This window comes from Paramormyrops kingsleyae, chromosome 1, assembly GCF_048594095.1.
Source record: "Paramormyrops kingsleyae isolate MSU_618 chromosome 1, PKINGS_0.4, whole genome shotgun sequence".
NCBI lineage: Eukaryota > Metazoa > Chordata > Actinopteri > Osteoglossiformes > Mormyridae > Paramormyrops > Paramormyrops kingsleyae.
The window spans coordinates 17116093-17188181 of record NC_132797.1 but is presented as its reverse complement, the minus strand read 5'-3'; the positions used below and the strand labels follow the sequence as shown (position 1 = coordinate 17188181).

At 43.9% G+C, this 72089-nt stretch overlaps 2 protein-coding genes and 1 long non-coding RNA gene across 6 annotated transcripts; 1 reads left to right on the top strand and 2 right to left on the bottom strand.

Annotated features, from left to right (window-relative positions):
• Positions 1–13016: 13016 nt before the first annotated feature.
• Positions 13017–20924, bottom strand: kcna1a (potassium voltage-gated channel, shaker-related subfamily, member 1a). The gene is made up of 2 exons (XM_023791532.2): positions 20297–20924; positions 13017–19949 (listed from the first exon to the last, which is right to left on the bottom strand). The coding sequence occupies exon 2, from the start codon at positions 19587–19589 to the stop codon at positions 18120–18122; it is 1470 nt and encodes a 489-aa protein (XP_023647300.1). The 5' UTR covers positions 19590–19949; positions 20297–20924; the 3' UTR covers positions 13017–18119.
• Positions 20925–33782: 12858 nt separating this feature from the next.
• Positions 33783–43448, top strand: LOC140588773 (uncharacterized). 3 transcript variants are annotated; one of them, XR_011989957.1, is made up of 4 exons: positions 33783–33935; positions 37650–37876; positions 38464–38622; positions 39603–40764. It is a non-coding gene; the product is annotated as an uncharacterized lncRNA (long non-coding RNA). The 3 variants fall into 3 exon arrangements; XR_011989956.1 differs by lacking the exon at positions 39603–40764 and adding an exon at positions 43046–43448 and having other exon boundaries at positions 37650–38622; XR_011989954.1 differs by having other exon boundaries at positions 37650–38622.
• LOC111833341 (shaker-related potassium channel tsha2-like) lies at positions 38195–49496 on the bottom strand. Of its 2 annotated transcripts, none has more exons than XM_023791531.2 (2): positions 48017–49496; positions 38195–38290 (listed from the first exon to the last, which is right to left on the bottom strand). In XM_023791531.2, exon 1 carries the CDS (start codon positions 49494–49496, stop codon positions 48060–48062), a length of 1437 nt encoding a protein of 478 aa, XP_023647299.1. In that variant the 3' UTR covers positions 38195–38290; positions 48017–48059. The 2 variants fall into 2 exon arrangements, with proteins under 2 accessions (XP_023647299.1, XP_023647298.1); XM_023791530.2 differs by lacking the exon at positions 38195–38290 and adding an exon at positions 40748–42508.
• Positions 49497–72089: the final 22593 nt, after the last annotated feature.

The window sequence follows — 72089 nt, the reverse complement described above, 5'->3', positions numbered from 1 at the left end:
GGATGGGATTCCTGACAAGAGATTCAAATATCCTGTGGACCATGAGAAAGACTCCAGAGAAGCAGGTATTTGGGCCATATATCTGTGCTCTATGGTGAGGAACCGCTACAGGGCAAATGTAAGAAGCCACTAAATCCTCTTCTGGGGGAAAGACCCCCCCCCCCCCCTCCCCCATGGCTAGTAACAGCCTACTGTGTCCTTGTCCCCTACATCGAACCTCACGCTCTCCCACACAGCCTCCTCACGCGCGTTCCGCTCTCACCATGATGTGGCCAATCAGTGAGAGGCACGTGAAGGCGCTGCCCAAGGTGTCACGGCCCCACACCAGGAGCTGGCCGGCTTGTCCCTGCAACACCTTGCGGCTACCGGAACAAGGCGCCCAACAGCCGAGGTACTGGTGGCTGAGAACAACAGCAGCAGTGCGGCGGCGCACGCAGCCTCCCGAGATTCCCCACGCTGAGATCCCATATGGATGCTGTACCCTGTGGCTGCCGTCCTGAGTCAGCACACTGCTGATGCGGGGGGGGGGGGGGTCATAAATCACTCAAAAATCACAGATGCGGCGGCCAAGGTGCCGGAAGCCCATGGCCAAGCCGGGAAGGCGTCTGTCCGCTCACGAGTACAAACCGTGCGGCGGAAACTTGGAACCCTGGATGCGTGTCGACAATATGGGAAAGGGGAAGTTTGGCGGCAATGTTATTCCCCCCCTGGGTCTGACCCAGCGTGGTTTAGTCCGTCATCCTTAATGGTCTTTCTCTGAAGGACCTTCAAACCCAACACGTCTCTCGAATTAGGCACAGGACACGCTGGAATGGGTGCCAGCCCATTGCAGGACAAGCCCTCACAATCTGCAATTTCGATACAGTCATCAATAGCTTTGGACTGTAGCTGGACACCACAAAGAGCAGGGATCACAGCACACCCAGGGCAGGACCAAACCCACCACCCTGGAGATGATGCCCAATCGATGACTTACTGTTCCACCCTCTTATTTGATAATGTTATTGTTTTATATTAAGCTTTGTGTTTATGAAAACAGTTTTCAACATCTCTGGTTCAGTCGGCGGATCTGCAGGCTGATTTTATTTTCTTACATAAATCTCACTCTCTATGTTGTCTTGACAAGGTTTGTGACCTCAGTTTGAAAAATGTAAACATGGCTCACAGAAGACGTAGGCAGCGAATGGCTGTAAGCCAGTGTGAGCTATATGCCTCTGGCGCTAATGGCTGAAGTGAATTCACTTCCCTTTTAAATTTAAGCATCACGTGTGCCTTTTAGAAAGAGGCTGTGGCATTTTTAAGGATCGACAATTTTTATTGTGCAAGTGTGGCAGACATAATACATAATAAGTACAGGAATAGTGATACAAACACAAAAAATGCAGCACTCGCAGAAAATACAATAGTGACATTCTATAGGCAGGGTAACGGCAAGAGCAGGATTGCACTGAGCAGGAGTGTCGCATTAGAAATGGGATGACACAAAGCACAAGTAATGGAGTAGTAGACGAGTAATACTCATACATGTCAACTGAGCTTACTGATGTTGGTTTGGTTTGTCAAAATGGGCTGAAAATACTTGAGACCAATGAGTACTCAACTACAAAATACTGCTTAAGGTATTTTGGACAGAGTAGGGCCCAAGAAATTGCTGGAAAGCATCAAGTGCAGTGCATTACAACTGAGATAATGCAAAGTGCATTGTAGGAATTTACAGATAAATAGTAGATGATAGGTATTGGAAAAATAGGTGACTCAGGGTCGATTCTACACATAGTAATAGTATAATACAGTAACAGGAAAATATTAAATTACTAATGATTGGCCAAGATCAGGAACTTTTCAATAATGTCCCTCAAGTATGAAGGCTGGAAAGCAAGATTTTACATGTGGAGGTAAATCGCTAGAATGTTCTATAGACGGTCAGTAATTGAGTCCTTCAAAGCCTGTCAAGGCAAAGCTGCATTGCTGTGACTTGGGCTCCGGATTCGACCAAAGAACGTGAACTTGATGTCACATGACTCCTCACCGCTGTTACCTGATTCACTGTGCTAATGTCATTCCGAATCACTGTGCTGATGCAGCCCTTTGTTTTGCAGAAGTCCACAAAATACAGAGCTGGGGGGCGGGGAGAGTCTTCGTTTCAGCGAAGTGCAGTACAAAATAGTACGCGAAAATCAATAAAGAGACCTGCAAAACAGGCGCAAGTCTAAGGCCACACTGCGGCTAAGAAAACCGAACCATGCGCACACCTGTGCCGGCAGTCAGGGGGAGCGACGGCCAAGTTTCACACTCGGATTCCTGTAGGGATGTTTAGAATGTTTTGGAGTCTTCATGATGTCTCAAAAGGCTTCGCAGCGGATGCACGCTCCGCTACAGCGCTGTGATGGAGTCGCTTACATAAGTGAGGATTCGTCAGTATCCAGCAGCACGTAGGCTGGCGAGATTTCCCAGTGCAGGTTACAGGAACGCTCTCGCACAAGGTGGGACAGCACCACTGGGATCCCCAGTACCGAGCCCCGTTCAGCCCAGCGGTGATCATGCATGTTTGCACACCTCGGCCAGTTTTACCAGCTCCTCCTGCTGTAGTGAGTGTCAAGCTGAGCCCCATTCATTCCCCCCCCCCCCCCGCACTCAGGATGTATGCTGTATAATATTCCTGCGTGGGGGGGGTGAGGGGTGGGGGATGGACTGCAGTCAGTCGTATTAAATGGCACCAGTAAAAAGTGCAGTTGAGTAACTTACAAAAGTCCTCCTACACGACATGTCACATCTCTGACTAATGTTCCTGACGCCGTCGTTCTTTAGAGACCGCGACGATGCCAGGCTGTAACTGTAAGAAGAGACCGACGCGACTCCATAACCTGGGTGCGGATCCTACTGCTACCCATGGGGACACTCAATGAGCTCGTTCATTCATCTTCTGGCCACTTATCCAGTTTAAGGTCATAGGAGGACAGGGGGGTGGGGGGGTGGGGGGGGCCTGGAGCCTCTCCCAGGCATCACGGTGGACAAGGGAGCAGACTACTCACAGAGCATACACACACACACACACACACATTATAAGCTATTTAGAAATGCCAATTCACCTAACTGCACTCTTTAAACTACAGGAGGAAGCCAGAATGCCCAGAGGCCACAGCAAGGGACCGTGTGCAAACTCCATACACACACACAGAGCAGAGGCAGGATTCAAACCCCCAGCCCTGGAGGCAGTGGTGCTTCGCAAAGAGCCATGTGATCAGAGTTCATATCTGTATTATATGTTGCAGGGGCGCAGGAGAGATTTTTGAAGTTGGGGGGACCAAACAATGAGAGAAAAAGTCTCAAACTTTAAGCGTACCTACCCATGCTTGATGAGGCATAAAACTGGGGGGGGGGGACATGGTCCCCCCATCCTCCCCACCATCTGCGCCCCTGCTATGCTGTATATCTTCTAGCCTTGAAGAGTGTCAGAGGCTGATAGGGCTGATTGGGTTATTTCCTGCACACACTTACTGTGGACGTTAGATCTGCTGGTCTGACAAATGACGGCACACATGAATCGCACTAGCTGGTAATTTGTAATCTGACGAACAGTTATCCCACTGCAAGAGAGGTCAGCTGCTTAGGTACTGATGCACGCAATGTGATCAACTGTACTGAAACCTTGGTCAGTAAAAAAAGCTGTTTAGTGTGGCTATGATCTAATGTTGTAATGTATACAAAATGCAGTGCTTCCCCAAAGCCACTGCGTGAGAAACTGCGGATTTTCGATAATTTTTTTTGTTATTTATTTGCTGTCATCTTGTGCATCCCAGTTCCACATTCTCTAAATACTGCTTCAATTCTGGTAAAAAAAAATTGTAAAATAAAGTCCCTGGTGGATTCTGTGTGTAAAGAGGCATTTAAAAATATCTGTATAGCGCTCAATATGAAGGTGTGTGTTGATCTGCTTATTTGGTACACTGCGACGTTTCCCCCCCCCCCCCCCCCGCCCCCCCCACAAGGTCACTGACACAATCCAGCCGCGTCGAGCGCAGGCATGTCTCAGAGGAGTCCAGGCAGCACGTCTGTAGAGTTGTAAATCAACTTCAGCTCCTTGAGACACCCCGGAGTCCCCCCCCCCCCCCCAGCAGAGGACCCCGGGGAGGCCGAGACTTGTGATTTAGCATTCCTGAATAGCTCGACCCCATGAATCCCCCCACCTCTAGCAAGTTAAGCTAGAGAGTTCCAGGACAGACCTATTTATGTGTTCCCTCCTTTCTTGCCGAAATCTGGCACCTATTAGACATTTGCTTAGAGGGGAGGAGGTCGGTGCAAAATCCGTCAACAAATCCATCACAGAGCTGTATCCGAACGCGGACGCGTGTCCACTGAGATCCGCTGGCCTACTGCTTTTGCCGTCTTTTCTCTCTTGGCTGATTAAAGTCTTTTCATTTCGTGCTGTGTGTACGTGGTCGCTGCAGGGCCAGGGAGCCTATTGTTTATAGGAGATGTGGGTTTTTCTTATTTTTCCTCTTTTCTTTTGACTATATTTGGCCAGAAGGGGAATTTTCTTCCCGACTCGAGTCTCACAAAGATCAGCTCGCGGATTTCCATGTGAACAATAGTGGGATGGAAGTGCTCTTAATTATTGAGCAGGCCTGGCTTGCGGCGGCGGCAGCGGCGGCAGCTCCCGCGGAGATTACGCAACGTGCGAGTGGGCTGCTGCGCTCACAGCCCAATGGAGAAGTGGACTGGGGGCCGCTGCACCGGGGCGGGGAGGTGGGTGGGCGGGTGGTGGACCGGGGGAATGCGTGGGAAGGGTTGGGGAGAGGAGGGAGCTAGAGAAAATATTTGGGAGCAGGAACCAGCCAGCCAGCAACATAGGGCTACAAAACTGGTAAACGGCAGCTGTACCAGCCTATTAACATACGTACTCTATGCTAACCCCGCTAAAAATATACAGGTTTGAATATAGTGACTCAATTCTATGCTAACCCTGCTAAAAACATACAGGCTTTAATATAGCGACTCAATTCTATGCTAACCCCGCTAAAAACACACTGGGTTTAATACAGTAACCCTATTCTATGCTAACCCTGCTAAAAACATACAGGTGTTAATATAGCGACTCAATTCTATGCTAACCCCGCTAAAACACACAGACTGTAATATAGTGACCCTACTCTATGCTAACCCTGCTAAAAATATACAGGCTTTAATATAGTGACTCAATTCTATGCTAACCCTGTTAAAAACACACAGGGTTTAATACAGTAACCCTATTTTATGCTAACCCTGCTAAAAACATACAGGTGTTAATATAGCGACTCAATTCTATGCTAACCCTGCTAAAAACATACAGGTGTTAATATAGCGACTCAATTCTATGCTAACCCTGCTAAAAACATACAGGTGTTAATATAGCGACTCAATTCTATGCTAACCCCGCTAAAAACACACTGGGTTTAATACAGTAACCCTATTCTATGCTAACCCTGCTAAAAACATACAGGTGTTAATATAGCGACTCAATTCTATGCTAACCCCGCTAAAAACATACAGGTGTTAATATAGCGACTTTGCTCTATGCTAACCCTGCTAAAAAAATACAGGGTTTAATATAGCGACTTTGCTCTATGCTAACCCTGCTAAAAACATACAGGGTTTAATACAGTAACCCTATTCTATGCTAACCCTGCTAAAAACATACAGGTGTTAATATAGTGACTCAATTCTATGCTAACCCTGCTAAAAACATACAGGGTTTAATATAGCGACTTTGCTCTATGCTAACCCTGCTAAAAACATACAGGGTTTAATATAGCGACTTTGCTCTATGCTAACCCTGTTAAAAACACACAGGGTTTAATATAGCGACTTTGCTCTATGCAAACCCTGCTAAAAAAATACAGGGTTTAATATAGTGACTTTGCTCTATGCTAGCTCCGCTAAAGATACACAGGTTTTAATATAGCGACTCTACTCTATGTTAACCATGCTAAAAATATAAAGACTTTAACAGTGACCCAACTCTATGCAATATCTGCTATGAACATTTTGACTTTGACATATTGACCCTACTCTCCACTAACCCTGCTAAAAACATATAGACTATAAAACGATGATCCTACTCTATGTTAATCCTATGAAATACATTTATGCTGCGACACAGCTAACCTACTATATGCTAACCCTGCTAAAAACTGGGGGGGGGTACCAGTCCTGTAAGCATAGGCTCTGCTTTCAAGTATGACCGGGTTTGCTTATTGTGCTCTTGCAACTGAATATCACTCCGGAACAAATGACGACGGCTGGTTCAAGTCACCATTTATTTGCAAGTTAATTATTTATTACTGAGCAGTTGTATTTCTATTACAATTTAAGCACACATGGCTGGAAAACGGTAGAGTGCAGATATACTTTGGCCTATTATGCTAGCAAAGGGCCATCTCAGTGAGATGTAGCCCTTCATTTCCATAGTGCTGATCACACTTGCTGTTTCAAATAACTGGCACCGCGTTGCCCGAGGGGACAGCTTGGGTTACGCGCCCATCGATCGGCGCTGACTGATGATGTTCGATTATGCGGCCCAGTTTGGGTATGCTCAGGGCTTCAAAGGTGGTGACGGTTTCCCTGGGGGGGTCACCGTTCCAATGAGAGAGAGAGGAATAAGGCTTAATGGACCAGACAGGTTGACGTTCTAGGTGACTGGCGAAGCTTCTCTCTGCATCCGGACAGTCGACCGATTCTTGTACAGTTAAATAGCCAGGCTATTAGTAGTGTAATACTGTAAACATGCAAGCAGCAAATAACATTTAAATTTATATTAAGACACACATTTTTTAATACGGACAGAAAACCTTAGATATTTTTTTTATCGTATAATTTTAGTTGTTCCACCCATCTTCCATAATCGCTTATCCGGTGCAGGTTCACAGTGAGTCTGGAGTGTATCGCAGGATCCACAAGGCACAAGACAGGGAACATCCTGGATAGGACGCAAATCCATTGTAGGGCAAAAACTCACACACACAGTCACGCACTGTAGGCAATCTGGAGTTGCCAGTTCTGACACCTTAACTAAGTATACTTTATTCGGTAATGCTTTACCTTAACTGCGTATTGATAATGCATTCTTTCTGCATACATAGAAAGTTGATAAGCAGCATGTAAATATACCTTAAATCTTAAGGCATTGCATTCATAATACATTTAATGAACAGAAATGATAGCTGTAATATATAATAATAACATTATAATCATATAATGTTTGTTAATAATGTATATTAAAGCTGTTAAGTTTATTAAGATATTAAGCTATACTTTCATGCTGCTTATGAATGTTCTATGATTGCATTATGAAGGCGTTATGAAGGTGCAGTTAATCTGAAGACTTACCCCTTTTTCATACTCCAGTGTTTACAAAAGGACTTGGTTTATACTAAATTAGATGGAAAATTAGTGTATCAGATATAAATAAATGTGATTTCTAAATTCCTTTTTAGAAGTAGACATCAGTAGACCTTTTTGGATGATAAGAGAAACTGCAGAAATTCCTGCATCTGAGCCGAAGCTGGTGAATTATTTCAGAATATTATATGCGTCTAAAATTGTGACATGGAGATCTGAAGCTTGTTCCTTCATGTTACTCCAGTGAATGTATCTGTATGTATCTGTCCGCATTGCAATGCGTGCACAGATATGCATCTGTCCTCGTGCCTGTTTTTGTTTGTTTCTGTGACATGTTTCTGCGCGTGGTTGTGGGGGTGTCGCTTTTGGCAGCAGGCTGGCTTGAATGAGGGGGTGGTGGCATCAACACTTTTATATCTGATACTTTCTCATTCTTAAGAAGAGCGTTGTTACAGTTTTATATATTTTGGAACTTTCCATAGTATAGAGTATACAACCAAATCGACCAATCAGAACAGAAGTAAAAGATGGGGAAAGGGTTTTGTGATTGGCTGAACATTTCTAATAAGGGGGGGCACAAAGAAAATTTTTGGGCAATACCACCCCACGCCGGCACTCCTTAGTCACAGTGGCAGTCCACATGCACACTGGTAGTCAGAGGTGTCATAGAGGAAAACCAGTGACTTTAGATTCGCTGCTAATGAATCCAAACAGGAGCTGGACATAGGTTCAGTGAAGACTGCAAGGTCTGTAAGAGGATGGTGCTTCTCAGGCATCACTCACCAGTGTCTCTGGGTCCTCATCCTGAAAGCCGATACCTTCCGTCACCTCCATCTAAGCCGTTTGGAGTGGGTGGGGCTTGGGGCTCTTTGGCATGTGTGCTTGTTCTCTCCCGGTGTCACACTCCCCAGTTTTTGTTCCATGAATTTTGTTTCTTCTCCACCCACGGTGACTTTAAAGGGCGCGTGTGCAGCTAGCACATGCACACACTCGCACTGTCACCCTTGAAAGTGCACACCGCTGAACGACCTAATCCCATGTGTCCACTGTGCAAAACCATTCTCCATAGAGTCATTTTGTTTCCTGTTGACTGTATCCATTATTTTTAACTCTCCTTCTCCAGGGATGGAGCACGGTTGAACATCACTGCTGTACAGCGACTCTATCAACTTCCAATCTTTTGCCTTTTTTTCCCCACTACAGACTCTTAATATTTGCATGGAATCGCAGTCTTCTTACCAGCAGTGTGCGCTCAGTGTGCCGCTAATGTGTGAGACACTTTTAAATTAAAGACATTAATTAGATATCTTGTCATATGTACCGGCCCCTTTAGAATATGGGCCCTGTTACTGAATTTTGGATCCATCCCCCGTCGAGAAAATAGTCCTTTGAGAATGAGACGACCCAAAAAGGCTATTGCACAGAGTTTTATTCATATACAAATGTAAGCCCCAGCATGATGTCATACAATATTTTATCACTACGGACAATTAGGCCAAAACAAGATGTCCTTGCACACAAAACAGCATCATATTTAAAGCTACAAAAGCACAGGGCCGTCGTGATTCGTGTCCCAGCTGTCCTTGGGATAATCTTGGGATAATCCCCTAATGATGGGTGGAATGACCAGTCTGATTCTGCAATGTCCATCATTCATCTTCTATTAAGCATCTCCTGTGTTTGACTGTGGATGTCCAGAGCCAATCCTAAAAGCTATCCCTGCTGAAAAAGAACATAGACCAGTATGATATCCTTGCTGGTCTATGCTTTTTAGTGCTGGTTTGGTGCTGGTGTAGCTGGTGGACCAGGTCTACCTGCACATGAAACTGGTCACCAGCAATATTTCATTAATGATGCTGGCCCAACCAGCACCAAAACACAACATATGCTGGTATAATCAGTATGCATTATGCTAGTCATGCTGGTGACCAGCTATGCTGCTCTGTGCTGTTTTTTTTCCAGCAGGGATGGGCTCAAGGTAGGGAATGACCCAGGATAGGGTGCCAACCAATCAATCAAACCATGATCTGCAGAGGAATGAGGTGACCACTCAACCAATGCACAGCCATACCACCATCTCCAGTGCAAAGTTATGATCATGTCATAGATAAAAGCCTGATTTCATCAGAACCCAGGGAGGAAATGGATCAAGAGATTTATTCCATTGGTGCATAAACAAAAAAAAGAGGCTCAACCATACAAGTCAGTAGGACCCAAACACAGGGCGAATAATTCATAACTGCTGCCCAAAGTGTGGTTTTATAGTATCTAGTTGAAGTCACAAGACATTAGGAGCATCAGGAACTGGACCAACACTCACACGGTGAAGCGTGAGAACATTTAATCAGGGAGGTTCCCAGCAGAGATGCAGGAGTCTCAACGCGTGTTTTGTTCTCCTTGGATAAGCTTGTGTGTGAGCAGCAGCAGATGTTGTGAGATGTTTGGGGTGCACTGGCCATTGAGCGTCGACGAGAAGACCTGGGTGGTAGCAGTGCTGAGGAAGGCAGAAAAAGACCCATCCCTGGTCCAGGACTTCATTTCTACTCCTGTCCAAGCAGCCCAGAAGAGTGATTTTAATGACGAGCAAGACCCTTAATCCCCTGTTACCCCAGGGATCGCATGACCCTGTTGTCTAAAAGATGTGTGTCGCTTTGGATAAAAGCATGTGCTAGATAAATAAAATGTAATGTTAATGTAAATATGTATCTTAGAGACAAATGATAGACCCGGGAACTAAGATCATCTCATTAATGCTGAATTCCACAATCACATCCCTGATGCCACTGAGATGTGACTGGAGAATATTTGGGTCTTAGTGGTTATGCTGAACCACATCACTGAGGATGCCTGTGTTATTACAATAACATCAAGCAACAGAACCTACAGTAAAGTCTTGGACCATCAAAGAAAATGTCTAAAACTCTTTATATGAATATCATTTGTGTATTTTCTCAGAAAAAAATACAATTTAACATGCAAGTGAACAGTCACATAATATAAAGTAACTAGAGCTTCTTCTACAAAAAAATGATATTTTGCTGGATGACTAGAAGAACGCAGCTTCAGTTCCCAAACCTCTTCTCAGGGGCCCCCCAGCCAGTCCATGTATCCAATAAATTTCACTACCAGCTCATTTAATTAATTAACTAAATTTAAATAATTTGATGAGGCATAGACAGTGTGCTATTGGTTGAGTTATGGGCATATTGGATGGTTACTGTCAACACTGGGGAGATTTTTCAATGGCTAAGCTAACTCACATTGACCGGCATTATATCATGGTTTTTCACCGGCATAAAGATCATTTGAACATACCACTCCGTACATTAATGGTGATTATTAACGCGCCCGTGGGTCCGTCGTGGTGCCGCAGCAGCAGTGCAGACGTTACTCTCGCCGATTTCAGAGCTGCCTGCTGGCGATGGAGATTGAGGAAGATAGCCTCATTCTTTCCTTCCGAAACGGTTCATATGCCCCACTTAACACTCACGCACACACTCCTCCCTTCAGGGGGCGTACACCCACACGCCGCTTCACTGGGGTCACTGGCGATGAGTCACCGGCTTTGTGTTGGCGGGGTGGGGTGGGCATCTCCAGTGCCGAGCTGGCTAATCCACGGCCCTGTCATTCCATCCCGGGGCGGTCGGCCTGTCTCCAGCAGACATCTTGTGCTTACGGTCAGAGTCCTGTAAGATCTGTCTGTTTTGGTCATGTGTGGTCGCGGTCAGCCTCCTGACCAAGGGTTAATTTCAGTACACGGATCCTTCGACAATAAAACGTGCAACATGTTATTTTAAGATGCTTAATTTAACAACAGGACTTACCATCAGGGACGATAGCTAATTGACAATTACTTACATGTCCCTGAACGATGTTCTCAGATTTCATTAATGGATTCATTATTTTAACATTAACAATGTTGCTAAAAGGGAAACAAAGCTGCCCAACATGCAGTGTAAAGTTTGAAGACACTGCATTGAAAGCGTAGCCATCTATGCTTTCAACTGCATTCACTTGTCTATTGACAGGAATAGACTAAATAGCAGTGAACCCGAATGTCGATAAACTATTTATTGTTTCAATGTACCATCAAGAACTGTGTTTTCAACCACTACAAGACCAGTATTTGAAAGTATTTCACTTTACAAGTTACATTTTTACAATAACCAATTACTTCTCTGTGTGACGCAGAGTTTGCACGCATCACTGTTTCTGAGGAGAAATCCTTTGCAGTATCTAACACATTTAGGTGTCTGCCAAGCAAATGGTTAATAATAAAATCATGAAGACACTGAGACGTACCAGCTCTGCCTATACTTTTGAATTTTGTGTGAATCTAATGCCTGTTTTTCAGAGTGTGTATCGTTATGCAGTGAGCAGGGGGAAAATATGCTTAGAACCATCACGGAATGGGTCATTTAAGATATTTTTTAATGCTAATTATGAAAAGTAAATTAATTAAAGGTATTGTTTTATATTGATTTATATATGTTTTTGAAACAGCCCAAAGATATCTGAGTAGCACACCCAAGAGTCAGCATGAACAGGACCAAGCAAATATCTCCCATGAATAAACAAACAGCAGCTCTGTATGCATTTAGAGCTAAACAAAGATATTTAAGCCATACACACTGCACATTCACCTCTCTCGTGTGTCTACCCTACTGTTAACAAGCAATCACAGCTATAACACAGAATGATTTTTATGTGGCGGACTTTGGTTTTGCAAACAATATTGGGTAAAATATCACAGTTATAATTTAATGTGTTTCGCATAATTATAGTGAAACCTTTGCGAACTGAAATGGACGGGAAAGTTTTTTAATAGTTATCAAGGCCATGCTGTGCTATTTCATCTGTTATACACACACACACACAGGTTTGTAGTTATATCTTTGTGGGGACTCTCCACTCTTTTCTATGAGGAAAACTTTAATCCCAACACGACGACCTTAATCTGAAAAATGGTCCCCACAAGGTCAAAAGGTTTTTATCACATTGTGGGGTACATTTGGTCCCCACCATGTAATATAAACATAATCCACACACACACACACACACACACACAAACAGACAGACCCATAGACACACAGACCCATACACACACACACACGGACCCATACACACACACACGATTGCCCTTATATATAGCTTGTCCTCCAGCTACTATATACAACAACTCCTAAGACTGAGTGTCCAAAAATAAATGTAAGTTTCTTTATGTGTAACTGTGTTATATACAGATGATGTGTGTTGGTAAATGTATAACCACTGTTCATGCTATTCCCTGCTAAAAAAAATCACAAAAATATAATTCTTACATTTTTACCAAGATAATTGTCTTCCATTCCTAGAAAAGTAAAATACTGTTGAGGGTAAAAAAAAAACAACAACATGGTACAACATGGTTAAAAATGTAAATGCTGACATTTCAAATTTCTGCGTATACAATACAGACAAGCATATATAAGCATACCATTCAAATAAGAGTCTAATTAAAATTAAAACCTCAGGTAAACTGCTATTTTTGATGTGTTTTTACTCCACCTCTAGCATACATTTTAAGTGTATGCTGTAACGCATCCATCCAGGCATGTGTGTGAACATCTCATCATCAAGTGGACCACAGACACAGACCAGAGCCTTAAAAATGTCTTTAATCGAATGATACATGGCAGAATCGTGACAAAAAATAAAATGGACACCTTTGCATAGATCACAGACTATGCCTTCAGCAACATAACAAACATTACAGACTGTCACAGAAGAGAGAAATGGCAATATCAACAACTTTATGGTACATGAATTGAAAAATAACCCTAACCTCCAAAAGAAATCCTTCCAGAAGAAAAAAACTGAAACAATCCAGGCTCCTTCACAATGCACTTGGTCTAGTTGCCTGGGACAACTTTGTTGGGGGCAAAAAAACATATATACACTAATATATATTTCATATATATCATATACATTGTTTTGATACCAACAGCCTAGTAGTTGGTGTAAGAGAAAGCAATAAACTTCAATGAGACTGTAAAAAATCCACTGGGATAATGTGATAATGGCAGTAATAATAATAATAATAATAATAATAATAATAATAATAATAATAATAGGTCAATGGATGGAAACAACTGTACACTGACATAAAAGCAGGCATTTGAAAGTGAAATTGTTGCCACAGTACGTTCCATCTTCATATGGCTGCGATCATGTGATTGGCTTCTGGCCCTACAGCCCGATGATGAGCAGGACGCCACTGGGGGCAAGAGACGAAAGCAACGGCAACAATGTGATCCAAATATCCTTTGTGGTGAGTCACAAACTCAGCCCACTCCCTTTGATCCAAACACAAGTGTCTCTTGTATCAGTACAACACAGGTAACACTGAGGATCGATTGAGTGGCGATTTTTAAGTCAATAAATTCATGGGAAATCATTTAATGTTTTGACCAATTGGTTTTCTGTGCAGCGGTTATGTTTACATTAGTACCGTTCAAATCAAAGTACATTTCCCATCTCGACAACCTCCTTATGAAAAATTGAAATGTAAAACATTCTAGGCTTATCAATATTTTAATCAATTTTTCTAGCACTGGAATGAATAATGTTTTAATTCCTCTTATAAATTTGCCAACCAGTTATACCACAGTACTCAGGTAAATTAAAGTAGAAAACAGTGATTGTGTTATTTTAAACATTTTCTTTCATTCAGCTCAAGATTACTGAATTCCATCATTTAAATGCTTTTCAGGGTGAACATTATCCATCGAATGCAATCTCCTCTTTCATTTAAGCCTCTATCTTGACATATTCAACATACTCCATTGTTGTCCTCATGTAGAACAACCCACACTTTGCACTTCAAGTAAGAGAGGACAGGAAATAAATACATATTTCCCCAAATATTTACATTGGAGTTTTCTCTAAATCTGTGCTTGTCCTACTGATCACTACCTGTTCAAAATGCCAGGTATGATTTACTTGCAGAAAAACTCTCCAATGTCTTCAAATACCATGGTTGGTCCCTTCAAAAGTGATTTCAGCCAATTAAAAGGACATTTATGTCTTTTTGTAATTACTATTGGCTTGTACTCAGTACAAGATCAAGAGCCATTGCACTCCCACTATCCTGTCATCTCTGTTTGTACCACAAGATACACTTTACCACATTGCCGGGTTGAAAAATAGGATTATGTTTTTCATACAAAAACGACGCAGTGGTTAATCTCTACCTCTGCCAAACTTCAATACTGAATTAAATGTTTTAAATGCATAGCACCATATTAACATGCTGTGTTACTGGGGAAGAGCAACAATTAGACAGTTAAACGTCCTGACGCTGTCAAAGATGACTTTGTACGCTCTACCACCTGCTGTATAGACGTTGGGGGGTTGGAGTGGGGGGGGGGGGGGGTCTCCCAATTTCCTTTTCTACATTTAGCAGATGCTATTGTCCAAAGTGATGCTCAACTGAGGAAAGCATAGAGTCAGAGAGAAAGCCAGCCATCCAGCCAGCATCCAACATTCCTGAAGCAGGTGGGGTTGAGAGCCCAACAGTGATGTAACTCTGTTGGCTACAGGATTCAAATCCACAACCTTCTGGACACCGGTACAGATTCATAACCTACTGGAGCACACATTGCCTCTTCCAATGAGACCTTATGACTGGTTAATACCCCTTTAGCCGGCATGATATGTATGTTTGCTATGAGAAATAAGGACATAGCTAGATATCTTAGCTAACATTCAACTTTATATTAGCGCTATAAAATGTGTTCCATTCGCCAAAAAATAATCACTGGAGATTCTGTCATGCTTGCATAGGCTGTTTAACCTTTTTAGGCTAAGAAACGCTATTGAAAACAATGCACAACTGCAGTGAAACAATTCACAGAAATGACAATTTTAGAAATTTTGAGAGAAATCTAGTCACTGTGATAAAATAAATATATATATTTATTATGTATTTTTTGCTCAATGTTCCATCGGTCCCCATTCATTTACTCATTATGAAAATAAATTTAATGAACGGACTGGGTGGCGTTTACCGATTCAGAAAGTGTCCATATTTAAAGGGAACTCTCTCAGATGCATTCCTAAACATCCTTCTGAAAGGTTGCATCGTAATTACTGATACAGTTGCCCTATCGCATCAACATAGATGGCAGCTTTACATAAGTGCAGCTCACAAACAACTGACATGCGTACAACATCCAATCCCAGATGCCGCAACCACTGACTCGCTAAGAAAACATACATACTGTACACTGTATTACCAGCGACCTTCAGGGTACCACCTCATTCCACAGCCCAATCCTGAGCAGTACTGAGTACTGACTCATCACCTCAAAATTGTCCTTTGACCCCTATGATTGGTCAACAGAACACCAGTATGCCAGCTGGGTAAAAATGGAAATAATCTGTTTGATGTCATCACAGATTCTCAGTCTGCTGAGAGAGTACTACTCTTACACAAGTGCTTTTGTTTATTTTGGAACATAATTAAAAAGGAATGCAGTTTCTGATATTGATTGATATATAAAACACGACAGGTGCACATTTTTCAAATTTAATTCATGTATTTGTTCTATGCTATTGCCTATAATGGTCTTAAACATTTCCCCAAATGTACAAGGACTCCAGTGATTAAAATCAGCAAATCTCACTCGAAGGCAGGTGGTTTCGAGCCAAAGCGCCATTGGTCGTGATTGTGCGTACCTCGGGGATTGCGGTTAATACGTGTTATAAGTGCTTTTCTGTAAGGGTAACCTGCCTGGGAAATTGAGACGTTTAATGCAGTTAACTAATATGGATTCATTAACGAGTATGACCAACGATGGCAGGTGTCTGAACATTGAATACGCGGAGCCAAAAGCACTGTGCAGAGAGACGTAACTACTGAGGTAGACTACCTATAGGCTTGTTACACGGCCATAAAACCAAAAAAAGGAATACGGGTGTTAGTAACAAAACAAGTACAATTTCTTTACGTCCCCTCCCCAGCTTATCCCCGTCATCCGGATCTCCGATGCCCGTGTACACGGCGGTCAGGAGGTACTTTGGTGGACGATGTTCCGAGGGGCGCGTCCCATGAAATCTGCCGGGATTCAGGTCCGACCGCTCAGTCCCGCTCCGCCGGTGGCCGGGGAGCTGGTTTGTTAATGTACTGTATCTGACAGTTATTTCCATAAAGGATACAGAGATGGATTACAGTGCACTGCAGTAAGGAGGCTCGTTTCAGCTCTGATCTAACTGTGTTACTCAATGGTAAAGGGAGGCACTTTAACAATCCACTGGGTAGGAAGGTTTAAAGGCACTAGCAACTAATTTAAATCGTTTTGCCACGTCAGTTCTCCTGGAAATGTTACTGGAAATCATTTTGAAAAAAATTTGTCTGAAAACCATAAATGCCTAAAAACTCAACGGCAATGTGGATGTAGCAATTATACACTTTTTTCGGTTTTCATGTTCAGAGAGAGTCCATGCACTGCACCAGATAAGCAACACTGACTGTATTAGGTGCAACCTATGCAATTTGATTATTATTATTATTATTTCGTTAGTTGCTTTTTTTTCTTTGCGTTTGCTTTCTCATGAAAAGCTATGTATCCACACGTTAAACTTGGATATGATCTTTCGTAGTTCAGGCAAAAACCAGCTTGTCGTTTCCCTGCTAATGAGCAGTGAATCGCTCTGCCCGACTAACATCCCTGTTACCGCAAGCTGTTTAATACTGACTTTCATGCATTAAATATACTAGGATACATAGTACCTTAGTTCAATAGGCCATGATGCGGAGTATTTTAACATGCCAAGACCTCCAATTCCTAAAGATTTAACATTCAGCACTTAAATGCTTTTAAAGTATTAACAAATGATAAATAACTAGTGCACTTCTGGTGAAACCAAATTATTAGAAAAATCGAAAACAAAGAAATCAATTTGACTCAAACAGAAATAAAGTTTTCCGTTACATGAGGAAATGACTCACGCATGCCGATATTAAAACGAAGAGTATCTGAACATGCTAGTATTTAACTTTTTTTAGTATTTAACTGTCGTTGTGCTGTCTTACATCTAGAGGGCCTGGCGTCGGACGCGCTCGGTAAGATCGGGATTACAGCATCACCGAAAAATAGCAGCATTGCAGATGTCCTCGGGACTATTACTTGGACCGCCTTAAATTGGCAGCAAGGGGTCGGTCCCTTCCTTTACGATAAGGTGCTGTGCTGGGCAGTAAGTCTCAGGTAATGGCATCGGCTGTCGCACGGGAATCCGCTGATCGATAACTGCGAATGCTTGCTACTAGGCTGGACGAGAGACTTTGATGCACTTCCTGGATGCGCTGTGTGTTTCGCTGTAATCCATGCATAACTTTTTTTTGCCAATAATCTAGTAATTGTCTGTTTGGGCAAGCAGTGAAGTCCCGGGTCGGGACGGCGAGGGGAATCGCACAATGTCTCATTTTAATAAAAACGAGTCAAAGTATGTTTCATTTCTGTTTGTTCCTTTTCTCAGACAAACTCGATGGCCCATTTGAAAATAAATGAAAATATCGATCTTTCACTTATTCTGAAAGCATCTTTTACCTTCGATTTGTGTTTTCGTTTAACATCGCTGAGCATAATCGAAATGCAAGAACGCATTAACGAGGTAAATAAAGCATTCAGTTATGATTACAGTATATACATTAGTGGACGGCTTCACGTAAGTTCGTGTAGTTGCTGCTGGGATTTTCGGTTTTACACATCTGTCAGCAGCTTGCTTTTATTAACACAGTTTTGGTTGCTAACGAGGCAATTGCCAGTTCTGAGATTTGCCTCCCTAAAATTGTCGATACTATTATTTATATCCTCATCAATCTCCATATATTCTGACTTACTAACGGGGGTCGAACTACGACGACTAGAACTGGTGTCAGACGCGATGTTTGGGTTGCTGACATGAAGCAGCTGCGCTTGCTCCTCTCCTTCGGTTTCTCTGTGGTAAAAGTAATTAAAGTTGGACACGATCACGGGAACCGGCAGCGCTATCGTCAATACTCCAGCGATGGCACAAAGGGAACCCACGATCTTGCCCCCTATCGTCACGGGATACATGTCTCCGTAGCCCACAGTCGTCATCGATACCACTGCCCACCAAAACGCGTCCGGGATGCTGGTGAAGTATGATTCCTTCTCCTCCGCTTCAGCAAAGTACACGGCGCTGGAGAATAGGATAACGCCGATGAAGAGGAAGAATATCAGCAAGCCCAGTTCACGCATACTGGCTTTGAGGGTCTGCCCCAAGATCTGCAGCCCCTTGGAGTGTCTGGAGAGCTTGAAGATCCTGAATACCCTGACCAGGCGAATTACCCTGAGGATAGCTAGAGACGTCGCCTGCTCCCCCTTTGCCTCAGCGCTTTCTTGATCTTCGGCCAGCTCCGTTCCCAGCGTGATGAAATAAGGGATAATGGCCACTACATCAATAGTGTTCATCATGTTCTTAAAGAACGCCGCTTTGCTGGGGCAAGCGAAAAAACGCACGATCAGTTCAAAAGAGAACCAGATGATACACAGGGTCTCCACAACGAAGAAAGGGTCTGAGAAAATGTTCGGTTTGTAAAAGTATGTACTGTTCCCCACAGTTATCATTCGCCCCGTGGTGTCTTCTTTCAATTCAGGTAAAGTCTCCAGACAAAAGATTACGATGGAAATCAGGATGACCATCACTGAAACTATGGCAATCCCCCTTGCCGGACCCGAGCTTTCCGGGTGCTCAAACAGCAGCCAGATTTGGCGTTGAAACTCTTTTTCGGGTAAAGGACGCTCTTCCTCTCTAATGAACCCCTCATCCTCCCGGAACTTCTCCATCGCTTCCACCCCTAACTCGTAGAACTTGATCTCCTCCGAGAACATATCCAGCGGCACATTGACCGGTCTTCTCAGCCTGCCCCCGGACTGGTAGTAATAGAGTATGGCGTCAAAGCTGGGACGGTTTCTGTCAAAGAAATATTCATTTCTCAGCGGATCGAAGTAGCGCATCCTCTTCTTGGGGTTGCCCAAGAGCGTATCCGGGAACTGCGCAAGGGTTTTCAGCTGAGTCTCAAAGCGCAGCCCTGCGATATTGATGACCACCCTCTCGCAGCAATCGTGATCGTCATGGTCTGGGGGGTACGCGTCCTGGGGGTGCCCAGAAGCTTCGTCCATGTTATCTCCGGCCACCACCGTCATTCTGTTGGTCGAGTTTTGCGCGTTGCAGGCGATGCGGGTTTGCGTTCAGCCCGGCTGAACAGGCATCCAGTTTCCCGTTCAGTTTTCTTCAGGTGGCCCTGTACATGTATTGCAGAATGATGGATCGCTTTTCCTCAATGCCGTTTCTGTACGTTTCGCGCTGACTCGACCATTGCTTCTCTACGCGGCTCTTCTTACTGCTGCTTCTATCACCCAGTCAAACAGGGGAAAGAAATGGATCGAAAGGCGAAGCTCTTTGCCAGCTCAGCAATTTCAACTCCCCGTTTTTTTTACGATGTAGACATGTGGGTGGTCAGAGCGCCAACTGTGCAGTTGCTCGTTGCGAGGAATGCGAAAATGCTAGAAAATAAATTATTTTAAATGTTAGTAACGCAACAGTGTCCCGTCGACAACCGACAAAGTTTCTATTTTATTTTATTTATTTAATTTTACCCCTTAGTCAAACGGCACGGTTCATACAGCCTAACTTTCGGCTCACTCTATTTTAAATAAAATACCTTCGTAAGTCACCAATTATCTCAAGAGATCAATTCCTTCACAAATAGGCCTATATTAACAGATAAAATGTAATATTTTGCATAGCAACAAAATAGCATTCTTGGTAACAGCAGCAATAATAATAATAATAACCGTCATAATAGCTTTTTCACGCTGTCATAAGATGCATTGCTTTCTGCATTGCTTACCTCTGGATGGTATGAAGAGAAACTGTATAGGAATGCGAACAGTCCGTATGCACCGTAAGGCAGAGCGACAACTTTGCACTCGCAGCTTTGTTTTAATATGGCTATCACTTTACAGCGCGCAAGATATGAGGCTTCCTGAAATATTAATCGGCTACACCATTTTAATAAGCAATCCCGGCGTATTTCTGACTTTGGCGTCTAAGGCTGACCGAAGCATCTTCGTCTTGCAGTGACTGAAATCTTGGACTTCGGAGTCTCTTAATAGGCTGTATAAAAGCATGCTGCTGGACAGGTCGAAATGAAAGCGGGCTGAGTTACAGGCATATGAACGCATGCATGACATCCAGAAAGTCTGCTGACTCTAGCGGGATAAACTATGTGGTAGGAGAAAGCATGGTGGTGCGGATGGGAGTGCCGAGTGCATCAAGGGGTAATAAGCGAACTGGCCGTTTCTTGCCGTTGCCGCATCAGCAAACGTTGGACATCTTTTCTTTTTTGGTGAAATCCGGACGCGGACATCCCTGCGCATACCTGTGCTGCCTCAAAGCACTGCGTGAAATGAAAGAAAGGACGCAGAGAAAATCAGAAAATATTGTTATACACGGTGGTGGTTTGCCGGATTTTATATATACAGAGGGAGAGCGAGAGAAAGGGAGAGAGAGAGAGGGAGAGAGAGGAGGGAGCATTCGACGCAATGCAGACAGGCTGTGCTTTCTACACCATGAAAACCGTGCAGGCCAGCGCTGCTGTTAATACTACTGTATATTTCTCTTATGGTTCCATGTTGTCCCTCTGAATTAAATTAGGCCTACATTAATAAAATGACAGTGAAAGATTAGTAGTTTCAAAGGGAATCGGGAGGAATTGATTCATATTTCCATCCATATAGGTCAATTTTTCATAACTGCTCAGCCATCTAAAATCTCAGCCTTTAATATTCATTCGGTTTTGGGTTTCTGCCGAAAAGAATGTTTAAAAACAAACCTGTCGGCTCTGGCAGTTGCTGGCAGTGTTGTGTTTAGCTATGTTAACCGTTCCAGCTGGGCGCTAATTACCACTGACCACGTCACACAGTGCAGTTTATTAAACGGTTAATACTGTGCATGCAAACGGCTTGTCAGTTTCTCCTTTGTGTATTTTTATCTTCTTTGGTTTTGGTTTTCATCCTCCATTCTTGTCGCTTTGAAACGTGTAGTAATTTGTCTCTTGTTCAATGAGAGAACATTTGACAAAAGGACGAGTTGAGTGCATAGATAGATAGATAGATAGATACTCTAATGAAACGCGGTTGCCTACATTCCCCACTGCATGTGTCTATCCATCTGCGGGCGTGTTTTTAATTATGAAGGTCAAGTGACCCTTCCAAGACATGGAAGAGTCCGTTTTCAGGCTACTGTATGTCCTATTAAAATGTGTTAAAACAATATTATTATTACTAACGTGAATTAAGTGTTATGGCGCAAAAGGTTTTAATAGTGATTTGAAAAGCGAGAATCTGGATGAATTGCTGGATGTTCTAACGACAAATAAATAATTATTCTCCATTTTCGGACGGCAGAAGGTTATTTTGGGGGTGTTAGATACCCCATTTTCAGAACAGAAGCATAAATGAGCTTTGATTAGTTTCTTTCGGCTATTATTTAGAGCAGCACGCGCTCCCATTTACAGTGGATCCCTAAGAGCCTTTGCGCAGGTTTCTCTGATTTTCATTAGGGACGCCTTTCAAGTTTTAAGCGTGATTTAGCGCGGTGTTTGAAACAGTTAACAATCACTTGTCAGTTAATTGTTGAGACGTCCCCTACAAAACAACCAAACCCACCAAAACCTGTTTATGACTGTGCTTGTAAAGACAGCAGGATTTCAGATGTCGAAAAACTGCGGGGGATCAGGACCATGGACAGCACCACCTCGTCAACTTGGGTGCATTTTTAGTGTATTTTCGACAGCATTTTACAGGAAGAAAAAAATTAAGACGGGGGTAAGCTGATTAGACGACCCGCAACAGCTTCACTGTCTATCCATTGCGCCCTGCTGTTCACATCTATCAAACTACATCCCCTTTTTGTCTATTTTTAGATGCTATGCTGTGGTCCTCCCATAGTGTGCTGCCGTAGATTAACATCCCCTGTAACGGTTCCTATTTTGCCGAACAGTTCGGTTAATATCTATATGTTGTGCAAACACGCAAACATTTCATGAAAAAGAAGCCCTGAAATCCCGAAAGTGAGTTGCCCTGTGGTCAGAAACAGGGAGACCGAGTTTGAAGGAGACCAAGCTTTCCATGTTTGAAGGAGACCAAGCTTTCCATGTTTGAAGGAGACCAAGCTTTCCATGTTTGAAGGAGACCAAGCTTTCCATGGTGCAGTGTAACAACTCCATGAAGGTGTTAATTTGACAAAACGGGTACAGTGAACAGCACGTTCATTAGTAGGGTCTTGTAATAGGCAAAAAATGTTCTAGAATTAGTGAAAATTAAAGTTATTAACCACCAGAGCTTTACACCCTATTTGCAGACATGAGCAGAGTCTGTTAGATAATGGAAGTATGAGAGCAGGACTAGTATTGTTGGATACTATAGTCCCTGGTTGAATCCCTGCAGTCATTAAACAGATCGTTTGAGGAAGTCAAGTGAATTGTTCTTCCCATGTGCAGAAAGATCTCTACAGCTTGGATGAGGCCTGGAGAGGGAGTCTTGTCATTTGTCAAACTGGCCTGAGAGTCCCACGGTGGGGGACTCGTTTGACATCATTCCGGTTTCAGTTTGTCGGCTCTGCAGGTTATTTCGGGACACAGTGCAGAGGAAACTCACCCCCTCCCTCCCCCAACCTGTGAGTGTGGCTGCCAGTGCTCACACACCTCTGATTCTGATTCTTATTTTCCCCCGTTTGTCCTCATTTGTTTCACAGCATGAGATATGAAGCGGATTGGAAGGGATGAGAGCTGCAGACATGCACGGCCTGCGCCTTCTGCTTGACGGAGGACTGGGGGGCGCCAGGGACAGCAGGCTGATGGAGGCTTTCAAGACGACTGACATGAAGACAAAATATTACAGACGGAATATCGTCAATTGGAAATATTTTGTGCTCACGCACAAAAAGAAAATGAAACTTTGATTTCTTTAATGAACTCATTTCCATGTGTGTGTTAATTACGATTTAATTCATGAAAAAAGCATGATGACCTAAAGTATTTTTGCTGAAATTGAAATGTATTAAATATGTAGGTAAATGGTTCAAAAGGGTTGGAAATTATTAAAATATAGTTTAATCATTATGCAAACAAATGTTATGAGAATATTTTAATGTATTGTTAATACTGGTCTTGTGGATAATGCACCTAAAAATGCTGGTTCATACCATTTTCTCTTACCTCTTTCCCCATGTTCCAGTGTCACCAGGTGCCTCTGGGATTCAAACGACTCTCAGGGCTACAGGGTCCCTCCCACTCTTCCAGAACATTCTGAAAATCACCTCATTAAACTGCACTTTACAGCGTCCAAGTTAGCACCTGTATTCTTTAGGAGCCGTAGATATAAGATCCACTGCGCGTTACTGCACATGCAGATACTCCACTTAGCACTGTGTCTGTATGCTTTGTATTAAAAACCCGGGAGATTAGCAGAGGTGCCCGTAAACGTTCTATAGCTGTTTGGAAGTTGCAGCAATGTTGTGAGAACGCAGTGTGCCGTTCCCGCAGGTACCAAGCAGGACCATGTTCACCGAGGGCAGGGGAGATGTTCGGTGCTCTCCACACGCCTCACCATGACAACCGGCGCATTCGAGTACCATGGAGAAAAAAAAAACAACACTGCAGGCCAGCTCACTCTTCTGTCTCCAATCTGAAATCCAGGACAGGAATGATTCTTCAAGCTCTTGTGTGTCATTCACCATAATGGTCAAGGTAAATTCTCCAGTTGACTGTATGCCATGCCTATGACATGCTTATGACATGCCTATGCCATGCCTATGACATGCCTATGTATAGCTCTTGCCCTGATACTACTTACACTGTTACTGGTCATTCCTTGGAAGCTCAGCCTAGCTGCACTTACAGGCTTCTTGACTGCTGTGCCCAGCAATGTACCACCTGCTTCACTTGTAAGTCACTTTGGACAAAAGTGTCTTTCTGAATAAATACATGCAAATGTAGATACTATACTGTATGGAACCAAATTTCACGTAGGGGAGTCTGATACGTATGCCATTTGGATGCTACTGAGTTTTGAATTTTAACAAAAGTTCTTTGTTGGATTACATGGACTGAGGCGCTTGGAGATTCCTCCGCCTGAGATGGACAGGACTGGAATAGCTATCTGGCATACTGTGCATTTATCATGGAGAACAAAGTAGCAAATCATATCATTTACCATGGGGCCGTGGGGGACCCCGAAGTCCAGGGCTGATTGTTACTCCGAAGTCCAGCACTGGAGAAGAGTCCCTCCAGCTGTTTCTCATGGGTGGTTCCCTGATGGTGGAATGAACTGATGCACCATGTCTGGTCGTCAGATTCTCTCTTTACCTTCAAGAAACGCCTCAAGACCCATCTTCTCCAAGAATTTGCCTGCTAGCCTGATGGCTCTCTGTTCTTTGAATGTTTTGAATGGTGCTCCTCTGGTCATTGAATATTATTAGGTTTATTACGCTTGTGCTCTGTGGGAAGACTCTGCATAGCTCTCTTGCCCCAATATTGCTTATACTTGTCCCTGAATGTTCATCGGACGCTCAGCCTAACTGCACCAGTCGACTCCTCCACAGATGTATATATTATGTAAAGTGCTCTTCTATTGTTTTGAACAAAAATGCAAGAGTAAATGTGGCACGACATTTGATAAGGAGGCCTGACCAGGTTCTTCATGGTCTCATCTCAAAATAAACAAATAAATAAATAATAATAATAATATATTTTATTTATAATGCCCTTTGCATCACAGGATGTCTGAGTTAGTTTTGGAAATTAGCTCTTCAGCTGATCACTTTAAGTAATCTACTAGCAAACAATTACGAAAACAAGAGCACTCAACAACTATGTGTTATATCCTCCTGAGACCCAAGGAAAAAAGTGTCCTTCAATTTTAGGTTATTTGTCTTTGGAGGAAATAAGACATCTTACAATTTAGATTTTTTAAAATGTATTTTTATCTTTAATTTCACAGCATGTCCTCTTTAGTGCACAACAGGAATAAATACGTTTCCTTACATCAGTGAAAATGTCCACTACAACGGACATAAATGAATGGGTGGGATCTCAGGAGGATACGTGTAATTAAAGGGGTAGTTTTACTTTTGCAATGGCATTATTGTGACAAGCCATCGTCGGACGGAGGATAGGGAGCGAGGGAGGAGGTCGAAAGAGAAAAGATGGGCATTAAACCGCCCGGTTCGGATTTATACTGGCATCTCTGACAGAAACCCGAGAGTAGAGACGGTGGCTGCCAAGGGAACCTGCAGGCCTCATTCAGACTTTGGCTACTACAACCCCTCCTCCCATTTTCCTACCTCCTATTTATGTTTTCAGTTCCAAACAGGCTGCAGCTTAGAGTGGGATCGTTTATTCGGGGAAAACTGCACTCCGGTTTGTCAGTAGGAGGGGTTGCAGGCTGGCTGAGACCGCGCCCTCGTGCACCCATGAGTGTCTGGTCTCACGCGTGTTTTTATTTATGCATGTTAGCGCTGATGCGTTTCAAACGAGCTGTAAACACATGACCTTCTGGTACGCGATCCATAACCTGGATGCCTCTCGACACCCATTTTGTCTGTGAACTGCTTCAGTAGCAGCACTGAGTCTGTGGGTGCAGCCATGCCTGGGAGAGCCTGCTGCATGTGTGCTTTGTGCATCACTGGGACCCACCGGCCCCTACAGATGTGATGGCCAAGGAAATCATGCGGATTCAGCCAGAGCGGGCAGGTAAACTCTGACATATACTGTTTGTATATGAACATACCTGAATCACTTGTGGTTCAGTCAATAACATTAAGTGCAGAACAATATTACAAGACATACAGGAGAAACACTTACAAAATTATGTGTAAAATTAGGAATATAGGTAAGAATACGACAGATTGCTTTCCAAAGGGGGAATGGGGCTCATGGGTCCAGACTTGATTGCCACTCAGGCTTCTTTAGAGGTGCATTTTGAACAATGTTTGTGTGAATATATATTTACACAGACACACACACACAGATTTGTAATTATATCTTTGTGGGGACTCCCATTCATTTCTATGGGCATAACTCTAATCCCAACACGACGACCGTAACCCCTACCCAGCCCTAACCTGTAACCAAACAAAATAAGAGACATGACATTTTTAGTTTTTTGATTGCAGTGATAGATTTTCATAAAATTGAATTTTCCCCTTGTGGGGGCCGAAAAAAATCATCCACACGACGTCCAGATAACAGTTTTTTATCACATTGTGGGGATATTTTGTCCCCGCAGTGTAAGGTATATCTGGACCACACACACATACACAAACATAGATACAGACATATATTTATACCCACACACACACACACACACACACACACATATTCTGTAAATGGCTCCTTCCTTCTGGGTAAATTTCACTATTACAGGGTTACAGAGCAGACTTTGCTGAAGTTGCTCTGCTGTTCGCCAGCCGCTGCTCAGCCTGCTGGCACTTTGTCTCCCCAGCAAACCTGAACTCCCCGGGGAGAGACTCCAGCCATGTTCAGTCAGAATGTGGTCCGACGGAGAGGCTGCCCCAGGTGATCGGGGGCTGGGGGGTGTGTGATTCAGAGGCTCTCCTGGATGAAGATGGGCTTCCTGTCTCTGATGTGCCCTTGCACGAGCTTGGGGCACGGCGCTAATTCTGACCCACGCTCACTATCCCTGCCGAACAGCCTGTGGGTCTCCGGGGAATTCTGAGAATAATATCCCTCGAAGTAATGCAGGATCTAACGTCCATGCTTCACATACACAGGGCCCCCCCTGCTAAAGGGTGGATGCCCCAAGTCAGGGTAGGTTCAAAGGGTGAAAAACAAAGCCAGGAAAGCACTGTGTGAGGATCAGGCAGCAGAGCGATCACCCAACTGAGTTCAGGCTCTTTAGCCCTGTGCTCATGGTGGGCGGAGCAACGCCCGCTCCTGGATAATCACTCCTCATTATCGGGGAGTGAGCGAGTGCAGGAACAGCTCATTAGAAATCAGCTTGGAAACGGGATGAAGAAATTAATGAAGAAATTACCCCTCCCCCCAAGATTTCTTATTGTCACAGAATAAAGAAGTTCTATTAATTAATAACATAATGCATTTAACAAAAAAATATATATATACTACAAGATAACAACATATAACTTGACAGCAATGGAGAAAACATGTATTTTTCCCTCCAAAACAATACATGAATAAACAACAGAAGAATCATTTCCTCTTTTGCATTACAGGGATGTGGTGAGTCTGTGGCCTGTTGCGGGAATCCAGGATGCCGGCCCATCATGGGCCACAGGCTTACTCACACGCAGGACTCACACCCCCAAGTGCAAGGCTGCAGGGTCACCCACTGGGCGTCCCCAAAATAACAAAATCTATCACTTCTCCATATCTCCCAGTCATTTTGACCAAATCTTCCTCTTCTCTCTCATCCTCCTGCACCTATTCGTTGTCTCCATTATTTCCTTCCCATTTTCTGTCTTGTCATCTTCCCTTCTTCCTTTTACTTCCCTCCTTCTCCTCGTCATCCCTTTCAATGTCCCCGGATACACGTCATCACAGCTAAGCTCGCCCTGGACCCCAGAGCCAGCACTGCAGTCCACATCTATTCCGAGAGAAGCGACTGGGATGCAGCCTGGCCTTGGAGTCGCGTTCAGATATCAAACCAGGGTGGAACTGCTGAGTCTCTCCGCACTGCAGCTGCCCCGGTCCAGGTGAGGCACGCTCACGATCTTCTCCTGATGCTCCTCTGACATCTTCGCGGATGCAGAGCTGCTGGCTGATTCCCCTTCATCAGCAGAATTCGACTTCCTTTCAATCCGCGCCACCACTGTGTTAAATCGCTCCTGCTGGGAATCTCCGATGTTTGCCAAATAAATTCAAAAGATCCAAAGAGCTTTATCAGCCTGAAGCTTAAGGTCACTGCTTGAGGCGGAGCAACACGTAGCCCTCGGTGCGGACTTTCAGGACCAGGGTGGGCTTGAGTAACCTTCCCCCCCCCCCCCAACCAGCACCACTGCTCCCCCACCCCTCATTGATAAACTCACAAGCTACTCAGGCTTATGTAACTCACACAGTGCTGTCATGGCTTCTATTTTTAACCTGGGGGGGGGGTGTTAATGGGGTGGGGGGTGTCATGTTCTAAACCCTCTGAGGCAAACGCACGACCCTCAGGGGCGTGAGACCACTGAACTATTATTAGAGCGGAGCCATGTGAGAGTGAACCAAATGGAAGAAGTGACAGATGGGGGGGCGGGTGGGCATATATACATCGACTTGGATGGGGGGGGGGGATTATGTGTGGAACAAGCTTACTGATAGTAATGAATGGAGCAGCAGTGAGGGAGAGCATGGGAGGGGGTGTAGCTGTGGGTGCTGCTACTCTACCTGCTCCACTCGTCACACGGATTACATGATTTCTGACAGCATGTGTGACCTCCGCCCTCCGTGTTAGCGAAGGCATGCTGAGGGGCACCCAAGGCAACACGCGTGTGCTGCCTGTCGTCAACTAGCGCTCAAAAACCAGCAAACACCTCAGGGTCTAGATTCTGGATTTGATCCTCCTCCTCTTCCTCGCTTTTACCAATTACACAGATCACTGATACATTTTCCCAGGAGTCTTTGCGGCGTGACTGGACGCCAGATAATGTAAGCTTCTGTGGTGAAAGCTTAAAGGCCAAATTAATAATACATAACATGAATAAGTAATGACCATTGCTCACATATATGGTTCTGTCCGCTACATGGAATAGCTGTGTACATGTTATCATAGAGGTCAGTGGTGTGTTCAAAAGTCGTCCCGTACTAACGCTCGTGCCACCGGGCTCACCACTCTAGTAGGAGACCCCCCAGGAAAGAGCAGAATTGCTCAGCTTCCCAGCGCTGAGGGCCTGGCACCACGAAGCAGAGCAGCCCCCGTACCTACGTGTGGTCGCCCGCGGCAGCGTCGTTCCTGAGCGCTACGGGGGTCCTGGCGGACACTCTGCGCACAGCGTGGTGAGGTGTTTGCGGTCCCACGCTGTTACCGGCAGGACAGGGGAGCGTCCCTGCGGAGAGGGGCCCCTTGGCGTGCTGGTCATCACATGACAGCATGACTGCAGCCCACATTGTGACACTTTGCTTGCTTGTTTACTCAAGGTTGACCGGTAAAGTGCCCATCATCCAGGATGGGACACTGTATCCTTCACACTGCGAATCGATGCTTGTGACTATCTGTGCTCACTGCTACTCCTAAGGTCTCTGGGATCCTGCTTAGGGTTTTATCGGATTGGACTTCAATGCAAAGTGTCAATGCCAGTCAATCCCTACTACTCTCTATTAGGTACAGTTTTAATACAAATCTAGACTCATCAACTTGCTTGCTGTTCGGAGTGTTCTGGCCAATGGGATCGGCTCCACATCCCCCAGCCCTCCCCCTTCCCCATGCTGAAGCCCGACACTAGATAAGTGGTTGGAAGATGGATGGATAGTGGATGGACTCAGCAAAGGTGATATTGACAAAAACTCACCATAAAATTACGATTCAAGCCACCATAGATGATTTGTAGATAAGCTTGCTTGTAGAAAAAGTGCGGCTTTTTTTGCCCCCTATAAACACTTTGCCCCTGAAAGGGACCCCATGATATGATGACCAATTATGACTAATTTCGTGTTCCAGTTCATCCCAAAGATGTTCTATAAGTTCGCCAACTGGCTTCAGTGCTTGTCCCACCGTTCCCATGCTTTCTAATGTCACCGGCACCAGTGCTGTTAGGGTTAAGCTTGTCTTCATTACTTGCCAGGTTACTGTAATAAGGTTACTTGTGATATTAGTGCAGGGAGTTCACTGTGTAGTGCATTGCTGTCTAGTATATCGTCTATGTTTAGCCGCTGCAGTTTAAGGGACAGAGGTAGCGCTTTTGGCACTGGATGGAGTGTATTTTTATGAATCAGCTTCACCTGGTCATACAGTCGTCCTGACCGTGTCACGTGACAGTGACAGCAGCCCAAGGGCCCTGCCTGTGTGGAAATAAGGACATTTAAACCTACCTGTGTGTTTTTGTAAGCATGCTGGGGTCTGCACAGAGCCCCTACCCCCTCCCAAAAGCATGTGTGCCCTTGAGTCCGCACCATGACAGAAACAAGCCTTCTAGTGTTTGCTGGTGGGGGTGGGGGGGGGGGGGGTGATGTCTAAACCTGAATACAGCAAGTGTCCTCAAGGGAAAGGGGGGGGGACATAGAAATTATGTAATTCAAACAAACCAAAACATACATGTGACCTTCAGGAAGAAGCCCCACACATTCCCCGCCACCCCCAGTGTTGGACTGTACCATTCACTGTCAATGGGGGAGACTTGTTGAATTGGGAACTGAACAATCGGGTTTGGCTCAAAGACCACGCCAAGCTGAACATTCATTCACATTATTACATTTAAATTTGACTGCAGGAATAGCTGCTGTCTCCATGGAAACCCGCAATTGCCATTTCCCTCTCATGCATCCCCAGATTTGCGGCTCCCACGCCGGTCTGTATGAAGTGTCATAGCCAAATTTGGTCAACCAATGAGTAACCCGCAGACAGCAAGGTTGGTTGTTACACATGCCCCCAATCAAGGATGTCTGAACCTAATTCTGTTGGTGGCCTTTAAGATGAGAGCATGCTCTAAAATGATGACATATGCTACGATGCTCCCAGCATGCTTCATTCCTCACAATTCATTTCTCATGAAGGACTTTCCCCTTAACACATGCAAGTTTTGTCTGTGTGCCCTGCGAATAGCCAAATGTTGTAGAGTAAGCATCTATAAGCACAGCATGACATGTAGTGTGTCGTGCCTCCAGAATCTAGTGCTAGTAAACAGTATGAAACTGTATGCATGCAAAACTGAGTGCAAGCTGGACGCATCTAGTATTTAAAGTGCGATAAAAAGGTGTGAGGCTTTTAGTGGAGAGGGTTTGTACTCCCACGCTCAGCGTACGGCGCCTGAAGGGAGTAACTGGAACATGGGAGACTGCGATGGGAGAGTCTCTGTTCCCGAGGATACAGGGAGGCCCTGTGCTGTGGGGGCTGGCTGAAATAAAGCTCTGGACTCCGGTGCAGAAACATATTGCCACTTTGCAATCAGTGTTGGGCTGACTCCTCTCCAGGAAGGACAGAGATTCTCCATCACTGAGAGCCGTGACCCGGACCTCGGCGAGATGTGGCTAATTAGATAATTAGCAAGTTAATCCATTTCTGGTGACTTGCGTGGCTCCTTGGGCTGTGTGTGACCAATGTCCCAGGGCACTGTGCGTCTCATCCTCTTCTCTGGGGGGCGCTCCTGTGCCAGCTCCTAGAAAGGGTGTTCAGGTCATAGAGATTCGCACTGATGCAGTGGCTATGAGGACATCCAGCGGGGGGAGGAGGGGGGTGGGGCAGCATACCCAGTAGTGTCTCCTATAGTGAAGTACTTCAGGGTCGAGTCATTGGACCGGTGACAATATTTCCTGAGGACGGGCGAGGGGACCTGCAGAAATGTCCCATAGGGTCTCTGGACAAGTGACAGTACCTCTGGAGGACAGGGCAGGGGACCTGCAGAAGTACCCCACAGCAGCATCCCACATTCCCACAGGGTCTCTGGACTGGTGACAGTACCTCCAGAGGACAGGGCAAAGGACCTGCAAAAGCTCCCCGCAGGGGCGGCTGCTTGATTGCATTAACATTTCAGCAGTGAGCCGGGACCGCTTTGTTCCGCTCGCCCCGCGCTCTCCGGAGGGTCAGCAGGCACCCCGACGGCCTTTAATGATTCATCAGCGCCGGATGGTTTCAGATCTCCCAAGCGGCGCACGTTCACCGGACCCGCGCGTCTGAAGGCACGTGCATGCGCGGACACAAATCAGAAAAGCCTGGCATGAAGAGAAGCACGTCGGGTTAGAAGACTGGGAAAAGTCAGAAATGTCAGAAATGTGAAGGAAAGATCTAAGTGTTTATGGATTTCAGTGTGGTTATGATTTAATATAAGAAGAGCATGCATACTAACACACACAATGACACACATATATGTATCAGTATATGTATCAATCACAGAATGCAAAATTCTTCACTGGAGAATCTTTGGGTGAATCAGTACTGCCGCACAGAAACTGCAACAGTTAAAGGCTGATTTATGGCCATTGTATTGCAGCTTCTCTGACAAATTACACTGTAGCCTTTACCTGAAATTAGGCAATGTTCGGAGACGTCTTTTCTCGTCTAAACCAGGGTTGCAGTTTATAATCCCCAAGGCGTCAGACCAGAAAACCGAGCTGCGCGCTTCGGGTGCCGCTCGCTTGAAAGATGTTTTTGAACTGGTTTTAAAATGAAATCCTGTCAAATATAATCCTGTCAGTCATTAATTATTAACTCATAAAATCATATTATTTGGAAACGTCTATTTGAGAAACCTACGTCTGTGAACACATCAACATTATCCCGACAAATGTTATATAGCTTTTAATATTAATTGTGAATATAAAATGAACTTTATCGAAATATGTTTATAACAGACAATTAACATTTACGGGTTAGACATTTCAAGGGTGTGATTTTGATCAATGACATTTAATTAATATAAATATTGTTTTAAAAAGAACATATTTGATTAATGGCCGCTCATATAGCAGGCTATATTTGCACGAAAAGCACGCCATATATAGATTCTGAAATGTAACTCCCTGTTTTTGCCCATTTATTTGATCATTAAGTTTAATCTTTATTGCGGCATTGCAGGAAATTCAAGCCGGAAGTACGTCGTGCTGAACGTTTTCTTTTTCTTTTTAGGAGTGTTGTGTCGGTATTTTATTCTTTTAACCACAATCGGCCGCCCCGCCAGTATTTCCTCACTTAGGGAGACGCAGGTCGGTACGTAGGTGTTGAATTCCGCATTGCGTTGAAACATAAAAGGTATTTTCAGCTGAAACCCCTTTTCCCAATTTCTCAGCACTTGGATATTTATTCGGAGACGAAAAGCAATACCCCTGCTTTAAATGCGAACCTCGTTTGACTCGATAGTCGTTGCTTTTTATCATAACCAAATTAAAAGCCGTTCCCAATGCAGTTCAATTTAGCGATATTTTTGCACCCTGCTGGAAGCAGTTCAAAAACAATTCATCCTTCCGCTTTTTTTCCATGATTTGGTCTGTGTCAAATCTCTTTAAAAATAGAAACCGTATCCCCTCGGAAAAAATGGCTTTTTCTAATAATAGCACCAAGGCAAGGAGGAGGGGGCTCGGGCTGTATCCGACCCCTCTTTCCTCGGTACTGTCGCGAGCATTGGGAATCCCCTTCAAGCGTTAAAGCAATAAGCTAACAGTAAGCCCTCCTGCCATTTATCAGCGCCGTCGGTGCTCGTTGCTGCAGGTCTGTGTACCAGACACGGTACATATCGTAACCTAAATTGAAAACGCATAATGAATATGACGAGGGCATGCATAAACCACCGAAGCATCCCAGAATCCATTGCATATTCGTGTGAGTATAACTAATACACGAAATCTATACATGTATTATACGTATATTGATTTAAAAATAAAAATAAACGACAACATAAAGAAATGAATAATTTATATATGTATAAATCACAACTAATTATAATTATAAATTATGTGGCTATACCACGCGTATGCTGCGACCGCATTACACAGAAAGGCGCATTATATAATGTGGATATTATGTATTTAATGAATATGTTGACTTAGGGGGCGAGAGTAAAAATAAACGATGCGGAAAAGCCGCAACTTGGCCGCCGCGTTTCTTTTGGGGTGACTTACGTACGGAATAAGTGCACACGGGCAGCGTGGCAGGACCCATCAGACAAGCGCATAATTGTTTTCAACGCGTCCCATCCATAATTAACGGCTCTTTCAGGCCTCCTGTCCGTCGATTGCTGTACTAAAATGGCCGTTCGCATGCTGAAATAAAATTGTTTGCTTATTGCATTGCATTTGGATTTTTTTTTTTTTAATTTTCTTATGCAAAAGCGATTTTTTTTTTGATGGTCTCTACTTATATTTTATGGGAAAAAGGATCAAAGGACACAATGTAGTAAGATATGGTTTAAAGTTTTTTTTCCCCTTGCGTTTAACACTGGGTAGGGGTATTTTTTAGTTAATGTAATCTCTCCCTGTCTCTCTGAAAGGCACACCACATGCAGTATCGCATTAAGTGTTCACAGCCAACAAAGCAGCTGCAGCTGGATGCATCCCCTGTGCCGTCACTTCATAGTTACCCTAAGCGTGCTTCGGTTAAACTGTTTTCTTTAACAAAAAAAAAAAAAAGGTAATTCTTTTTTGCAGGTGTGCGACTTGCTGCTCTGGATATTTTAGTGTAGACGAGGTTAAACGTTTTTTCCAGTGTCATCTAAGCATATGAAATTCATGCCTTGTGTTATAACCCCAAAAGGCAAAGAGCTAAATGGTTCAATTTGCTAGTAATTGTGCTGTGGTGCTAGCAAGCTGAGCTTCAGGCCTTTCCGGAAGCAATTTGTTAATGGGGCAGCGTGTGGCTCTGTGGGTTGTGATGCGCTTCCTGTGATCAGAAGGTCACTGGTTTAAATCCTATAGTTAGCTGAACGATATTATTGTTGGGCCTTTCAGCATGGCCCTTAACCCCCAACTGCTGGGTTGGGCTGACCCTGCATTCTCGGTCGTATGATATATGCTGCTTAATACGTAAATGAAAAGTTCCGCAGGGGTGGCATGGCACCACCATGGATGAGGTTCCAACCATGAAAGTAGCTAACGTAGTTAGCAACTATGCTTTTATAAAATGAATCCACGGTTAGCATCGTTGCCTCTCACGTCTGGCACTGGGGTTCAAGTCTCCGTCCCTCACTCCATGCGTGTGGAGATTGTTCTCCCCGTGTTGCCGTGGGGGCTCTTCTGGGTTCTCTGGTTTTCCCCCACAGTTAATGCTAAGGTGAATTGCAGTTTCCAAAATGTTCATAGGCATCAGTGTGTATGTGCCCTGTGTTCAGTTTCTCCCCTACCTTATGTTGTCCCCTGCCTTAGGTTGTCCCCTGCCTTAGGTTGTCCCCTACCTTGTGCTTGTTGCTTCGGGGACAGGCTCCAGAAAAGGCTCCATGGATGGATAGAAAGTTCACCTCAAGATGAATTTGACAAGAGACACCTGTCTTTACAGAAAATTGTTTCCACCAATCAGCATTTGTGCTTGCTATATAAAAGTACCTGCTTAAACTGTAACAATCTGTGAGATTAATATTGTAGAGCTAGTGGGATTACAATGAGTTCAAGGAGTTACATCACAGTAAAAGTTTTACTATGTAGTTGCAGTGCATCACATATATTTAGAAAACTTGCTTCATTCCCCTGCTACATCATATCTCACAGCTTATTTGTGATCAGAATGAGAATGGTGCCCATTGTTGTAAATTCATATATGCAGGAATATGGTCGGGTTTAGTCATACTCTTTTCCAAAACAATCATAGAATTCCCTGTTTCACATGAGTCCGAGAGACTAGCCGTGCTCTTCTCTACCCCGTATGGGCAAGTCCCATATCTCAAGGTCACCTAATGCCTTCAAATAATTTGCATCTGCATTGGAATCCACAGTGGAGAGGCACATTGTTTGGACATTGGGGCACCATGCAGTTCAGCAATGCAATAGATTAGATCCAGGTTTGATTGCACGTCCCTTGCTGCCTGTGTCCGAAAAGCCCATAATCTTGAGGTGAAATGCAATCGGAAAGAAAACTACCCACAATGCACTCCTCTCTCATCACAGTGGGTCCGCAGGCACCATAATCCAGCATGATCTATCAGGCTCTTCATTCCAAGTTTATCAGGGAAACAGACGGGAGCTACAGATCGCCTTTAATATTTGATTTAGCATTTAAAGAGCTGGCAGACTGCAGTATTTGCTGATCTGAATAGATTTAAGAAATATAAATACTTAGATCTGAAAAAGCAAAGCCCCGTAATCTCACCATATTCAAATATAGCTTTGCTATTGACAGAGTTAAATCAATTAGGATGTTAGGATGGTACATAAAGACTGAGAAGTTGATATATATCCCTTTGGGTCTGTTTAGCTTAGTTTAGCATTAGCAATTAAGTTACTCAGATATTTTCATTTTAATTTAGTCAGAAACTAATGAAAATGCACAAAGCAGAGGGGGAAGAGTCTCTGTGTAATTATATAAGGCTGAGCTGCGAGGCTTCTAAAGAGCTTGCTTTGTCTTGGATTGCAATGTAGAACAAGTGAAGCCCAGATTTCTGCTGCCGTCTAAGATAACAGACGCATATCTGCACTTCTCAAGGGCCAGAGATGGGCGCGTATCATACACCCCTTCTTTGCCCTTGAAGAGTCCATTTTTAGAGGTTAACTCGAACATGACATGAATGTAAACAGCAGCTCTTCAAGCCAGTAAACAAATACAAATGGCAGACTTTAATTTGACAGTTCTTTGCAGCATTTGTATTGGGACCAAAGGTATAAACAGGATATATGAATGTGCAAAAGTGTAACGCTACAGTTAAAACCATCTGACTTTTTATATTTAAGCATTAAAATGCATTTTAATTAGTGCAACCTTTCAGGTACTGTGACTATCAAAATAATTCCTGTACAGCAGTTATTAGAACATTTATGATGGAAAGAGCGCCACCTGCAGGTGTTTACAGTAATGACAATGACAAGGAGGTGCTCGTGTCCCTTGGGGAATGGCATTTTTTTAAAGTTCCCCCATGCCCCACCCTTCACTGACATCTTTTTTCACGCCATCACTGGAAAAAATCAAATCAGAAGCAACATCGTTGTTCTTTATCCTCTTTGTTTATTCATTAGACATCAGGTGTATAAACATATCATTATTTTATATATTTGTTTATATATGTGCGCGTGAACAGTACAGATAATATACATCTCAGTACGACGAAAGACAAAAGGCCACATTTTCAATTTGTCACATCTAGTATTACTAATGCCTCCATTGTTTAAACACGTATATGCATGTCAGCAGTACATACATATATAAATTTGCAATTTACTGCCTATGAAGACGCCATTATCATTAATTATTGTTAATTTAACCACACAGGTTACGTACTGTAACTAAAAAAAAATCCGTCAAGTTAATATCACAGGATAGAAGACACTGTTGGAGGACTTCAGACAAACTGACACCTGCGAGACACACAGAGACGTCGCTCTTGTTACATTACAGGTATAAGCTGTTAGCGGGTCGCCACGGGGACGGGAGCACTGTCGCGTGCGCAGAACCCCCGGGTTACGGAAGGGCAGCAACACGGAGCTGAGTCACGTGGCGGGCTGGAGCGCACAGGATGCACAGGGTGGCACAGGTGACACTAAAAACTACGGCATATTCCGGACATCTACTCCGGCCATCTCCTCGACTGAAGTAAAACAGCACTATAGCTAACAGTATCCCAGGTAACCGACGGGGCGTTTGTGACCCACGCGAGTGGTACTTCATTTCCGAAACGGCGACAGTAGCATTCAAATAACAGACCTTGACAGGGTCGATATGAACTGCCTGTCTGCTAGGTCGTTCTGAAAAGCTTTCACATTTAACAATGTTTAAAAAGTAGCGTTTCAGAAATGAAGTTGTGATTCAGATCATTGAAAAAAAGAAAAACTTACTTAAAAACAGGAAAAAATTGCACTCACTACCGGTCGACCAAATCTTTAAGCTAATGCGTAAATTACTCTGTGTCCCTATAAATGACAGTTTAAATCTAAACTTCTGTCTAGAACGGTTTATTAGGAACTCGGAACTGGGGGTGTCATGGTGGAGTGGGTTTCTCACAGAAATACCACTCAGCTTTTGGGTTCGTCACCGTTGAACTGCAAAATAAAATAAATAAATAAAAAAGTTTTATTACTTTTTTAATTAAGTAATGTGAAAATAAACATATGAGAGTTATTTCCTTACCTTAATTAAATTAAGAAGTAATTGATTTTGTGTGTAAACGAAATAGTTTATTCTGAAGTGCTGTGTTTGGCATATCTATCCACAGCTCTGAGTCTGGGCTCTGTGGCCTTCTTAGGGGGCGTGCACAGGGCTGTGAATTCCACACCTCTTCAGGACAAATGAAACACACCAAATCTTTGGTGAAAGTCCCTCACCAACAACATTCCAAATGTTTCGCTACAGACGGCCATCAGCTCATTAAAAGGTAAAACAAAAAAACACATGAATAATTCAAAGGATTTTAATAGCCTTTTTTCGCAGCTTTGCATGCCTAATCTTCTCCAGCTTAGCTGAGGTACAGAAATTGAACAAGCGGTTAAGGAATTATTGGCTCAAAGGACTACAGAGGGTTGCATTAAAAGGAAACGTGGGCCAAACTACTAACACCAGCCCCCCTCTCCCCCCTCGCACCAGGGCCTGGCAGCTGTTACATTAGCACAGCCGTAGTGCTGACGCTGGGCCTGTGAAAGGAAGCGATCAGCACTGGAGTTAGCTTTTCTATGCTAGCAGACCGCCCAGGTTTCGATTTAATTTCATTCAGGACAACCTGGAGGAGCATGCAGCACGCTGACAGCTGCTTGCAGAGGCGGGGATGGAGATGGGGGGGTGACGCAGCACGCTCGTTGGCTGCCGGCGCGGCCAGCGGCTCCCACAATCATCTGAGTACTTTTTTACGAGTGAGATCTGGCACTCCCATAGGAGACACAACGGAAAACAACTGTGAGACTTCTGTGCTGCTGGTGGACAGTATAACAAAGAGACAGTCCATTCATCATTACTGTGACCTGAACAGTCAGAATCGTCATTTTGATTAATAAGCTAATCATCAAAATTTAGCTGAAAATAAGGCACTCCACTTGGCAATTAAAATATATAGACGCACATAATTCAGGGCTGTTGTTGAAAATGACTTTCCATATTTCAGTTATTCAGCAGTGTTATTGCTTAAAATTATGCCGATTCACCTGGTTCTCTAGTACCCCCCCCCCCACCCCATCCCCCTAACCCCTCCCCCCCCCCGGTTAAATATACAACCCACTGATTTATATTTGTATTTTACGAAGGCCTGTAGTGCATTATTAATTCACACAATTTGGAGTCTTTTTCTCCAATGCAGAAATTTATTCCTTATTTAACTTTTTAATTAAATATATTTCTTGCAATGTCATCCATCGTTTTGCACAGACTGGAAGGCGTTGAATGAAGACCCTGCAGGCCGGACATCAAGATGTGTAACAGCAGCTTCATTCATTGACTTAAATTGGGATGGCAGTTTGAGCATTTAATGAAAATCAGTGACAAGCACATAAGTGCTTCCTTAGACAGAGGCCAAGGGTTACACTGCCCGGAAAAGGCTCTAAACTTCACAAAAAAGGGATTGGAGCACATGCACCAGATGTTGATCGGATCGCAGCTCGCGTACGCAAGCAGGACTTCACCAGTAAAGGCTTCCCTCTCTTCCTGGCATCACCCTGTTCTTCCTTTAAAGCTCCAGCCTTTCAGAACACCTTGGTAAAATGCCTATAAAATACTTCAGGTCTTGTTGCATAGAAACAGGCGTATGACTCGCTTTGTTTACAGCATGTCAAAGACTCCAGACAACGGACCTTAAGACGTTATCAAGCATTCTTCGCGGGACACAGAGGGATTTACACATGCTGTCTGAGAAAATGCCCAAATTGTGTGAGATTTTTGGGTGTCTGAAGTTCTGTCTTCATCTCTGAATACACAGGGGTAGAGTTAGCGCCCCCCCACCTCTCTGTTAAATCGGCACAGTCGGGCGCAGTTGCAGCCTGTGACCTGTAGGGACACTCACGCGATCGGGTTTGTACGATACTGTGATACAATACTGCCACATCCCGTCCTCCTGAGCCTGGGAGGGAATGAATGTGACACACGCGCCCACCTGCTCCACAGAACTGGGTTAGCAGCTGGTGGGCAGAATGACTAGAACCACATGGTGGGAGAGAAATGACTTCTTTTCAGCAGAGACACGGGTCCTCGCACTGCTGCCGGAGCGGGGCTTTCACCGGTGCTGAAACGCAGCGGTACCTACCTGCCGCCGCCTTCTCTATTTCTATCCCGCCGGGCAAGCGCGACATTCTTTTTGCGAGGGCCATTTTTGCGATTCACCGATCGCAATTTACGGGAAGTGAAGCCAGTGACTGGCAGCACGCGAGCGTGAGCCTCTCCTGTTGCTGTGGGCACTAGGGACTTCAGCAGAGGGGGGGGCTGTGCTCTTGGACGACGGCTCCCTCTCATCTTCCACCATCTCTACACGATGGTCTGGTCACATGGGGTCCACGGGGCTGTATGCAGCATCCGGTGGTACGGCCTTCCCATGGAAACCCAGAAAAACGAATATTCACCATCTCAGCTGCCCCCCCCCCCCCCAAGCAGTGACATTGCACAGAAGAAAATTGCCTCTGCCTCAGGTGGGCATCTTCGGAGGCTAGGGGTGTGAGAGGCGAAATTTGAAGGGAGCCTATCTGCTTGTTGAAAGCAGGTCATTGGGGAGTGTTCAGCGCAAAGCATGATGGGAGGAGAAGGAGAACCAGGAGCAGAAGGGAAATCCCATCACGCGCTGATCACAGGATAGGAGACTGCTACTGCTAGTATTGCTACTAAGTATTTCAAAGGGAGGCCCTACCTTAAAAACAAGAACTAAACAAATAAATAAATACATGCATAAATTAGGCATCTGCTTCGTTTGTTATACAGGTTCCATAGCTGCCCCCAGCTTAACGTGCTGCCACGGTTACTGCTCCCCATGGGGCTTAGTGAGTTTCGGGGGCGGGTGGGGGGTTAGCGCCCAATCAGGATGCGGAGGCGTGTTTCATATTTAGCCTCCACCAATGCCTGCTGACAGCCAGGCGCGTGTTTGCATATCGGAGCTGTACCTGCCTACCATCCACCATCTGCTTTGTGGGTATCATATATAATAAATGGTAAATTGCCCATATAATTGCAGATTTAGTATAGTGGGCGCTGGTTTGGCCAACACAGATCAGGTTAAAGCTTCCCTTGAAAATGGAACATGCACACTGAGGTAGATGTCTTCTGTAACAGTGATACAGCATTCAGATCATAGTAATAATAGCTATAAAATATTGCAAAATCAACTGTTTGCAGCGCCAAACGTCCACGGCGTGTCCGTGCTTCTGCAGTTTCCCGCAGCAACATTCACGTGCAGGAAAGAGTTTCCTTAAGTCACACTGCGATCCCTCCCCCCCCCCCCCTGCCCCCTGACAACCTGCCACTTCATCCAGGCAAATTAAAAACACAATCACATTGCAAAGAAAATGTTTGAAACTTTAAAACAAGTCAGCTGTCAAATCAAATACCATCGTAGAAAACATATAATTAAAAAAATAGATTCGACAATGTTAACCTCACATCTCAAGCGCCATAATGAATCTATCTATATATATCTATATATATATATATATCTATATGTTTGTCATATGTATACATATCTATCAATGACTTGTTCCCACAAGGTAGACTTTCGCTATTGGTGCAGTTTTGAGTTACTGTCACAGAACAAGAACTTTAGTTTTCACCTGTTTACATGCCCTACTTCTCAAGCATGCAGTATGTTTTGGTACAGCACATAATATGCAATGTACAGCGTATTCTGACAACCCCCCGTTGGCTCCCATCGCTCCTCTTCTTCTCCCAGACAGAGTACGTTAAGGGTTTTCATGTTCAGCAAGTAATGTACATGCTCGCTGATTCAAGTAACTTTCTCAGCATGTCCCCTCGTGCTCCTCGCTGCACGTCCTGGATACGCCCGTCATCCCCGGCCCACCTGGCCTTACCGTCGGGATCGACACACGGTCAATGATCCACGCCACACATGAGAGCGTCTCACAGCCTGGGCCTCTCGTGACATTAACTCTGGCTAATGCTAGCAGACTCTCTGCTAGCTTCTCCGCAAAGAGGAAAAATACAGTGAATCGAGGTCTTTTGCCAGATGGCAAGTCTTTTTTCTGGGGGGGGAGGGGGAGGGGGGCGTCGAGAGCGTGTTTCTCTTCATAATCTGTGGATTTCGTAGGGGCGATATGGAACATAGGCTGGCATCCCGTCTCCTGTAAATCAAAAGAAAACATGGAACTGGGTCCGGATACAGTCTGGAAAAGCAGCTTTCATTTCTCAAATGCAATCCGTTCATGCCAGAAGTGTGACTGCCGCTTCCCATCGGAAGGGGACACAGATTAAAAGGCCCCAGCTTCTATGGGCAGAGAGACTGGCTTGGTCAGCGGCTAAAAGATGGACTCGCATCTTACATCAGTGGTGCAGTACCTATTCCAGTTTCTGGGTTCCTTACACTTCTAAATCCCTCAGCTCACACCTGCTTTGATAAGGTGGGCTTCTGATCTCATGGTAGCCCTGGCCCTCTACTGCTAGGATCAGTTGCCCATAATCATCTAAAAAGTCACGTTGATGTGTGCTCAACCACGCATAGGACAACAGAAGGGGCCAGACTTTTTGAAACACTTCAAGTTCTTTTGCTTGGGTAGTAGCAGTATAAACGTTTCTTGAGGCACGTTCATCCGCACCAATCTGCATGCGTACGGGATGTCAGTTTCACACCTCAGATTTGCTTTCTCGTCCCCTCGTTGCAGACCTCCCTCTCCCATCCCCCAAGCCTGCTTGACAACAGAACCAGGCTGAAGGATCCGTCCTGCTTGTTTACACCACCTACGCTCTGCTGCCTTCCAGGTGTGCAGCGAGTGCCGTGCAGCTACGGCATGGAAGCCATCGGCGCACGACAGACCCACTAACATCTCCGACGTGAACAAATTAAGTTTCAGGGAGCCTAGAGAATTTGCCAGCACATGCTTTTCCTCACCAGCCTTCTGGTGGATCAGTACTGTATCATGAAGAACGTTCTGATGGGATTATATTAAATAATAAACATTATTCTCAGCACTGCACAAAGCATGGCGTGGTGCTATTTTGACTGAGTTTCTATGGCACAACAGGTCTCTGTGGCCTCTCTGTTCAAATTATGGTCTATTTATATAATGTCATTCTCTGTGTCACTGTTGCCATCAGCCTATGGCCTTTCAATCTCCTTAATAACACGAGTCCCATGGGCTTTATGGTGCTGTCAGTCACATGGTCCAATACTGAAAGCATGATCAGGAACCTAGTGGCCTCACATGATGGCTGGACATCAATCCTGAGGTTAAGCAGGATTCAAAAAGCCCTTTAGCACCCCGAGCTTCACTTTAAAAGGAGGCGCATTTGTCACACATCGTCACCTATCCTGACACGTCTCCAAAGTTTCATATATATTGTGTGTGTGTGTGTGTGTGTATATATATATATATATATATATATATATATATATATATATAATCACAACAAAATATATAACTGTCATGGATATGGATCAGGGCGGACTTGGGGTGATGGCATGGCATGGCGCAGGCTGGGAAGGAGGTGGACAGCCCACTTGCAGCTCACAGGACAAAACGGGGTTTTAAATACTAAAAGAGGGAGGGGACTTAAATACTAAGGGGTAACGAGACTAACACAGGACAGGTGAGACTAACAAGGGCTGGGAAAACAGGCCACAGGTGAAACTAAAAATTAAATCAAGGGACTGGGAGGGGAAAACTAAGACAGAAACAGAATCTAACACTGGGAATAACAGACTGGTAAAAAACACAATCAAGGGCACAAAGGCAAAAAAAACCAAAACTGAATACAAATCAAAACACAGGGACTAGGAAACTGATTCAATTGAAACATGAGGGAACAAAAACTACAAAAACAGAGGAAGTGGGATTCATACACGCAACAGAGGGGTCAACAGGTAGCTGTATGTTCAGCCATGTGGCTGACAGGAGCAGAGGAAACACTACAGACTGACAACAGGGGAAGACAGGAATGACTGGGACACACAGGTGCTGACCCTGACAATAACATAGCATATACTCCAGCAAGTATCCCAGAAAGACATCTACAGCCTAAATAACCTGTCATACTCTGTCATACTGCAAAGCTGTACACGGCCCAAACGTGTGACCACACATCTGCTTATTTGATATGTATGATAAGTATTAATAATGCAACCTGAAGAATGCATGTTATCTTACAGAGCTTACAAAATTATTACTTTCAGTTCATTCAATTTTGGTCCCATTAGGTTAAGTCGGTGCCTAAACAAGCTGCATGGAGTGTTTCTCTGAGATACAGCTGCTACTACAGATGAGGTGGAGTGTTAGTCAACATCATATGGTCAATGTAACTTACATCAGACAATGGATTTGAAGATGCAAGCTGTGCAGAAACATAGACACAAGTTATTTACATTTCACTAAGGCAATAATAACAACTAGCCAATAAGCTGCAAAACATTTTGTATTTGTATTTCAGTTTTTTGTCACTATGCTTACTTTAAGCAATGCTGCAATATTTACATCCAACTGTAATTTATCTGTATTAACTGCACTGGTAATTGCATTTATTGCATCTTACTCATTTATTTATGGTACACACTGGGTTTATGGTGTGATTTGTTATGTCTTGTGTAATGTCTTATATCCAGAATTGTTCATATTACTTTGTTTATGTGAATGCACTTACAGGACTGCTGCTAAAATTTCATTGTACTCAGTACAATGACAATAAAGGATCTGAATCTGAAAAATGCAGCAGTTTAGCTATTTCATTTCTTAGCTTCTTAGATGAAGCTCATTCTCTTACAATATTCACTAGGCCTCTTTTAAGCACACTATCCTATTAGATTGGTATTCAAACGTTTCCCAGATGTCATTTTCACCCAGCTATTCTTGTTTAACAAGATGTATGGCTTAAAGAATGACATTATAACATGAAATTCAGGCCTGGCCTCACACCTCCTGGGTTTGCAGGTCAGTCCAAAACCATGCAGTCTGCAAACTGCCCATAGTGTGTATGTGCCTGTGCATGTATGTGTCTGTGCATGTATGTGTCTGTGCATGTATGTTCCCCCAAATAAAAACCTGCCCAGGATAAGTGGCTGGAAGATGGATAGATGGATTATTATAAATTAAAATATGAATCAAATGGCATGAAATCTCATTAAAAACGTCTAGTCGCTAATAAACGCAAATTAGGGTTGTTCTGATGGTTAATTACGTACGTATTCCCTTATCTTCAAAATAAGGAATTAGAACTGACGCGCTGGAAAAGGTGTCAGAAAGATTTAGAGTAATTCTATTCGTCTTATTCTCTTCTTTTTTTTTACGAGTAAACACTGCCATCTAGCTACCATAGGAACATATTTAACACGCACAAATTACAATCTATAAAATTGCCACGCATGCTTTATTTCTTCCATTGAAACAATATTAAATGCGCATTAATTTCCGCATATAATTTTAACCCACTCGTTTATATAATAGGCCAACTTAACAGGCCTATAATACTTTGGGCTGCCGAATGTTTGTAAAGAAGAATCAGAAAACAAACTGCCTTCAGAGAAAATAACATTTCCTTACAATAAGACGCATGATAAAGCCCCGATGACTTGGAAACCACTCATTACGCCACCAGGGTCAGTGTGTAATATAAGGGTGTTTTGTTTGTCTTTATATTGTTTCCTTTAAAAGTTCGTGTGAGTTTTCCCTGGCTAGCTAGACATTGTTTACGTGCCAGTGTAATGGCGACGTGCTTAACACGATCTTTAACTAGCGACTGCAGACAGCGGGAACCTTCACGCCAGGAATCTTAGCAATCGCAATTTTTACGTTTTAAATATTAAGATTCGGGTACCAAATTCCATTTTATAGTTCGAACGATTGGGGAATTTCAATTTTCACAAATGTGGTAAGCTAATTTCAAAAGATTTTAATCTTTAACTAATTTATAGTTTAAAAATGAACATATATAGGAGCAGTCAGTTTAAACATTTTAAATGAATTTATATAGAAAATAATTTCTCGGAGTGATGGAACGTCATTCCCGCATCACCTAATTAACACGCACGTGACTTCAGTCGTCTCTTACGTTTCTTTACATTGCATTATTTTAGTTATTAGTTATATTAGTTATTTTAGTTGATATATAGGAACAGAATTATTCTAATTTATATTATTTCCATTCCAACTTTAGTTATGCTGGATCCTTTAATATTACTTCCTTAAATGCTGTTTTATCACTTGATCCTAATCTTGCACGCGCGTTATATTCTGTTCGAGTTCTGCAGTTTGGATCATAGCTGGCGTTTTATTTATTACCTAGTAAGTTTGGAGGTATAGGCCTGCTCTATTTATTTATTTCCTTATTTGTCTATTTATTTTCTTTGTTTATAATTTTGTTCTCCATAAGATCACTAATATCAAAATAATGGTTGGTTTTTTTAAACAAACTTATCGTAGCCGTTATTTTTTCCTCCACACCGATTAATGACATTGTGTTTTCAAAGTAACTGCATCTGTTCAGTAATTATTCAAACGATAGCTAGTTATGAACGAGCTATCTTAGTCGACGACCAAAGGACGAACAATCTGGAAGGTTGCTATAGAAACATGACTGTCTTTAAAGCTCCTACCGCAGGATTTTGTTGATCCACAGAGCGGCGCTGTGAGCTTTGCCATCTCGTACATTCATCATAAGCTCAACAATAACAGAAACGACGCGCTGTTTGTCAAGTTATGTATCTAATCAATGTGCATATTAAACAAATACTGAAATTGCATGTATTTCAAAATTATTGTTATTATTGCCATATTATGTCATTCCTTATATAATATTAGTTCCATTTGATGCACCAAAGTAGTAAGATAGTTTAAAGGAAAGTTAAAGGAATTTAATTTCCCCCCTAAGAAATGTAAACAATGTAAATAATTTAAAATAAATCGTATGCATTGCATTTCACCACAGCAAAGCTATAAATTTATCAAAAGTGCTAGGAATCAACATTTGACGGAAAAAGTTTTGTATCGAGAGCTGTCTGCTTTGGAGGCTAGGGGAAGGTGTTCGGCTGGACATGATGTCCAGGCAACAGCTGCTTTTTGATCTGCGCTACTCGAAGAACACGCTATCCACCGCGATATAGAAGATAATGGCATCGCTGCAAGAATGCGTCCAACTGGGATAATTCCTTAAACCTGTCGCCTGGGGGATAATGCCTGTATGATGACAGTCGTAGAAAATACGTGACCGAGGGAGACGTGAGGAAAACAACAGAGGTCGTGTCTTCGAGTGACCTTGTCCACACTAAACTGCACAGACCGCATACACAAGAGACACTCTCCCTGAACTGGAGTTATCCTCCTTCTCTGTACCAAGCACGCAAATAACATTCAGTCTTACTAACAGGTAGATTCTAATGGACACCTTATGAATTTCTAAAAATGGAAGTAGGCTACTAAAGTCCTACAACGAGAGGTAGGACGTTTGAGATGATTTGCGTACGTTATGCACATTTTCAGGTAACTTTACCCATTCAATATGACGAGCATATAAGACAACTAACAGTGCCGCTCCATTTATCGATGTGACAAAACAACAGTTTCTGTTAAGGAAATCATTCGATCACACTAAGAATGCAGGAGCAAGAGACTATATTTAAGTAAAGTGCTGAATTAGGATGTACTCACAGAAACGCACGTTTCTCTACTTCATTTCTGCTGTGCTGAACAATCATACATCAGTCAGCTTGCCCGTGTACACTTTGTTTGGGCTACAGTTTGTATATTTGAATGCCTCGTAATCGTCTGAATCCAGGTAGTCGGATTTCGCAAGGGAAGGCTTGCTGTCACTCTTTTTGAATTCTCCAAACGAGGGCTGCTGCTGTCCACATGTTACATGCGTGTACTCAAATTGCTCCTCGTGCTCCGTCTCTCTGTGGTAGAAATAGTTGAAATTTGAGACGATCACAGGGACGGGCAGCGCGATGGTAAGCACACCGGCGATGGCACACAACGAACCGACTATTTTGCCACCGATTGTGACTGGGCACATGTCCCCGTAGCCCACAGTAGTCATGGACACCACAGCCCACCAGAAAGCATCGGGAATACTGCTGAATCCCGACTCTGGGTCATCGGTCTCAGCAAAGTACACCGCGCTTGAAAACAAGATGACCCCGATGAAAAGGAAGAATATCAAGAGACCCAGTTCTCTCATGCTAGCCTGGAGCGTCTTTCCAAGGATCTGCAGACCCTTCGAGTGCCTGGAGAGCTTGAAGATCCTAAAGACACGCACCAGACGGATCACCCTCAGTATTGCCAACGACATCGCTTGTTGCCCGTTCCCTTGATGTTCTGCGAGCTCCAAACCTAGCGTGATGAAATAGGGCATAATTGCCACTATATCGATGGTATTCATAATGTTTTTGAAGAAGGCGGGCTTGCTAGGGCAGGCAAAGAACCTCACCAACAGCTCGAAAGAAAACCAGATGATGCACAGTGTTTCAACTATGAAGAAAGGGTCTGTGAACGGATTTGGCTTCTTCATGTGAGTAGTCCCGTTCACATGAAGGAAATCCTCGGGATATCTGTTTTCCTCCCTGAACTCCGGCAGGGTTTCCAAGCAGAAAATCACAATTGAAATCAAGATCACAAGAACAGAAATTATTGCAATTCCCCTGGCTGGTCCTGAGCTCTCGGGATATTCAAACAAGAGCCAGACCTGACGCTGAAATTCGTTTTCTGGCAAAGGACGTTCTTCTTCTTTGATGAACCCTTCGTCTTCCTTGAAATTTTCGATGACTTCCTCTCCCAATTCGTAGAATTTAATTTCCTCCATAAATATGTCCACGGGTACGTTCACGGGTCTTCTAAGCCGTCCTCCAGATTGGTAATAATAGAGGATGGCATCAAAGCTCGGTCGATTCCTGTCAAAGAAGTATTCATTTCTTAGTGGATCAAAAAAACGCATTCTTTTTCTCGGGTCCCCCAGCAAGGTGTTGGGGAACTGGGCAAGGGTTTTAAGTTGAGTCTCGAAGCGTAGCCCGGAAATGTTGATGACCACCCTCTCGCAGCATTCTTGGTCCGCCTGTTCGGGATCATAGACATCTTGGGACAGGGCTGCAAGTGCCACAGTCTCATCCAGATTATCTGAGGGCACCACTGTCATCTTTCCCCCCTGGAGGGTAATGGCACTGGAACCACGGTCCGATCTCGGTTTCTCCCCTGTCGGTGTGTGCCCTGGATGTCTCGGAGAATCGGTCAGTCACTTGTAGAGGAGAGCGCCCGTTTCCGTTTGCGCCTTCCCTTACCGGTGTCCGTCTTCCTTCTGCGGGCACAATGTCTGTGCTCTCATTTTCTCTGCAGGTTCGCTTGGATTATCCCATCACCTTCTTCACGCTGGCAGTCTGGACTATTGGCTGTCACATTCACAGCATTTTAAGCAGCAGTGCCCTCCCCAAGTGGGCTGACGTGTGGACGCTCTCTCGCTGAACAGAAAACACACACACACACACACACATTCCCCAATGTGACAGTAATGGCATTTAAACGCGTGAACTAGAACGGTATAATATCGTCGCAGCTATTTTAGAATGAGTCGTTAAATTTCCAAAACACAGAACTTGACAATTTTCCCCGCGTCTTTGCCCTAAATTAAATATCGACAGTTCAAGGTTAATATCATTTGTTTACATGCAGTAATCTGTTGTTACTAACGGATTTTTAAACAACAGTTTCGTTGTTTAAAAACGGACTAAGCTGTTATATAAGAAACACGCAAAACGTGTAAACATTAGTAATCTGTTCAACATTGGCAGTTAGAAACTGTTTTCAAAACTACATAACTTTAAGGTGTGTCACCATTTATATCAGTTTGTTTTTTTTTTCTTTTCGAAATTAGGACCGCTGAAAATGAAACAATACTTACCATGCAGGACACTCTTCGCTTTCGTTTCGGTCCTCCGTGTGCTTATCATTGTGTCTATTTTCTTGCAGAATCCTACGACGCAAGTGAAATAAGTTACTTGAATTGTGTTATTACCAAATCCACCGCGATCATACCCTAAAGGCAAACATTGAACACTCCTATATGGCTGTCACGACATATAAACCAAGAAAACACCATATTGCAGCTCCTAATACCACTTCACTTGCGATTCTTTTATTAAGTAAAGACCCTTAATCATTAAACGCTAAATTGAATTTTAAATTCTAAAGAAATTAACTGACATATATGACTGTGTTCAGAATGTCGGTATTTGCCTTAATAAGAAAGGCATATTAAAAGCCTGACCGTTTTAGGGGAATGCAGTGGAGAGAATTAAAGGCCGAATCGTAAATGTATGACGTAAACCCTTAAAATAGCACAATTTCTCCAAGGACTTAAGGAAAATTTCTTTTCCCATGGAATGGCTTGGGGGGAAAATGGAGGAAGAAAAAAAAGAGGACGTTTCTGCCGCTTGGGGACGTACTACTTCATTCAGAAAACAAATTTTCCTTTTCGGTATTCATTGGCCTTGTCCCTGCTGAATGCCTTGTAATCGACTCTGTAATTCAGAACATTACAGATGCTCAAGGGTGGAGGGCTGGTTGGACACTTGTTTCGTTAGGAGCAACGCTTCTTCTTAACTATACCTAAACCACTTCTTATAAGTATGTACACCTATAACTTAGTATAGGTACTTTTAACTTTCATGTATCGCGATGTTCTCTTCATTCACTATATGTAGAATAACATTAAAATCAAAAAATTGTTTTATACTATACCCAGATAAAAAGCCTTATTACGTGTAGTGGGAAAAGCATATTTGCCTGAATAGCAACTGGATCACACAAAGTGCTTAACTGTAACTTAACTGTCATTAATAGTGAAAGCAGGTAATCTCGCTACCTGTAAGCATATTTGTGCTTTACAGGTCGCTTAACACTTTGTATGCACTTATTTAATACACACAAACATGGTTACGATATTTATTTACAACCACCATATTATAAAGGATTTCAAAGTAACTGTAATATGCGGTAACGATCTGCCAATAAGGCAGATTTACAGCTGCTGTTTGTTCTTTAGGTTTCATAACTAAACCAACCTGTACTGCAGCTCACAAAATATTTTAGTGTTACGGCAGGTGAAGGAGAGATGATGCACACAGCGGCTTCACAGAGGGACCACGAGGGGTCAAAACTAAACTAGGGCAGGGAGCAACACAGGGCAACTACAACTAATAATCACACAGCAACAGAAGGAAACACCATGATCACCATGAACCACTAAGGAAACGCTGCTGTCAAGTCACGATGCAGGACAGGTGATCAACCCCTCACTAAAGATTCGGGGCAACAAGGAACAGGTGGGGTAAATTTCCAATTAACAGGCAATCGAGACTAGGAAACAGGTAGAAACAGTGAGGGCTATCAACACGAGGAGAGATCAAGGAACATAAAACAGAACATAGACAAGGCACGGGCAGGGTAACCAAAAACAAGACATAACATAACCATACAGACACCTGTGGCCTGTAATACGAAGCGGGGTTACTGGCTTATCGGGGTAACTTGTTGGATTTAAGGTACCACAGTTTAAATGGACTCCATATTCGTTCACTTACATTTTGCCCAGACTACCTTAAATCCGACAAGTTACCTCGATAAGCCAGTAACCCTGCTTCGTAGTACAGGCCACAGGGGATAAAATAAAACCAAAACATAACAGAGAGGTGAGGCAGGGCCCAGGTCAGCCGCAGACTCATGACAGGAGGGATAGCAGCTCCCGAGCCACACACTCAACCTGCTGAACTACACAGCAGTGCAGGGAGTAGGGAATCACACTAGGGTAACAGCAAACGGGACGGCCAGCGGGAACTGGCCAAATGGGGCAAGGAAATGAGACGGGGCCTTACGGGTACCGATCCTGATGTTTTAGCATGTGAACTGTATTGCTGTAGCCTCTGTCTCGTCACTCAGAGAAGACGCCTGTGAGGAGTGAGCAATGTCCTGGAACAACCTCATTGGGGTCAAGCGAATTGCTGCGAGGATTGCTGGGATTGCTGCGAGAGAGTGGTGTTGAGCTGCAGCGATTGTTTGGGATTGTTTTTTTTGGAGTGTTTTGAGTGTTTGTGTGCTTTACCTGTTTACGTGGGTGGCTGTTTATTTCTATTTATTGTTCTTATTTCGGTCAGCGTGAGTGCTTGTCTGTCCTGTCTGTTAATCAACAGCGCGATTATTACCGACAGAGAGCTGCGGGTGTCGCGTGCGCGGCGTTTTTCTGTCCGCGTTTAAACTCCGTAACAAACACCCGCGGGGCGATTATAACTAACAACATCTAACGTCGGTATCGCTACCAAGCGTCGGAAAAGGACAGTTGCTCCTGAGCTTTGCTCGGTCGCCAGTCGGGGCCGGGAGGACATTTTCCACTTTTTTCCCGCTCCGGCAGTAGCCTGCTGTGAGGGGGTTTTTGTGGTTTTTCGACCTCCCAAGAGCAACTTCGATTTCGCCTTGTTTTTAGTTCATACTTGGTTCAGGCAGAAGTTCTTCTGGTAAGTAGTAGTAAGTTTATCAGTTTTAAAATTTTTAATAAAATAATAATTAAGTTCCGTTTTAACACAAGTAATAACTTATTTTAGTGTACTCCGCACGTTACTGCATTTATTGTTACGCAAATTAATCTTTATAGTTAAATACACTATATAAATTTACTGGGCTGGGAGTACGGGGTCATAGTGAGTTAGTTAATTATGGGGCCAGCTCAGTGTTGCGTTTGCAAGATGTTTGCCCTTCTGGACGTTAGTGTCCAGTCGGACTTCATCTGCGAGCGATGTAAGCTAGTGGACTCACTCATGGTCAAGGTTCGCGACCTTGAGGAGCAACTGGCTCGCATCCAATGCAACAGTGAGTTAGATGAGCTAGTTGATACGCCGTTTAGGGAGACGGTGTGTACGCCACTAACGGGGGGGAGGGAGAATGAAGAGCAGAGAGGTCGAGAGAGCTGGGTGACCGTAGGTCGTAGACGCAGGAAAAGGCGTACACACGTTACAGAGGCGGCATCACCTGAGGTGTCTGTGTCTAACAGGTTTCAGGTGCTTCCAGCTTTAGAGCCGGAAGGGACTGGGGAAGCAGGTGGGCCCTTGGGCACTGAGGAGCCCCCTCCCCCCAGAAAGAGGGAGGTTGTGGTAGTGGGGGATTCAATTATTAGGGGAGTAGACAGTTATGTGTGCACGCGTGATAGAGGGTCCCGTACGGTGTCTTGCCTGCCTGGTGCCCAGGTAGGAGACCTTCCAGATCGTGTGGACAAGCTTTTGGCCCCAGCTGGGGTGGATCCAGTTGTCGTGGTGCATGTTGGCACCAACGACATAGGCAAGGGTAGAAGGGCTGTTCTGCAGGATAAATTTATAGAAGTCGCCAATAAGCTTAGAAGCAGAACGTCCATGGTAGTATTTTCCGAAATACTCCCCGTGCCACGCGCAAGTGAGGCTAAGTTAGCTGAGATAAGGAGATTAAATGCGTGGCTAAAAGGATGGTGTAGGAAAGAGGGGTTTAGGTTTATGGGGCACTGGAGGACCTTCTGGAACAGGTGGGACCTGTTCAAGCCGGATGGGTTGCATCTGAACCGGAGGGGAACCAGTGTACTGGGAAGGCGTATTTGTAGAGTAGTTGAGGAATGTTTAAACTAGGGACTGGGGGGGCAGGGAGGTTAGTTAAGTATGTAACTGGGGGGAAACGGAAAGCCCAAAAAAATCATATTATAAGTAGGCACTGTAATAAGCCTACCCTTTGTTGTCTGTATTTAAACGCCAGGAGTATTAGGAATAAAATTCATGATTTAGAGGCTCTTATCTCATTGGACTCTTATGATATTATAGCAATAACTGAAACGTGGTTGAGTGATAAGGATGGACAAGAATATAATATGGATGGTTACACATTGTTCCGTAAAGACCGTATAGGTAAGAAGGGAGGTGGTGTTGCAGTATATGTAAAGGAAATCTTGCAGGCAAGGGAGCTTACTGATATAAGTAAAAGTACGGAAGCTATATGGGTAAAATTAGATGCTACAAACTCAAATAGCCTAATTGTCGGTGTTTGTTACAGAGCACCCAATGTAGCTGCTGAGGAAAGCAGATTGTTATACAGTGATATTAGGATTATGAGCAATAAAAATGATGTGGTAGTTATGGGTGATTTTAATCTACCGGGGATACAGTGGGACATTGTTGCTGGCTCTTCTGAAAATGAACTTGAGATGGTGGAATTAGTACAGGATTGTTTTTTTACTCAGTTTGTTAACACCCCTACCAGGGGAGATGCCATTCTTGATCTTGTTTTGTCTAATAACCAGGACAGGATTGGTAAATTAGATGTTTTAGAACCACTTGACAGTAGCGATCATAACATGGTTAAATTTGAGGTTAAGTTTAGTGCCCGAAGAGCAAAGTCCAAATCAAAAATATATAATGTTAGGAAGGCTAACTTCAATTGTATGAGATTAAAACTAGAAACCGTGAACTGGATGGAGTTAAATAACAAAACTGTTGAAGAGGCATGGGAATTTTTTAAAAGCACATTATTGCAAGTACAAGAGGACTTCATACCTGTTTCTAGCAAGAATAAATCTAGGAAATTGCAACCTAGGTGGTTTAATAGGGACATAAAGTATAAAGTAAGGAGGAAAAGGGCTTTGTTCCAGAGATGGAAAATAACTGATGATGACATAATAAAGCAAGAGTATCTAAATCTACAGGCTGAATTAAAAAATGACATTAGACGAGCTAAAAGGAATGTCGAAAGGAAGATCGCATTGGAGGCTAAGGATGACGTTAAAAGTTTCTTCCAGTATTTTAACTCTAAAAGAGCTCTAAAAGCTGAAATTACTAATCTGCAGGATAGTAAGGGTCTTATAATTGAAAACGACATTGACATAGTAAATGAGTTCAATGATAGTTTTGCACGGGTATTCACTGTCGAGGACACTAGTAACTTACCAGTTCTTATTACTAATTCAACATCGTCTATAACTAATATATATATAACTGAAGCTGATGTTTTGCAAAGCCTAGCTAAGCTCAAAATAAATAAATCACAGGGCCCTGATGGCATCTTACCTATAGTGTTAAAAGAGATGAGGGATATTATTTGCCGACCCTTAACATTACTGTTTCAAAAATCCTTATCTGAAGGTGTGGTACCTTCTGATTGGAAGCATGCCAACATAACGCCCATTTTCAAAAAAGGGGATAGAAGTAATTTGTCAAACTATAGGCCAATCAGTCTAACTTGTATAACTGGTAAAGTTATGGAGGCTATAATCAAAGAGAAAATGGTAGATTACCTGGACTCAAATAACATTTTGAGGGATAGCCAGCATGGATTTAGGAGAGGTAGATCCTGTTTAACAAATCTGTTGGAGTTTTTTGAGGAAGCTACTCAGGAAGTTGATGATAAGAAGGCCTATGATGTCATCTATTTAGATTTCCAAAAGGCTTTTGATGTTGTTCCCCACAAGAGGCTCTCACTTAAACTCAAAGCGACAGGTATTTTAGGAACTGTAGCGACTTGGATTGATAACTGGTTAACGGATAGGAAGCAGCGAGTAGTTATAAGAGGCTCGATGTCACAGTGGGCCTGCGTTCATAGTGGGGTACCGCAGGGTTCAATTTTAGGACCACTTTTGTTCCTAATTTACATAAATGATATAGACACCAATATATACAGTAAACTGGTGAAATTTGCAGATGACACCAAGGTGGGTGGTGTAGCAGATACTGAACTAGCGGCTCAGCAGCTACAGCGGGATCTTAATTTAATTAGTGACTGGGCTGACACCTGGCAGATGAAATTTAACATAGACAAATGTAAGGTACTCCATGTAGGGAGCAGAAATATAAAGTACAGGTATTTTATGGGACCTACTGAAATAAAGGTAGCTGATTATGAGAAAGACCTTGGTGTGTATGTTGATGCTTCCATGTCTCATTCTCGCCAGTGTGGGGAAGCAATAAAAAAGGCCAATAGGATGTTGGGGTACATCTCCAGGTGTGTGGAGTTTAAGTCAAGGGAGGTAATGCTAAGATTATACAATTCCTTGGTGAGACCTCACCTAGAATATTGTGTACAGGTTTGGTCACCATATCTTAAAAAGGACATAGCGGCCTTAGAAAAGGTGCAGCGTAGGGCCACAAGAATGATTCCTGGTCTTAGAGGAATGTCATACGAGGAAAGGTTATTTGAGCTAAATCTGTTCAGCCTCAAGCAAAGGAGACTGAGGGGGGACATGATCCAGGTCTATAAGATTCTAACAGGTTTGGATGCTGTTCAACCGAATAGTTACTTCAGCATTAGTTCAAATACAAGAACTCGTGGCCATAGGTGGAAATTAGCGGGAGAACATTTCAAACTGGATTTAAGGAAGCACTTCTTTACACAGCGTGTAGTCAGAGTATGGAATAGTCTTCCTGATAACGTAGTGCAAGCTGAATCCTTGGGTTCCTTTAAATCAGAGCTAGATAAGATTTTAACAACTCTGAGCTATTAGTTAAGTTCTCCCCAAGCGAGCTCGATGGGCCGAATGGCCTCCTCTCGTTTGTATAGTTCTTATGTTCTTATGTTCTTATGTAACCAGATAACCTACATATGTCACCATTCTCCACAATAGTATAATAAAACTTTACAAGTTCCAGTGAGTTCACGGTGTTCCTTTCCCCTTGCTAGGTTGATTTACATGAATGAATCTTATCTATATCTAAAAAAATTTGCAAGGTAAATGGTTATAGAGACACGTAGATGTCTGCAGTTCCGACTGAGGTTTGTAGTTATCAGTAATGTCTTTAATGCACAGTGAGATCATTCTGTTTTCCATATAACATGTCAGCACAGTATTTTCCTATAAAATATTATAATAGTGTTAGCAGACTAAAATACCGTACGGCATAATGGGATGTGGGTAAGAACAAAGATATTCTACTACCAGGATGTACATGTTTTGTATCGCATATGACACATTATGCATGCTTTTATGTTCTTTGTGTTTAAAATGTGAAAAAATGTGACTACTTGTGATCTTCCATTGAAAGAACTGGTATAATGTCTTGGCAGCATTTGTTATACAGAAGCATGCTGCGGAATGGGGGAGCTGGCATCGTTTTAGTGTGTAGAGAGCGTTTTGTTGGCCTTGCGAGGTGTGGGATGGACTCACAGACATTATTAGAGCTGTACCCCTGGATGCGCCCCCCCCCCCACATGCTGTAAGATCCTCAGCACCCAATTACCATGCACTACTTCTGTATCTAATGTCGACTTATTCTTAATTACTTTGCACTGCTCTTCATCACTCTGCGCTGTCACTGGCTATGACTGTGTGGAGGGCACTGAAATAAAACGCCCGGAAAAATCCAGAACATGGGGCCAAGGGGTAAACCCAAGTGTCTCCTGCAAGGTCCATCACGGGACACAGACCCGAGCTATAGACTTCCTGTCACCAATGGGCAATCACGTAGGTAACTAAAAATTCAGAATCTGAGGGAGGATTCAGTATTTCTTTAGTCAGGGGGTGGTCTCCCTTGAATATTTCTTTGCTTTGAATGGAGATGTCCTCCTTAAATATATTTCACGTTGCAGACTTTCTGAAACTGCTCTACAGACCCCTAGAGCACCCAGACCCTGGTTTGACGTGTCACTCTCGGCCAGCCTGAGGCTTCCTCCTAGTCACAGGAAGTAACGCGATAGCGAGTCGTACCAGGACCAGCTGGGGGACGGCACACGTTCCGTAATGGTGTGAGTTACATGTGTTGGGTCACGTAGCTGTGATGATGAGCTTTTTGACAGCGCTCACCTTACAAATGCCACTGCTCCCCGTTACCTCCAATGAGTCAATAATACGCATCTCCTGATCTGGGGTGGCACGGTGGGCAGCGCTGTTCCCTCACACCTCCAGGGCGGTCGGTGTGGCGCAGGTTTCATCCAGGTTCTCCCGTTTCCTGCTGCAACCCAGAGCCATGCAGTTATGTTAATTAGCATCCCTAACTGCCCGTAGTGTGCGAGTCTGGACCCTGCGATGGGCTGGCATCCCAACCAGGCCACCTCATGACCCAGACCTGGATGAGCAGTAGGAAGATGGATGGATGGATGGGTCGACAGATTGAAATTTTTTTATGACTTCCACTCTTACCCTGTGTATTCCAGGACTTTACAGCACTGATTAATGACAGAGCCACAGCTTTGAGCTCAATTTTCCAACTATTTCTGTCAGATACACTTTTTTAGTGTATTTTTTATACTAAGGCTCCTAACAGCTGTGGCTAGCCGGGCTCCCTGCTCCTGAGCCCTTCCACAACACACCCTGAAATGGAGGAAATCGCAGGTGTGAGGGTGAGATGAAAACAAGAACTCACCCGCAGCCTAACTGTCAAGCCAACTTGATAACTCCAACTGATGCATCTTCTGTCACCGGTGGTCACATGTGTCCCAGTGATCCCTGTTCAACGTCAAACCTTGATTCCATGTTGTCGAAAGCATTTGGCAAATGCTGTAGCCAATGTCAGTCAGCATCACACAGAAGGTAATGTCCAGCTGTAGAAAACACAGCTTTATTATCCATCCATCCATCCATCTTCTATAACCACTAATCTTAGTCAGGGTTGCAGGGGGTCTGCAGCCTATCATACAAGCTATGGGCACAAGGCAGGGAACAACCCAAGATGGGGTGTTAAGCCATTGTGGGAGACATTCACAGGCAATTTGGTAACTCCAATTAACCTCAGCATGTTTTTGGACTGTGGGGGGAAACTGGAGTACCTAGAGGAAACCCCACGACGACACGGGGAGAACATGCAAACTCCACACACGGAGCCATGGCAGAGACTCGAACCCAGGTCCCAGAGGTGTGAGGTAACAGTGCAAACCACTGTGCCACCCTCCTTATTAATTGCTATTCTTGTTACTGTTGTTGTTGGTGTTAATAATAATAGTAATAATTTGTAAGACGTGAATGGACAGGCTGAAATTAGATGGCAACCATACTGGTTCACCTGTGCTTAATTCCCATTGGCCTGCAGTGCTTCCTCTATATTTATTCCTGTGCTGACGCCAAACTCAGCTCTGTGACTCTCATCCCACCCACCCACCCCCCCCCCCCCCCCCCTCCTTGCCCCAAATACCCCCTTTCCTTTCTGTTCCTTCACATATAAGCTACAGTGTTTAGGGGTCCTTCTCACTGAGCTACTGGCAGTGAGGGGCCCCATTTCACTTAACATGTAGCTGCGGGGGGTCATCATCTGCAGTGGGGGGGGGGTCAGCCTCCCGAGAGAAGTATGTCGGAGTCATATAAGGTGCTATCGCCTGCCCGGGTCTCTCTTCAGCTCACCCGCGCACCGTCGGCTCCAGTTAGCCAAAATGTTTCTGCCATTGGGCAGAAAGCCAAGAAAGAAGCGAACAAATGGGCGGACAGCAAGGCCCTGCTTTGTGGTTTATAGGGTAGAAATGATGCATAGTGGCATTTCTGCAAAAGGGAGTAAGATCAGTGGATTTGGTCACTTTTTATAAGGCATAAAAAGAGTTTCAGCCGAATGCCCCTTAAATGGAAAGACAGGGATTGTCTTACTCTCCCTCCCCGTCATCTGCTCTTCCCTCAGGCGGAGGCCGGCTGTTGGCACAGGCGTGGAGAGAAGATCAGTGAAGGGGAAGGTGGCCGCTAACTGCGGACACGCTCTCCGGCCCGGCTGGAATGCACCACGGAATACCGAACACGCGGCCATCTTGGCGAACATGCAAGGCGCACACATGTGATCTTGTCATTATGGTGCGTCACCGAGTTTCCCTCCCCAGAGATTTTGCCCATCAGAAAGTCATTACTTACTGAGACTCAGGAGAATTAAACATACAGCAGAAGTCATTATTCTTTTAGGATTGTTAACCTTATGTAATTGCCTGAGGCGGTTCAAATGAACTCTATTTATCATTTTTATCAGATCAAGTCCCGAACGGCGAAAATACGCATCCCACATAGATGTGAACCAGCCTCGTTTAAATGTGTCCATCTTCAGGACTATTGAGGAATAATCTGTGCATCTCTGGCATGAGTTGTGTTCTCATGCATGAAGGAATCGGAGGTAAATAAAGGGGTTGCAGTGCATAAAGGGGTTGCAGTGCATAAAGGGGTTGCAGTGCATAAAGGGGTTGCAGTGCACGTGAGTCAGCATCAGCATGCCCACCAAGACTGGCCGCTGTTAGCGTCTAAATCCTGCCGCCTCCACGCAGGCTGGTTTGCAGCTGACTTTTTAAAAGACCTTGGTACTGCGTGTCGTGAACATGAACTCATTGAATAATGTATAACTGCTGCGAGTTTTTATATTGATTTTGAGATGAGGAAGTTCACTATCGCACCCACCTCTCTGCAATGTCAAATAAGTTATATTTTTCTAATTGATGAAGTTTCTGCGGATGTTCTGAGAGGTCAGACCGCTGAAAGGGTCCTAGTCGTGTGACCGATTCGAACGCAAATGGAAGCCGTGCTACGGGAGGAACGTGATTGCTATTGTTCTCTTGCGCCACCCGCGCTGCCTTGGCCGGACGCTCTCTACGTGCCGCCTACGGTAAGCCTGCGGTTCGTAGGATGCCAGCAGCGAGGGTGGCGCGGATCCGCGGCTCGGTGTCTGGCCTCCGGCAAGGCGCCGCTCCCTGCCAACCTAAGAGGAGCGAGTGACCTTGTCGTGCGGGTATCAGGTGGCACCTCCCCTGCAGGACCTTCCGGGCGTCCAGACAGGTGCCTGGGTTTTATGGACGGTCAAGTCTATGACTAAAATTAGATTGAAGATTGAAGGAAAATCTGTGCGGCACTGTCACGTACGTATAAAGACTCGTCAAGGAATATGGCTGCTGTTCTCCGAGTCTGCTGCTGTTTACTATAGAGATTCAAAGTGTAAAACCCCTTGGTGATGGTGAGAATCCTGCCACACCCCCTCCTCCCCGCCATGGCGCTCACCTGCTGATTGGCATTCCTATCATGAGTGCAGTTTGTGATAATAAGCTCTAATCACAGGACGAGTAGGTCACACGTGCTTGTGCTTCCCAGTGGGGGCGGCCAGTGTCAGCTTCCATACTTTGGTCTTTTTTTGGACCCAATGTGTTCAAAGCAGCAGCCGAATGGAACAATATTTCATAAACGAGTCTTGCCTTGGTCACAGTATGCAGCTTGAGACTGTTCTAGTTTACTTTATGTGCTTAATAACATGCATTTGGATGTTTTTATGATCAGGGTGTCATGGTCACCTTACACCTTCAGGGTAACCCCCCGCTCTGTGCATGCACGTCCTCCCCATGCTGCTCAGGTGGTCTCCTGAGGTCCACAGACCAGCAATTAAGATAAGCAGTGTTGCTGCCTTGTCTGTAGTGCATGGATGCGTGTGCCATCTGATCAATGTTTGAGATAGGGGTGGACACAACTTAATAATTTAAATACAATGGGCTGTTTATTGGGGGGATGAATGAATCCAAATTAAATATTGTAGGGGACGTATCCCCCATTCCCACCGGTTCCTACACCTTGCCTCTGATGAAGTGGATTTATATTTGAAATACACATGAGGCTAACGATGATAAAAAGCTGGAATATGAATGGATGGATGGATGGATGGATGGAAATTTGAAAAAGTGTTTGAATACCCTCATTAATTCTTCCTCAGAGAACTGATAACTAGTCACCATTCGTTTAGCTGATATTGTGGTTTGGCCAAGCATTTATAGGAGAGATACCAGCCGTGGGATCTGCTTGGTATGCCATGGGTGACCAAAGAACCACGTGCTTGGCTGGAGCAGAAGCCAGCCCCGGAATATGTATCGGCCCAGTTTGTCTGCAGGAGCAGGAAGTGAGGAAGATGAAGTGTTACCGTGGCAACCTGCCATACGCTGACCACCACGTAAAACTGACCAAACTCAGCCAGAGCACGTGTTTCCTCTGTGTGCCCATGTGCCGCAGTCTCTACGGTTACAGTACCTTTGGTGATTGACAGCTGTTGCAATCCCGTGCCGACCGGCAGAGGAATGCTGGGTTACGTGTCGGCTGCTGGGGCGCTTCCCGGTCGCTGTGCCATTGGGGACGACCCGCTAGCCAGTTAAAAGAGGCGAGCTGGGCGTCCAGGCCCCTCGACTGAGGCATCTGAGGACGGAGGCTTGTGGATGTGAGCAGTCAGGCACCACGAGCCCTTGGCTGACCCATTGTTACCATCAGGGGAAACCGATTCACATCTTGGTCTCATTCGGGGCCATTTCTAACTATTAAAGAGATCAAGTGAACCTGGGGCTTGATTTTTTATTTGAAAGGAAGATTGACATCGGGGCTAAAATACTCGGGGCTTAAAATACCTGGGGGCTATAACTCTCCAAATCCACATAAAGCAGTACGTGTTGGGCTGAGTAGGTGGCGGAACATGGTACACGCTGCGAGAAAGGAGCGTGTTCTCACCACACGCATGCTACCGCTTTAACATGTGATCCAGTCTGATCTCCCCATGAAATATTCATCAAAGAACACGCTATATGTATGCTAGCCATTAGCATACCCAAAAGCCTTCATTAAAAACATGCCACGGTTCAGCGGCAGCGGCGGCGGGGATCCGAGCTGAGCCCGTCGGCTTTGCCCCCCCCCCAGCTCCCCCCACCTTCTTGTCTACTCAGCAGCGTGACTCTATGAGGCAACATTCCGCTTTTCCATTCGCTCACCGCATGCCGCTGCGTCCTCGTGAACGGTGCCGATATCTCCTCCGTAAGCAGGTGCCCCGTCGCCACACTGTCCCAGGGTCGTTTTGGGGGGGGAGCGGGAGAACCACGTGGTACAATCAGTAGTCCGCCGGGACAGTAATTCCAAGGGCCAGCAAGCAGAGACGTAGTGCTGTAAAGGCCCATATTGTTGGGGTCCGACTGTCCACACGGCCCTGCTGTAACAGCAGAGCCCGGTGACTGGCCTGTCACTGTCTGGGACTGACTGCTCACCAGCATAATAAAGCAGATTCCACTTTAATTGTGGAATCATTACTTCCTATAAACAGTAACGGCAACTTTAAGTACGGCGAATTGTGCTACCAGACAACATAGGGCTATTTTAACTCCAGTTATAATGTGAAATTATTTAGTAACGTGATACAGACTCCAGTTTTCATTAAAAAGAAAACTTACTCATAGTTTTAGCGATTTAATATTCTGTTCATCCATTTTCCCACTGATTATTCTGGTCAGGGTCATGGGGGTGGTGGGGGGGGGCCCACTCCACCATTAGAGAATGACATCATTTCTGATCAGTCGTGTTCATGCAAAGCAGCCAAACTTCTGACAAACTTCAGTATTGCCCAGATGTTTTTTTGACAGCAAGGGTTTCCTCCTTGCACACCTCCCATGTAAATCAAACTTGTGCTGTCTCTTTCTGATGGTAGATGCATGTAGCTTGACATCAACTGTGGCAAGAGCCTCCTGTATGACCCGTGATGACATTTTAGGATTTTTGGAGACTTCTTTCAGCATCTTGCAGTCTGCTCTTGGGCTGAACTTGATAGGACAGCCTACCCTGGCCACGCTGGCAGTTGTTTTAAATGTTCTCCACTTGTAAATTATTTTCCAGACAGTGGAATGGCTGATTCCAAACTCCAATCTTTTTATATCCTTCCCAGACTCATTTGCATCTACTAGCTTCTTTTGAAGGCCTGAGAGCTCTTTGGATCTCACCATGGTGATGCCACTCACTTCAACAATCAAGAGCGAACCAAACTAAATGTCTGTGGTTTAAATAAGACAGGCTCCACCAAAAAGCTCTGTAACGATGTTCTAATCATTTTCACCTGATGTGGTGCCACCTGAATCTAATTATAGGAATTTGAAATAATGATGAATGCGAGTGTCTGTAACTTTTTCCTCAGTGGAAATTAGCATCTTAGTTAATTTCTTTTCATAAATAAGTGAATTTGTTTCTTGTTTTTACATAGATGATGCAATTACATCACCTTTATCTACAGATATAATTTGAAAGAAGATTTAATACTGATATGTTGATACTTCTTAATAAAGAACTAAATATTTAATGGGGTGTCCAAATTTTTTCACGTGACTGTATATGCCCAGAACAAAAACACATTTTGACATTAGAAAATATGCAAATTAAGAGTAACAATAAAAAAATATCAGGGATTTCTTCTGGTTTCAAAAAAATTACTGATCCCTTGTTGGATGGCTAGATGAACGTCGCTTCAGTTCCCAAACCTCTCCTCAGGGGCCCCCCAGCCATTCCACGGATTTGTTAAATTTCACCACCAGCTTACTTATTTAATTAATTAATTAGGTTTTAAAAGTCAGTGAGGTATTGATTAACCATATGAGGTGTGTGTGAGTCCAAAACTACACGGGTGTGATGGATGGTTGCTTCAGATACTGGGGTGACTTTAGGGGAGGTTTTGAAATGGCTAAGCTGACACTCCTTGACAGACACAATATTATAGTTTTACACAAATGCGAAGGTCATTTAAACATCATTTTCTGTGACTGCCTATCACCCTCACACAGTATGTATTAATTAACCACAAACTAACTCTTAGTTACATACTGATTTCATGTTTGTTCATCATTACTGAGTCATGACCATGGTTTGAATTACGGGTGAGCTAAAGGAAGCTCGGCCCGCCCAAAAGGACACGAGCTTCCTTAAAAGCCCCCCTGAGACCATTAGGGGGAGCTATAAAAAAATGCTCCCTTTTGTGTTATAGGTTATATTTTATTTTCCGTACATTAAGATTCCTGAAATAAAAAAAAAAGTATAAATATGTCCATGTTGCATGTTTATTTGCTCATTACATTCCACTAAACTTCTTGCATGATTCTTATGTTTCTGTTATTGTGCCCATATGAAATGTTACTGACAGTATTCACTGCCTGCAGTAGTAACAGTAGAATGTTTTTTGCAGTGACCTTGTTATCTCAAGCAGTTACTATATTTATTATTATATCTGTTAACTATGCAAACGTTTGTGAACTACTGAAGGAACATCTAACCCTAACCCCTTTGCAGTCTGAGGCCTCTAAGGCACTTTCGGGGTAGTTTGACATGCACTGACGTTTTAAAATGTTTCACCTATATAAAAACATTTATCCCAAAGTGCTACAAATGCTTTTATTCAGCACAAACTAAGCACCCATAATCTGAGACCATTTATAACAGGGGTCACCAACATGGTGCCCGCGGGCACCAGGATGCCCCCAAGGACCACATGAGTCGCCCACAGACCTGTTCTAAAAATAGCACAACTCACCAGTGAGCTGCATCTAAAACTTAATTTTATCCTGTAGCTATTCTTCTTTAATCACATTTGCATTTGAACATGACAATAACTAAAAAAGAAAGCATTTTAAACATGTTTGTTATACTGAGCAAATTTGTTATTTAAGAAGAGTGTATCAAACTGGTAGCCCTTCGTATGGCTCAGTACCTGTGAAGTAGCTCTCAGTTTGAAAAAGCTTGGTGACCCCTTATTTAGAATGTGATTTAAAAATCACATTATAAACATTTCTAGCCAAGTCTTTGAGCTCTGAACTCATATACATAGAAATTTCATGTGGTTTGATTATTGAAGTGTTTGAACTATGGAGTAACACTAGTAATGAACTAGCGATGAATAACACAAGTGAAATACTGATCTCACGTTTGTTCATCATTAATGAATCATGATGCATCTTTTGTCTCAAGTAGCTGTTTTATATGTTCATGATTTGTACTTCAGTAGTAACTGAAATACTTCTATTTGTGCTCCCTGAAGTGAAGTGTTACTGAGACATTTATTATAGAGAATAAGAGAGGATTTATCAATAACAAAATGTACAGGATTGATGTGCTTGTGTGTGATTTAATTTTAACTTCTATCATTATGCATTTGGGTTGAATATTAGCGATGATTAAACTGTAAGTGCAGTATCATAAGCCTTCTGTAAGCATCAATGTATTTTATTTGTCTTTAGGCTGGACTGAAGGAGTGTTTGGATATTTAACTTGTGGACCCAAGGTGTTGGCTTCCTGGTAGGTTAATGACATAAGATAACAGCCCGGAGAAAGACAGCAAGGTCATCCTTGTTTAAGGTCGATCCTTATCTGAGGGCAGAGGACTATCTGCGGAGAACAGGGAAATGAGAGAGAATGACTGGCTGTAAACCTTCACATCAGCTGCAAAGCAGCCACACGTCCCAAATGAGAAGCATCCAGATTTACTGCCTGTCAACTTCCTCCCTGTAATGCACGCACCAAAGACAATGCGGCTCTTAAAATTCAGAGGGTCCCAATCTGAAAGGAGCTTCTTTATTAATTAGTACAAAGATCAACAGCTGGTTGCCTTGGAAACAGCTGACGATGCCGCACTGTTCGGGACAGAGGAGCTGCTGCGCGGAGATTGACCTGTCAGGATTTATTCTGAAAAAGAACGGCTGTTGAAAGGAGCCAGGCCTTGAGCGGAACTAAAAACTTATTTCCACTGTAAAAGCCGCCACAATAATACTGAGCACGACGTCTCTAAATATCTGGCATCTGCTTCTAGCTTTAAAGGATTCGGAGGAGAGCGACGACTCTCCACTGTTTGTTTTCTGGCAAACATCAGTAGCGCAATATGCGATAGGGAGCCGCTGCCAAGATCCCACAGAAATAGCACGACTCCATGCTGCCACATGCTGTACCGCAGTGCAACGCTGAGGAGAGGCTGCACACAGGCTGCACACGGGCTGCACACGGGCTGCACACGGGCTGCGGAGCCGCCGAAACGCGGGCAGATACCGTCAGCGGCACGGCTGAGACCTTCGCCCGTGACACTGTTTGGGTTTTAGCCACTCTAATGCCATTATAATCGTCACTCTTGAGGTGATGCCATTAGAGAGGAAGACAGCAGTACTGGGACCTGTCCCAGTTCACCTTTGTTTGGATAATGGCAGCAGGACCTCTGGAAATTATATAGCAACATTACTTAGTTTGGCACAATAACTTGAGTTTATGTGTCTTACAACATTGAATATTAATGATTTTATGTAGGGAACAGTTAATACTTTCTTTAAGAAGTTCCAATTAATTTTAAATAAAACCTGTCTGAAAGGGGACTGAAATTAATTAGATTATAATTATATTTTTTTATACTTAGCTGATATTGCGCTCCATCGAAGTGTTTTTTCCTCAAATTAGGTTACGCTGAAACGTTTGAGTAAGTGTAATTATAACTAATAAGAATGCCAAAAACACTAATGGATAATTACACACTTGCTTGTAACGCAGTGTTTCATTTGCAAGTTAACTCTCGGAATCGGCGAGGGTGGAAAGAGCGTGAAAACGACCCCGGGGGTGGGGGGCCGTTCAGAACAGCAGCGGCAATTGAAAAGCTCCCCAGCAATTTCATTAGCGGTTCAATGAAGCTGAGAACTTGAATGAACGTTCAGCCGAACTGACACCACGCACAGGGACACCCTGGGAGCACGGGGAGAGGAACATCCACCTGAGGAAGGGAAATGGTAACCCCCCCCCACATGATCTGCCCTCCACCAGAACCCCGAGGGTCCATAAGTGGGGGTACAGAGGAACTTGGTTATACAGTGTGCAAAAAAATATATATATAATAAGTCAACTGCATCAGTAGGACAGCTGAGAAACTGGACTTGTGGGGTTGTTGGTTTAAATCCCAATTGGGGGGGGGGGGGGTCCTTCTGTCCTCCTGTGTGGGACTGGGTCAGGTTGAGCCTGGAGCTTATTCCAGGAAGCACAGGGCACAAGGCAGGGGACACCCTGATTGGGAAGCCACTCCTTTGTAGGACACACTCAGTTATACATTGTGGGCAATTTCCAGACACCACGTTTTCAGCGTGCGAGAGGAAACTGGCCTGATCAAAGGGAGGACAGCCACAGAGCAGGGGTCCAGAATCGACCCCGAACAGTGGGGGGCTGCAGTGCTACATAAAATGCTAACAGAAGTAGCACTACTCTCCGTAAAATGCTAGCAGAAATATTACTATACTCTATAAAATGCTAGCAGAAATACCACTATACTCTGTAAAATGAATATTGACACATGGTGACACAGTTAATTATTGTTGAGCCTCTGTCTCGTGCCACTCAGCTTTTTTTGTGCCACACAGCAATTACGAGAGACGATGACAGGATCCCCATACGGCTGAACCATTTCTGCATGTTTGTATGTTGGGGAAACACGCAAGGTCACACTGTGTATTTATAATTAGTGCCTATCATCAGTTACGTGTGGTGGCTCCTCTGCGTCCCCGTGGCGATCCCTGAGGCCGGGCACATGCGTGGCTCGTCTGCATCGCCGTGGCGATCCCTCAGGCCGGGCACATGCATGGCTCCTCTGCGTCGCCGTGGCGATCCCTCAGGCCGGGCACATGCGTGGCTCCTCTGCGTCGCCGTGGCGATCCCTCAGGCCGGGCACATGCGTGGCTCCTCTGCGTCGCCGTGGCGATCCCTCAGGCCGGGCACATGCGTGGCTCCTCTGCGTCGCCGTCAGAGGTGTAAAGAGTACCTGAAAACCATACTTGAGTAAGAGTACAGATACCTTACTGTATAAATTACTCCATTACAAGTTACAAGTCACCAATTCCAATAAGACTTGAGTAAAAGTCGTAAAGTATCCAATTTTAAAAGAACTTAAGTATTTTACTCGTACTGAATGTAGGCTCAAAGAACACCAAGAAATGTGGAAAACAAGGAACTATTTATTTATGAGGCTTTATTTCCTAATATAGACATTAAATTGAACACCTCAATGTTTCAAAATGGCAGAAGAAGAAAATAGAACAAAAAGTCAGTCTCAGTCAAACTCAAATGTTCAAAAAAAAAGGTAAAACAATAAAAAAAACTAATAAAAAAACAAATTCAGAGCTGACTTTAATGGTGTTTTAAGGGCAATTCTTAAGGGCAATTCTTAAGGGCATTTCAAGCAAAAATGGAGCACTCATATTAATAAAATAATGACTTGAATTACACCATGATAATTATCAATATCGTTTGATATGATCATGATAAAAATATTTTTGCTATATCGCACAGCCTTAATGGATGCTACCACAGTGGCTTTGCTAACTAGCTAATAACTAGTAACCCATAGGAAGCAAGCTGAACAGTCGTTTGAGCAGACAGTAATATCTGATGACGCACAAAGTCTTTAAGTGTCAAGTCTTGTTAACTACATGGAAGCTATATTATCAGCAAGAAGGTCTTTACCTAGTTACCATAGTTTTGGTAGTGAGTCGGCTAGATAGTCAGCTAACTGATGGAAACGTTTAACCAGCAGCAAAACAACCACAAACAACCATGCGGGTCCCACAGTAAAATCTTTGTGCAGTAATTGACAGTCAATAGTGTGTCTAGCAGAAACATTAACAAACAAAATAATAGATAGCACTGTTATTACACTGGGACACTAAAGATTTTTAACTTAATGACAGGTACTACAACGATTCCGTTCTGCGAGTTCGCTTTGGCTTCCGCTTTAAGACGTGTTGGACAAGGGCGTGGCTTTCGCGGAACGAATGGGCCGGGTTGGATGTGGGCGGGGTTGGATGTCCAACCCCGCCCTCCTGCAGGCTGCAGCCAGACATACTTGACGAAATTAGCCGTGGTAGATAAAGATCCTGACTTGTCGCATGCAATCACAATGTAGCGAGTAACGGTAAGCGTCCGTTCAAATGTAGTGGAGTAAAGAGTACATATATTCAGTCACAAATGTAGTGGAGTAGAGAGTAAAAGTTGCTTATATTTTTGATACTCAGTACAAGTACAAAGTAGCCAAAAAAATACTTAAGTACAGTAACGAAGTCCATTTACTCAAGTACTTTACACCACTGGTCGCCGTGGCGATCCCTCAGGCCGGGCACATGCGTGGCTCCTCTGCGTCGCTGTGGCGATCCCTCAGGCCGGGCACATGCGTGGCTCCTCTGCGTCGCTGTGGCGATCCCTCAGGCCGGGCACATGCGTGGCTCCTTCGCATCGCGGGACAAGCTTCACCGCTGCATAATAGGGGGTTGGAGCTGATGTCACACGTAATTACTGTAATTAACCATGGTACAGTGACCCCGAAAAGTAATGATAAGAAGCCATTATCTACCTCCGAATGCTCTAGCTTTCACTCAGCCAAAATAGCCCAAAATATGAACAATTACTATTGGTATTATTACCATACACAGAAGAAGATTTAAACCCAGGTGTATTTAAAAACATATTTCATTAAGAAAATGCTTCTAGTGAATTAGTATTTTGAGGTATTCTCTTTTGACAGGCTCTGAAATCCTCCCTTCTGTATGTATCATTATTTGAGCACCTCCCCTGTGAGGAAACCTTGTTTGCTAACGGCCTGGCTGCCCCGATTCCAGCTGTTAACTGTCGGAATCGATCTCAGCAGCTGTCCTGGAGGAGAGGCTAAGACTCCTTCCCGCAAAATTAGCCCAGCTCCGACACAAAATCCTTATTTACTCCGTCACTTTATGTCTAAACATGTAAACATATTTTTCCTTAATTACTGTAGCAGGTGGCTAAATATTTTTGCAAATAGACATTCCTTACAACAAATCTTCCTGACTGAAATCAACAAGCTGAGATGTAGAGCAGGCATCTAACTGCAGAATTCTATAATCACAAGAACACAAAAAAACTGTAATGACCATCATCCATTGTGGGGGGGGGGGGGGGTGGAGTCTATCACAGGCAGCACAGGGCACTAAGCAGAGGGACACAATGGATGGAATGCCAGTCCATCGCAGGGCACACACTCAGACACAGAGTCAAACTATGGGCACTATAGTCAAACTATTACGACAAGTAATAGAGGTTCCTGAGCCTTGGTCTACGGACCAGGACTGGTCCTTGGCCAGTTTTCTAACAAGCCACAAAGCACTTGAGACGGACTTGCCATCTGTCCCTAATATTATGGGATTTTCCCATACTGAAAAACAAAATGCTGTGTAATGGTCCGCGAAAACACGAGATTTGTCCCATATTTCCATACACATTGTGTCACCCACTAGGCACAACCTAGTTTACTGGTCCATGAAATTTTTGTATGGCGTAAACTGGTCAATGGACATAAATAAATTTGAGACCCTTATTGTAAATAAATCACTGTACTTATCAAATTGTTTTGCGTTTATTTTATTTATTCCACTATTCCTTGCACTTTTAATGCATTTATCTAAACACATCCACTGTATATATCAACCAAATTGTACGTGAGCATTGTGTAGTCTCAACAGTATATACACAGCCCCCCCCGTTATCCACAGGTGATACATCCCAAGACCTGCTGGGGGTATTTGAAACCGCAGATAATAGAGAACCATCCGTGGAGCCCATATATGACATGTACATACATATGGTAAACTTTAACTTGTAAATTATGCAAAGTAGCACATTACCCACATTAAACGCAGTGATAATAAAGTACATTGTACATGATTACATACTACTGTACAGTACCATACTCTCTCGAACTAAAAGGATCACGATGTTTTAGCCTAATTCTCAAGAGACGGTATAGCAATGAAAAAGCATCATGTATCAAGGGATGAAGGAGCAATGAAAATCATGCTTTTTGTACCCCTCAAAGGATGATGGCACAATGGAGAAACATGGCTACTGTTACACATTCTGCAATGAATAATATTGTATCATGTACCTATATATAACCAGTAATGTTAAAAAATGTCTTAGCCTATTGCGGGTACTCACTGACTTACAGCCTGTACTCACTGGTTTACATCCTGTACT

What these genes read in the sequence shown, in the direction of transcription:
- kcna1a (XM_023791532.2), bottom strand. Translation starts at nt 19,589, where the DNA reads ATGACGGTGGTGGCCGGAGATAACATGGACGAAGCTTCTGGGCACCCC.
- LOC111833341 (XM_023791531.2), bottom strand. Translation starts at nt 49,496, where the DNA reads ATGACAGTGGTGCCCTCAGATAATCTGGATGAGACTGTGGCACTTGCA.